The sequence below is a fragment of the Perca fluviatilis genome, chromosome 3, assembly GCF_010015445.1.
Source record: "Perca fluviatilis chromosome 3, GENO_Pfluv_1.0, whole genome shotgun sequence".
NCBI classification, from domain to species: Eukaryota; Metazoa; Chordata; class Actinopteri; order Perciformes; family Percidae; genus Perca; species Perca fluviatilis.
In genome coordinates this window covers 17,911,962-17,984,050 of record NC_053114.1, presented here as the reverse complement: position 1 = coordinate 17,984,050, position 72,089 = coordinate 17,911,962, and the positions used below count along the sequence as shown (strand labels likewise).

Below are 72,089 nucleotides of genomic sequence, written 5' to 3'. Positions count from 1 at the left end.
TCCCATATAACAGCATACTGTAAGGCCTTAGCGGAGGCACATCCACATTAAGAGCTACACAAAATCCCTTCTGACAGGATGATATACACATGGAACTATGAAATGCACACAAACAAGAAAACTTCCATAGGTTATGAAGACCGTGGAAGGTATGCAGGCACAATACCTCCTTTTTCAACAACATTTACACAGTGACCCCTAATACACTGCCCTAACATAAACAGTCATATATACGCTGGCACTTATACGCACAATCCCAAACACACTTCTCACTAGAGAAGATCCAGGCCCTGGCCAGTGAAGCAGACAGTGGGGGATGGGGCTGTGGAAGGAGCGAGGGATTGTATTTCCTCTCAGGATATGGTCCCTGTGTTTTTATGTGCAGTCGGCCCCAGGCCCGGCCCAGTTTCAGCCTAGTGCCAGTGCCAAGGCTTGCACAGGCGCCATAGCTGGCTGGACAGGTCTGATAGCACTTTTTTTTTTAAATTGGGAATCTGAGAGCTACTGTGCTTTTAAAGCTTGGCTACTTGTGCTGCATCTCAAATGACATCCTCTCGCCACCAATAAAGCAATAATCTTGACCACTCCTGTGTCAAGTGGCTCTCTGGTTCTAAGTAATGCACTATGTGTGAGACTGGGAGATTTGATCTGGGCTCGTGGGAGTGATCGCCCTTCTTGGACAGGATTCTGGGGTTCGTCGGAGTGGAAATGGTGATTGATCTTTTACAGTGCTTGCTGGGCAGGTGACCATTGAATGGGGGCCTCATAAGTAAGAGCAACCCGGTCTACACGACCAGACTGCAGGTCTTGTGGGAATCTTAGCTTTGACTGAATGGCTTGTGTTCGGTGGCTGCTCAAATGATACTGATAAAAAGTGAAAACTGATACAAAATACTACTGTTAACTCTACAAACCACAATATTTTACTGAAGGTTTTTTTCATTTCTGTGCACCAGATTTCATGCACAACAACATGCTCTCTATCGAGCATGACTGCCAACTTACCGATTTGGTGACTTTCACAGACTAGCATCATTTAAAAAGTTATCCTAGCAAGATATTAAGTGATTTTTCTGAGCAGAAAAAAAGATAATTTTCTCTGCTCACTATGGCTCTCCAGCCCACAGAATTGCTGATGTTTATGCAAGTTGAAAGATCCATGTTCAGTGGACCGAATAGCTGTGTATCTGTTACATGAAGCTGGGACTGCCCATGCCATCATGACCAACTACCAATCACTGACAACTACTGTTTGTCTATGCGCCACAACCCATTGCACATACTGTCATGACTACACTTCCCTACACTCATATACAGTTAAGACTACACTACATAGGTCTTGACATAAGTACGGGTGTCACAATTTCGATTTTTAAATCGTAAATTGATCGAAATCGATTTTGACAACCACTAAAAAAAAACTCTGATAAGGGACCGTTCGGTATTTATGGAATGGACCACCGGACGAAAATAGGGGAGGGTCATGTCTTTTTATTCTTTATTGAGGGGAGGGTAATCCAACATTTTTCAGTCCAGAGGAGGGGGTCACCCAACTTTTGTATTCATGAAACAGCAAAATTTCAAAGTGGCTTGTTTGGTGCATATTTTTCCATGTAGCTCTTAGTCTTGGCCCCCGCTACCAGATGGGTCTGGTGGCTGAAACGGATAATTGCATTGTTTAAAAAATTTGTGGAATAATTACTCTGGCATGATCAGATATTTTATAAATATCTTAAATAACACAAAACAACTAAATGGTGGTAGGTAATACATCTGATTTCATATACTGCTTTAGTAAAAAAAAAAGTATTTCCTGGCTGACGATGGGAGCAGCAGGACGCAAAAAATGAAAATGACTGATGTCTGGACATCTTATCGTGCCAAGGTTGCAATAAAGGTTTCCTAAATGCCACATTTGATTTCAGCTTACTGATTGATTGCGGGTTTTGTGTAGATTTGGACTTTTATATGTTTATTCCACTTTGTTTAAACGGCGAAGTGGAGGAAGCCTAGTGTCGAGTCCATAGCAACCAGCTTGTGTGTTGAATGTTACCCAGAGTGCCTTGCTGAATGGTCTCAATATTTTATTGTTTTTTTCATGTGAATAATAGTTTACTAAAGGAGTAAGTTAGTATTTGAAGTAAGGCAGTAATGCAGGAAGTGTGCATTTAGTTCCCATGCTTATTGTGTTTCCACAACAGTTAGTGAGTAAATCTAGTGAAATGGCCACCACACCATAACAGAGGAGTGGGATGCGTCAGATGAGAATGCAGAGGTTTAGTCACGTATGTCATGGCTGTAAAAAAAATAATGGGAATCTGTATATATCTGCCAAGCGCAAACCAGTACAGAAGGTATCGATAAGTTATTGGGGGAGGGTCATACCTTTTTTCCAAATTGTTTTGGAGGGTCATAGAATTTTTTTTACTGGCGAGGGAAGGGTCGTGTCTTTTTTGGCTGAAGGTCCCAAAACTCCTCCGGTGGCCCCTTAAATAAATAACGAACAGCCCCTAAACTCAAACGCTTGTTGCAAAGTACCTTTCTGCTATCTAGTGTCTCTTATTGTGGCATTACTGTCCCTGAAAGAAAAATGTAATCAAATTGAGACCTTTAAAATCGAAAATCAAATAGAATTGTGGATTTGAAGAATCGTGACACCCCTACATATGGGGTACAATAAAGTAAAATTCTAATGATTTCTTATTGGTCTTTCATGATGTTGGACTTAGTGCAACGTAGGAATACTTTTTGCACACCTCTTTTGTCGGGCAGGTGCGTAGGATGTGACAGATCAGGAGCTTAGAAAGAATCCCGCACACTGACGATTATGCAAGCAATTATTTATTTAGAAAATACAACGTTTCGGTCTTAGACCTTCGTCAGGTAAATTCACACATTCACCTCAACCATAACATTAAAGGGGTGATAGAATGATTATATAGGGTATTTTACACTGTTCCTTAAGGTCTCCTAATGGGGTATGTAACATTGGTTGGGCTGAAAATTGCCCGAATGCTATTTTATTAGGCCCTTAACTACCCTGTGAATATGGCTCTACTTGGAACAAGAGCTTTTCTTCCAAATATGGTATGCTCATGAATATTCCGAATGAGCTACGTGCTGATTGGTTTGAGCAAACTACATAGAAACACATGGGAGACTCAACAGCAGGTCTCATATTTCAGACACTGCAAAGTTATACATTGTTTGTCGGGCTATTTCGTTATTATATACACTTCTGAGACTTTTTTAAGCGAGAAATCAACTATATAAAGCTCAAATATGGGCCGTTTTACGAAAATGTATGGCTAATTGCAAATTTGGTAAGACTGTGTGTCGGAGTTCAGCCGCCCGCCGGTGCTGCCTCGCCGCCCGACCTGCTATGAGGTACTTGGAGCTCCGTCACGGCTGGCAGCCCACAGCATGGACTACCAAATGCCGCTGCCCTGACAGAGCTCCAGGGCCTGGAACTCCCCTCTTCCTGCTAGCTAAATGGCCCGTTGTGTGAGAGTGAGAGCGCGGTCAGCGAGCTTGTTACTACACCTGCAATCTCTTACCACATGTTACACACGTCACGCCACTTATACAAAATCTAACTATATGTCTTGTATAATTCTAGCTATATGTAGCTACAAATCACGGATAGTTAGCTTCATTTTCGGTGTAATTCGAGTATATTTACAGTTTGAATTTCGTCACGCCGCTTATACAACATCTAACTATATGTCTTATAAAGCTAACAACGGTGTCCGATTTCAAGTTAAGGAATATTTGTGAAGACTAGCTAGGTGTTTTGTTAGCTGCAACTGTCCCTTCAATTCTAGCTATATGTAGCTACAAATCACGGATAGTTAGCTTCATTTTCGGTGTAATTCGAGTATATTTACAGTTTGAATTTTGTCACGCCACGTATACAACATCTACCTAAGGGTCTTATAAAGCTAACAACGGTGTCCGATTTCAAGTTAATGAATTTTTGTGAATTCTAAGAGGAGGCTAGCTAGCTCTTATTGATAGAGCTACATCCAGCCGCAGGCTCTATCAATGAGACTCGCGGACAAGCGGCGTTTATTTCCCCAATCGTTTGTTTAATTAACTCAACACATTATAATTACACACATTTTAAGATTAACTAGAATCTGTGGTAAGAGCTTGCTGGCGTAAAAAGTTTGCTGACCGCACTCTCACTCACACACACCGGGCATTAGGAAGAGGGGAACTGCAGGCCCTGGAGCTCTGTCCAGGCAGCGGCGTTTGGTAGTCATTCACCCACAAAGCGGTGACTTTGCACGGGTATGAAGTGCTGTGGGCTGCTAGCCTTGACGGAGCTCAATCGAGCTCACAGCAGGCCGGGGTCTGTGAAGGAAGGCAGGCCAGGCGGCGAGGCAGCTACAAAGGCAGCACCAGCGGCTGAACTCCGACACACAGTCGGACAAAATCTGCAATTAGCCATCCATTTCGTAAAACGGCCCATATTTGAGCTTTACATGGTTGATTTCTCGCATAAAAAAGTTTCAGAAGTGAATTTTGTAATGGAATAGCAGAGATCTGCGTGACCTAGATTCAGAAGACTACCTGATCTCAGGTCAGTTGTGTAGCAGTATGTAAATGTTGGGGCGTGACCGTTCTCTTAATACACCCATGGGCTGACAAAGGTTCCGGTTTTTGGGAGGTTGATATCAACTTCCAGCTTTGTTGAGATTCGCCCGTTTTCAGCAGCAGTTTCAAAATATGAGATTTTCATAGTAAAGGGGTGTCAATGGGATTTTGAGCTTCTATGTATGTCCTATTTACCCACCGAACTGTCGTTATTCAACTATGACAGGGTAAAATCGGTTTTGCATTCTATCACCCCTTTAAATAGTTTGGTTGACTAGGTCCTATGATGTTGGGTTTGCAAGAGACAGTGTCTTTCAAGAATGGTCAATATCGATCCAGCAAAGGCTGAGATATCCTGAGTTTAAGTCCCTAGTATGGGTCAAGCTTTAAAAAAAAAATACACTGGATCCTACACATCCCACAATTCAACTTGGTCTTACATGAGACCATCCCTGCACCAGTTTGTAACATAGGCTTTCTGTTTTTAAAAAATGGCTGTGATGACAGTAATGTGCAATTTAGTGCTTAAAGGCTTTAAGCAGCTTCTTAGCATTTACTTCCTTACACTGACTGGCAACACTCCTAGGTCTTTGTGCCACTCCAGATAATGTTTCGATTCATGCCACTGATGCTCCACCCAACAATATCTCACAACAAAATCTCCACCCCCTCCTTTACAGGTTAGTCACACAATTCTTCCCAGTCTTTCAAAAACAGAGTGTAAGCTCTGGAGCTGCTTGGTTGCTCAATTTGCAGGCCATGAACAGAAAGGAGAAAACAGCAGGACATGTCTTGCCTGTGTTGCAACACACCCACACTGTCTCTCTCATGCACAGACGCTATAAAAACTGTAGCAACACTAAAGCAATCTCATTTGTATTTTCTTTCAAATAAATATTTTGTGACGTGTGATGTCCACTACATGTTCCTCCCCATGTCATGCAGGGTTGCCTCTCAACAGCATCAGCTGAAAAGAAGCAGCACTGACAACAGGCAGCTTTGACACCGCTTAAGTCACCCGTCCATTAGCTTGTCCATCTAAACCTTGAGAGCTAATTGTGGAATCAAATAATCAGAGTTAAGAGGCTCTGAAGGCACATCCTCCTGCCGAGTGGATAATGTTACACTCTTACAGCAGCGTTTATGCACCGCTCCCCATTTCTGACCCCTAACCATTGTACCCTGAGGCACTCATTATCCTATTGGTGTGATATGAACAGGTTAGTGTTTTACACAGAATGGATGTATTAAAACTAACATGCTTGTGGATGTGGTGAACAAGCGACAGAGGCAATTAGAGCAAATTCACAGGTACACTTTGGATTCATTACGGAACTATCACTGTCATTGACCGCTCAGCGGTGCCATAAAAAGAATCAAACTCCATTATGAGCAATATTGTGGTGAAGCTAGTTAGTATGCCCAATGTAGTGAAGTGAATTTGTTTATTTACGCCGGCTGGATTTTGATTACACAACATTCGACAAGAACAAATTCACAGTCATGCCAATTTTCTTCGGAACCATACAGCGTGATAAAGACAACAGGGCTTTGATGGATTCTCTCAGGGGACTGATCATGTCAGCCAGATAACAGAACACTTGTTAAAAGACACATACCGTTTCTTTTGAACGCATTTGATTAGGTTTGTAAATTACTTGCATTCCTAGTGGAGTTGCCTTCAGGATACAAAACAACTTGACGTGCAAATGGAAGTCAGACTGTGATTTCATCTTTGCATGCAATTACAGTGACTTGTGTATTTCCTTGCTGTTGACTTTTAGGAAAGCTGACATCACTACCAAATACATAAGTGTCCTATAATGCTGACGAATGGCCTCCAGTGTAGTGAAGGCAAAACTTGCTGCTTAAATGGAAGAACCATACAGCCTTGATGTATTATGACCAAACAGCATATGAATCAGGCAGGGAAATAGAGAGTGAATTAGCATTGGGACAGATCTCCTCCCCCAGCCTTCCGCCAGCCTCCCATCATTCATTATGATGATCTATGGCTGCTCTTTATACCCTGACTTGATATTTCAGACTCATGTGAGGTGTGGATCATTAGGGAAAGCTTTTACCATTAATAAGCAGACGTTGTTTACATGACTAACACTCCAAGAGGCAATGCGGTTGAAGCATTTAGAGCAGGGGTCTGTTTCAGAAAGCAGGTTTAGTGAAAACTCTGAGTTTGTTAACCCTGAGATGAGGGAAACTCTGGGTTTCCTGTTTCAGAAAGGGAGGTTAATCAAACCTGAGAGAGAGGGGGAACTCCAGCCCATTTCAGAAAGAGAGGTAACTTAACCTCAGCGTCAGTGAACCTAACCTGGTCGGGAGCAGGTTTTCTTCAATAAAGCTCGAGTTTCTCTCAGTCTCCTCCCTCTGACACAGCGCTCTCTTTCATTTCCTCATTCATTCATTCAGTCTGTGTCAGGCGCATTCTGGCGCAGTTTGTCGACGATCCCGTTGATGAAGAAGCTGTATTACTTCTCAGGGAGTTAAACATACGTCGGGAGATGATATTGAGTAGATGCATTTCCATTTCCAGTTATGTAGCCTACATAACCTTATCCGTCCTCATATCACTAACGTCACCCATCGTGGACATGCTCTACATCCCAGCAGATTCTTTGTGTCGCATGACGATTTTTTGCAAACGGCAGTTTTCTTTACAACATTGGTAACGTGGAGCACATTAGTAAAGACTCTGTAGCAAAGCGCCGTCAGAAAAATGTGACTCGCTCTGAAATGTTTTTTAAACATTTTTGTAGTGTTCCCTGAACACAAACCAGTAAGAGACATTAAAAAGGAGTTCCACAGTATTGCAGGTGAATGATGTAAACCCTTTTTTTAATAAAAGATATAATTATAATTCTGTTAATGATGGTGCTGCAGCCTCAGAATGGGATTAGTAGGACTAGGACTTTTTCGCCCGCAGGATTGCACCTAAATGAAATAGATTATAGGTTCAATACCATTTCACCAGTAATATTATACTTATGATTAAATATGAAATGAATACACTATATTGGAACTTACGCATTTACTCTTTCAGAAATTTTCTCCCACGCAAATTCTCTCTCTTCTGCAGCAGCCGCTGTGTTGCTTTTTTAACGAAATACTAATAATAATAATATGTGCGCGTGAGTATTTCTGCCGATCAGTTTGTGGTATCTACAATCGTAGTATCATGGCTCCATTCATGCTGCCTTTTTATAGTGGGGGTGCACGGGCTTAACTGTGAGGGAACCTACTCTGAGTTGATTGAATCAACTCAAATCAGCTGTTCTGGAACCGAGTTTCCCATCTCAGGGTAAATCAACTCAGAGTTCAGGGTTTGTTAAACCTCCTTCCTGAAACGGGCCCCAGGACATTTATGTTCCCCACACCACTAAATATCACCCAGATATTATTGATATTTACCGGGCTATAGAGAAAACGGCTGTAGTGGACAGACTTCATCATGTAAGGCAACGTTTCAGGAAGGAGGAGATGGAAGGAAGGACTGAAGAAAGTGGTAGGGAAGGATGGAAGGAAGGTTTAGAATTGTAAAAGAAGGAAAGTAGGAGAATCAGAAAAGGCCCTTTTGTAGATTTGTTTGGTCAAACCAAAGTGAAATGCATGACAAAACAGAAATCACAGTACCAGACAAATGAATAGGTATTGGACTATGTCTGAAGTAAGGAGTGACCTAGGTGGGGTTGTTTGCTAAGGGAGTCAGTGCTTGCTGTTGTTCTCATTAGACCTATTAATATCCAACCAGTGGTAAACCTGCCAAAGCACTATCAGCTTGCTAAGATACCAGGCAATAAGGTGACCTGTTGAGTTGACACATCATGAGTATCTACACACGTACGAACACGACGAAGGTGTAAGCCGACCATATGTGTATCCAGAGCTACTACCAAACTTTGATAAGCAATAACAATCTCAAAAACATGGGTGACAAATTACAGGAAAAATGTATAAGTGAGTGAACAAACTGGATGCAGAGGCCTCCATACAAGACATGAGGCAACCCTGTCATACCCTATATGTACCCTATCATTTGTATGCCACTATTTTGTTGTGTCAATTATGTTGTGGAGGAGGAGCAACTGCTGCCTGGATTATTGTGTTTGCTGGCAGGGATTTTTTTTTTTTCAGTGATGGAAGTGCAAAGTGCAGGCAAGTTGTAGAGAGGTGAACTGGGTGGAGGATGGGTGTACAAAAGATTTCCCTAACAAGTACTTTGAGTGCCTAAAGATAAAAATAACATAAAAACGGTAATCATGCTCAAGTTGCTATAGAAGCGGACACAGCACTGCTAGAGCGCATATGATAGAGAAAACAAAAGGAGTTGTCAGGGATTGTTTGGCTGATTTGCATTTGAAAGATACTTTCATTTCAAACATTTTGTCATTATGTTGATTAAAAAAAAAAAAAATTCAAACAGGCATTACATTTCTTTCGCAGCATATATGCTATTGCAAATTAGTTAAGGTGCCAAGTAATGGTTTAATAGGTATGAACATTTTAGGTTCTGGTCTTCACAGTCACCAGATCTCAATACAAATAAACACCTATGGTAGATTTTGGACCAATGTGTAAGACAACGCTCTCCAACACAATCATCAAAACACCACATGAGGGAATAGCTTTTGGAGTAAGGGTGTGTCATCCCTCCTGTAGAGTTCCACAGACTCATAGAATATATGCCAGAGACTATTGAAGCTGTTCAGGCAACTCATGTTGGTCTTCTCCTTTAATTTGTCACCCATCTGTACATGCACAGACGTACCCACCCACAAAGACACATTCACACAAACTATGCCATATGCTGAGTGATGCTGGCACTAATTAAAAGCTCTTGGTGAAAGGTTAGGGTAAGCAGATGCATCACTTGACCTTTTCCAAACATCATCATAACATAAAAAAAGAAAATGGAGCGTGAGTAAACAGACAGCAACATTAGTATGTTTTGATGGTAACATGGATGAGGTGGGGGCACTGCTAATGACAAACTGAGCACTGCCAAAGAATCCGCAAAAGGAAGCACAGACATAACCTGATGTACCTTTTTGCAGCACAAATGCTAACAAAGCATATTCCAAAGACCTAGAAAACCATTGTGATAGTCCAGTCATGCAGAGATCAGCGCTCCCATGTAGGCTGTGTTGCACTCGCCAGGGGAGGAGGCATTAAAGACCAGGGAGCAGGAAAACATAGCCGTCAGGCTCCCACAAGACACTCATATCTCCTTGGTGTATGTAACTGTGTTAAATTGCAATTATGTCCTTGTTCATGCTGTAATAGAGCAGGGCATAGGGGAGAGTGGGGGATGGACGCTGAGTTTGGGGGAGGTGTGCAACGACCACAGAGGTGAAGCGCCGTGCCAGGACTTAGTTATGTTTCCTAATATTCATGTAGAAACTGGCAGGAGACAGAGACAGTTATTTTCTGCTAAACGATAGCTGGATGAGTCGATGACTGATGACAGCAAAGACGTTTCCTTCCACCCCATGGATTATTGAGATTAGCTTTTAGGCCCGCCTCCATGCCTCAGACCCAACCAGGAAAAGAGGGTGGCTTAACTTGTCATCCCTTTAGAGAACGGTGTAATTAACAGGCTCTGATGAGCAGCTCAATCTCCACAGACAGGAGGAGATTGGCCTGGTTTTGGAGAAGAGGTGCAGAGTGTGAGTATGTGTGTTGTGTGTGTGAGACAGAGAAAGAAAGAAAAAGAGACAGAGACCCACACCTGGCAAATATGTGCAACATCCCCGATGCTGACTCGCCCTTGATTGCAACCTTGTAGGTTTTCCTCTGATTTCCTATGTATTTCTCTGTTTTAGTTATAATTTGATTCATCTAGAATCCTGGTTTGCAGGTAGGATTCAATTTAATGTAAAATGCTGGCAGAAACCCCTTCACATATCTGTCAGAAGAGGTTTACAAGTGCCATTAGAACAAATGTTCAAATAAATTTGACGAATCCGGAAAAGAACAATATATATTAGTATTCGCTTATTAAGTTGGGGATAGAGAGATAAAGAGGAATGGGGAGGGGGGGGGGGAGTGCTATCATCAGGACTCTGGCGGTGCCAAAGAGAAGAGCAGCACTTCCTCCTGTGCCCCCTGTGGATACATATTTGAATCAGATTATCTACGTTATTTTTGTCTCGACCAGTGACGTTAGCTCTCAGCGTCAGGGGAAATGCTTTCGCACACAAAAACAGCGTTTCATCCGGAGTGGTATATTTCAAAACCCCAGTAGTGACGTGGTGCTGAAGCAATTCATAATGCATGGTTGCACAATGCATACTGCAATTCCAACGTGAATATGGACATGGTGAAGCACAATTTTATGAGCTTGTAAAACATGCCTACTGTACTGTATGTGTGCTTTAGGGAATACCTAATACTGACAAATGAACCTTTCAATAACATAGCAATGGTGTTTTGTTATCATATCTATATGTAAACAGTAACTAATAAGTGAAATAATGTTATAGTTGCATGTGAAGGAATTAGCTGTAACCAGTTGGTCCTTGTGTGTCAATATACAGTAGAGCAAGAAAACTGTTAAAACTATAAGCAAAGCAGCAGGATGCATTGCCACTGCCAAAACAAATTCTTATATATTCTCATATAATAACAATACAATATGTTTGAAGGTTTGTACTCTGAATTTGAAGCTACTTTCTACCGAGGAAATAGTCCCTATGAAAACTGCTTACAATGTGTCCTGTGGATTATCCAGAGAGCAACTGGGTTACTGTTTCTGGAAAGAGATGTTGCTTTTGAATTTTTTAACTGCTACTTTTAATGCTATGAGCATTTCAAAAGAAATTGCATTGACTTCCATTTCACCTAATGCATGCTGGAATATGAGTCAGGTTTCCATGACCTTGAAAAGAATAAAAAAGGCTTAAGTAAATGGATGTTTTAGTAACAGGCTGCCCTCGAGACTCTAGGCAACTGAATTAAATTCACAAATTCACGTCTTTTTCATGAAATGTCTTTACATTTGTCTTTTGTGATTCCATTTACAGAACGTCCCTGCAACCGTCTGGTCATCCAGCATCCAATCTATCTGATGATGTCATTCATTTAACCTGATTTGAAATATAAAGGGGATGGGCGGACCACATCACCTTAGTAATCTGTCAATATTGAGACAGTGGGAGCACTTAGAGGGAGACGGCGTTGAGAAAGCACAATAGAAAGTGTTTTAGCAGGGGCTGTTCTGTTCTGGTCAAACACAAAGGCTTCCAGTCATGGGGGTCCTAAATGGAAATACTATTTGTTTCAGCTTAGTAGTAAGAAGGCCACTGTCAGTTATCGGAGTCTGGACATGACATCCAATAAGGTAACGGACAGTGAATGCTTGGATGAACTGATCTGCACTAGACTGTGTGAACATCTCATAATTATTGCATCTTTTTTTAAACAGGCTTTTTGTCCCCACTTCTATTCCACATGCATTTATATCCATCTGGATGAAATATAAACCAGCAAGCATGGAGGATAGAAAGCCAGGAAACCAAGAGAGAATAGGACATAAGAGTTATGTAGATGCAGAGTCACAAAATACATCGGACATTCCTGGTACACAAGACATATGTGACATGCTTTTCGCAATGTGTGGGAGTTTGCTTATCTATACTTTCTATGTTTTTCTAACTGGATGGAGAGCTCCATCCGCTAGATAGGGCAGGCTAAGCAATAACTCACCACCAACATCACATGGATAGCAAAACACTTTTAAATGGGTTTGGTGTTGAGTCCTGTGTTTCATTGAACCAGTTCAGCCAGAGTAACTGGGAAGCGGTGTAAACTCTTGAACTGGGTGCAGAGCATTAACTGAACATTGAACTCTGTGATTTAGGTTGTTCTGAAATAAGAAAACAATGTGTGTAAGTCAAACTTCAGAATTACAGTTTACTGTTTGCAGTAATCAATTAAGATGTCTTCTGTAAGTCAATGAACCCACATTGGTATGCAGCTCGCCAGTGTTATTGCAAGGCTTCAGGGAAGGGGTTAATATTTCATAGTTATAAGCACACAATAAATAAAGGCTGCAGTAAATAAGACAATCTAAATTAACATTGGATATATGAGCAGTGCAGTGATACACTAATGGTGATATAAATTCCCAGACTCTCACTCACTCACAAACATCTCATTTCTCCTCTGTTCACTATAGCATCCAGCTGTGTCCACGCACAGCTGCCACTGAAAGAGAAGAACATGTATTTGGTGAGAACGGACGATGTGTGAATGGCACAATAAGAGAGGCTGACTCACTCAACCTTCATAGATGTATTGAAAATCAGGAGCAAGCAGCGCCTTCAACGCGTGTACACAAATACGTTGTACGAGCCGCTGTTTTATTTCTATTTTTTTAGCCGCATTATTTTTGGGAAGGTAAAACCTTTCATTAGTATATCGTTGTCTTCAGACTGTTATCTTCCTACCCCTTTCTGAGAGTTCTGACTGGGTTAACATTAGAAACCTAAGGGCAGGGAAGTTAGACGATTATGTTCAAACTTTCAGAACAGGAGCTACCTGTCGTTCACTTCCTGCTCCCCCAGTCTGGTTAATATTTTCTATAGTTTTATAACAACTCAACAGATTCAAGGTGTGGTATAAAACGGTTATCTATTGCTATGGTGTAACTTGAGTAGGAAAAAAAACCCAGAAGGAAACCGATGCCAGACCTTGTTAACCCCCCCTCGCCCCCCTCCCCCGCCTCTCCCAGATGACATCATCCTGTCTGGGATTGAGGTACGTGATTGACCTTGAGATGTCTTCAGACATTACAACATACCCCTTATCTCCCCTCCAGTACAAGCCCTAAGAAAAACCACTATCAATAAATCAAATAAAAAATAATAATAAAATAAAATAATCATTCATTTAAATAATCATTCAAATAATGTGAATATGAACGAATTCTGACTGCTACTATGCACTTATCTCTTTCTTGCGGCAACGTGGTTTCCAAGCCACCTGGCCTCGACTCTTTTGCTCTCTGGATCCTCATTGTTTGGCTGACCTTTCCATTCTACTCAGCGCTGAAGCGACATGTCCAATCTCCTGCTATCAAGTGAAAACCTGCCTCCTTAAAAAGTAATTCAAAGATATATATGCCCAACTCTCTGCACTACTTGTTATTTAAGTTGTTAGGGTCCTCCTATCTTGTTAAATGCGTTTTCGACCTGATTCTTATTTCTTTAAGAAGTGCATCTTTATTTCATTTAAACCCTTTTCAAAGTGTAGCCGCAGGGACATTTTATATATTAATAGTAATGTCTGAGTGCTGTGACTTTGACCCATGTAGTTGTTACTGTTTATTGCTTGCAATGTTGGTTTAATATTCTTCTGTCGATACAACATAAATGTCTGCATTGTTGATTTAAGTGCCATACAGACAGCTAGACTTGAACTTTTATGGGTGAGTGACCCGACGATGTGGTCATGACTTTGATTTTGTTATACAATAACAGCTTTCAAGCAAAGGTGAAGAGTAGTTCCATTTGTATTCTTATTGTAGATTACCATGGAGCTATGCACTATCAACACATGATGCTGTCTGCTTCACATTTATTCATTTTTGCAGTACAATAGAGAACTCTTTCAGAAAAAGCTTCCCTAAAGGATGCCAATGTCCTTCAGTTACCCTTCATTGACAGGCATACCACACTCATTTCAAATCATGAATTTCACTTTGCCAGGATTTTAGAATGCTGCCAAGCACCATTGTTTTTGATAGTGTCTATGACACGCACGCACATACGCACGCGCGTGCGCGCACACACACACACACACACACACACACACACACAAGAGTGTACTCATTAGTCATTCTGTCATAAAAGCAGTGTCAGCATGAACAATAAACATGGCTCATCCAAAACAAGGCGTTTGTCTAAAAGAAATAGTGTTGGCAGGCAGTGCCTCTAACAATGCAATAACCAAATAGGCCACACACACACGTATACAGTACTGGATGTAAAAGAGCAGAACAATGCTCCTTTGAGCCCGTCTGATTACGGATAGTGATAGAGGAGAGAGAAATGAGCCAGACCATCTGAAGCTAAAACAAATAAGGAGATGTAGCACAGAGACAAACGAGGAGGGGGTAGATCAAGCATACAGAAGACCAATTAAAGAGAGACAAGGTAGGATTATGAGAGGAAGGTGGTGGGTGATGAGGAGGAGGAGAGCAGATAAATCAATATTTGCTTACTCATCCATACAAAGGTGACAAGGTGAAAGGCACTGCTATCAGGTCAACTGAAATATATTAACGATGTGTTCTAAAAGTAAAGAATGGCAGGAGGAGGATGGAAAGAAGAAGAAAGAAAGAAAGAAAGAGCCAGAGAGCCAGAGATGGTCAGCTGCCCAACATTGCTCAGCCATAAAATCTGGGGGAGGAAATATGGACATTTCACACACCTATGAGCAGTGGTGAAGTATCCCCTGCTCTGATGTTCACACACAGCGCAGAGAGACAGTTCAGCGTGAGACCAGATGGTTCAAAATTCTCACACACACATGCACACGCACACCTGCATGTGCACACACAAATAGCCAGTGACTGATGAGGCTGGGATGCTAGTGAATTTTTAGGGGTTTGCATGTCTAGACGCAGCGCAGGCGGTGGCAGGCTGGTTCCAGCGGCAGGTGAGTGTCCGGATGCATAATTAACGGGCCGGTTTGGCACCTGACTGCCTCAGGGGTCATCGTGTCCTCTCCATTAGCCGGGCGCCAATCAGACTCCGGATCACCTGAGCCCGTCCTTGTCCCAACAGCAGATTGCCCAGAGGACATCAGTCACATTATACGGCCCAATCAGCAACTGGGACTCACACAAAGGCCTGAGCAGAGACAGCTAGAGATAGAGTACAGGGGTGATGTCTCCCAAATGAAGCTGAGCTGCCACTCAAGGCAGATGGGGGACAAGACAAAGCACACCCTGCACAAGGATACCACGTTCCACATGCAGAAGCATTCCTCCAGTGGCACAGATCAGAACAAGAGCAGACTGATGGACACATACTGATTCAGCCTGACTGGTGCTGCCTGTGGCAATTAAATTGGTTTCTTTACTCGATGCTGGATATATTCATGTCTCTTAAATCGTATTTGCTGCAGTAATTCCACTGATGGGTGCAAATGTGTTTCTTTTAAATGTCAGTCCCCTCGCAGGTCAGTATAATTGTGTTTCTGAAAATGCCACAGCAGGTGTCACCGGCTATAATTTATCTTGGGCATTTTGTGGCATTCTGTTGAGATGTATTGAATAACTTTTGCAATATATATATAAAAAACTAAAAGATTACATGAAGTTTTGTTTGAGGACCTGGGCCCTACTGCTGCTTGTGAGCAAGCAATAGGATTTAAAGCAAGAACCGGCGCCTCTGTCATCACAGTCATATTAGTTCTGCTGCAGTAATACTAAATACTTAAGTCGGCAATACCTTCAGTCTGATGGAAGCTCTGAAGCTACTTCAGACCGCTCACCAAACAAACCATTTGTTCCCACTCAGACTCCAGCTCTAAATCTCTGGGCCCCTATTGACCTGGAACTGGGCCTCAACACAATACTGAAAGACTCCTTTGAGAGAGCCAGTACGACAAGCAGGAGTAGGAGGGGTTTAAGGGCAGGGAAGCCGGGCTGGGGTACTGCGAGTTGAGGGTCCCTTAGCTCCGGTTTCCCAGCTTAGAGTGATAGACTCAGGGAGATGAAAGACCCTCATGCTCTGTGACAGGTCTCACAAAACTAGATGTGGTAACACAGGGCCTCCTTCAAGACCGCAGAATGGCCGCTTTCAATTGGCAGGCCTACTGTCTTTCTTAAGAAGGTCGCTGTTTGACTTCTGATTGGCAACAATGCAGTGGCTATGTGGTATTGTTGTGGCTCAATTGAAGGCGTCATTTGGGAGGTTCGAAGCTGTAATGAGATTACAAATTCAACTTGTGTCTCTTTTCATGCTGCATTGAGTTAAACTAATGTAACCACAGAAAGATTCAGATTTCAAAATTCTATTTCAGTTAAGTGTGTTTCAGTTAAGAGGCCCAGTTTCACAAACCAACAGCTGTGATCAAAGTTAAAAGTTTTTTTGTAACGTAGCCAGGGGTGAGTTTTGTACCTGTCCTTATTGCAGACAGAAAACTGGTAAAACTAGCAGTTAGGTTGTGTTTTCTTGCTTGTTGGCAGGTTTTTTTCTGCCAAAGGGGGTAAATAACCACTCTAATATCTCTCTGTTCTTGATGCCAAACCCTGCTGCTGCTGCTACTAGCATGCTACTTTAAGATGAGGTTTATTTTTCAGATTAACTTCCCTTTTTTCCCTTGAAAGTATCAAGTATCGCAAAATGCCTCATCATTCAATAGCCAATTGCAATACCCAAGTAGTCAATCTCATCAGCGTTACACGTTGTGGAGACACGCTGGAAAAACTCTACGTTACGCACAGATACAGGGCTCACGTAGTAGGAGCTGAAAAATAAATAAAAAGATTTGTGCTGTAATGTGTAGCGTTGTAATTTATTTTTGTTTTATAAAATTGGTAAGGCAAGGCAAGGCAGCTTTATTTGCACAGCACATTTCAGCAACAGGGCAATTCAAAGTGCGTTACATAAAACCTTAAAGAGCAGTTTAACAATAAAAAAATTAAAAAGATAAAATATGAGAATAAAAGTTGCAGTGCAGTTTGAACAATTATTTAAAGAAAGGCAGCATCAAAAAGAATGGTCTTGAGCCTTGATTTGGTATCAAAAAAAGTATTATTTAGGAACTGGTATCGAAGTCACGGTATTGGTATCGAAATTTGTTTAACGATACCCAGCCCTAAGCAGGAGTTAGTTAACTAAATAACACTTCCCATCCGTGTTAATTGGAATTACTACTTTATAATCATTCAGTTGTATGAAAACAGAAATGTTTTTAAAAAAATGTCACAGAGAAAAACAAAATTGTGTTCAGGTATATTTAAACTAAAGTGTCCATGGAGAGCAGGTGGTGACAAACTTCAGGTTTAAACCTGCCAAGACTCAGCAGAATTGGTTGTGCCTTTCCCACTGTTTGTCACGTGAAAGTGAAGAAAGAAGAAGAAAGAAGAAATTTAGCTATTTCCCTTTTGTTTTGGCTTTTCGGAGTAGACAGAAATGTGTCATTTTCACATGTCAACTGTGTTTTCAGATGTAAGTAGCCTTTCTGTGGATGTGCTATGGATCCTTTCTCCTTCGAATGCTTTTGTAGGCCAAAGCGCATCCTTTCAGTGAGAACAAATGTAACAACTGCACTACGTGGCACCCCATTATGTATCCACACCTTTGTGGTAGCAGACAAATCCATTCTGGACCTGTCAATGCCCACATAAGCAAAATCATCACTTTGAGTAACAAAGGAGAGTGGACCACACAACCCCTCTGGCCTCTCTGGCCTAGTTTCCCTTTTCTGTCTCAGCCAAGAGTTCTTCTAAGAACTCTGCCCACGCTACCATCCTACTTGTCTGTCAGCTAGCTGAGATGTGGAGGTTTTGTTTTTAGTTTGAAAGTGTCTTTAATCCTCTCACAAGTCTAAAAGCAGTTGGCTGGTCAGTCTGGATCATGTGATGAAGGGTCTTTTTGTTCCTCTTTGAAGATAAAGATGTGGATTAATGGTAAGTGCGCCGTAAAGAGGTTGGCAGTTAAAAGTTACGTAAAGACTTCTAAAAGGAAAGATATGCTTCACTCCAAAACATAAATTTGCATGATAAAATTGTGTTTTGATCTGTTGATTGAGACGTGAATGTGAAGCCAATTGCATGCAGACATGCTCAGTGTGACGGTTCTCGCTCATATTTCAGGACCTCATTTAAGTTGAGTGAATAAAGAACCAAGTTTAGATGTCTTCACTTATCCATACAGACACACACACACACACACACACACACACACACACACACACACACACACACACACACACACACACACACACACACACACACACACACACAGCCAGCCCAATTAGTTGCAGTGGCCTGTGCTATTAACATTCCAATGAAGGGAACTGTCAGTCTGTAACATGCGGAGAGGGATGATCTTCTCTCTCAAGAGAAACCACACGCACGGAAAGACCGACACATGAATTCACAAATGACACATAATAAAGAGCCAAGACAGAAAAAAAGATAAGAAGATAAGAAGCTAAAAAGCGTGCAAATACTCTGACACTGATACTGACCCAAGTGAAAGCAGAACCTTCCTCAACTTAGAGAACAAATGGGATAAAAGAATAGTTTTGGCCCGCATAAATTACATTTAGCAGATTTATGGTCAACACGGCAAAAGATGGAAACGCTAAGAAAGCATTTTAAAAATGTAAGAACAATTATATTACAGCCATCGATGAGGCATTCATATCAATTTAAATTTAGCAATTCAGTGATAATCCCAAAGATATCAAGGTTTTTATTCCAAAACATTTTTTTTTACAAGCAGAGATTCTGCAAAACCATGTGGTCCACTGGTGGGGTTTTTTCAAGGTACTGCCACCTTAGCAAAACAACCTTAAAAAAAACATTTAAAGGTGCAAATAATAACCATAAAGTTACATCAGACAGCAATGTGTCAGCAGGTGCCACAACTTACATACTGTGAATCTTCAGTTAGACACATCCAAAAAGACAGATGATGTCATGAATGGTGACAGATGGGGAAGATTGAGTATTTTTTTAATATCTAAAGAGTTAGTTGTAAAAATTGTAAATTAAAGGAAAAGTTTGACAATTGGAAGAGAGAGAAAGAGAGAAAGAGAGAAAGAGAGAAAGAGAGAGAGCGAGAGTGAGAGCGAACGAGAGAGAGAGAGAGAGAGAGTGTGCGAACGAGAGAGAGAGAGAGAGAGAGAGAGAGAGGGGAAAAGATACTGTGTGAGGTGAAAGGTGTATACAGCTGTATACCAATGTTCTAAGTTAGTTTTTCTAGTTTGGCCTGCTGATCAAAACAGTCAGCAATAGCAGGAGCAGCAGCGCTTGGAGGCAATTAAGGTACTTTATAAACATTAGCGCCCAAGTGCTGCAATATTCTAAGAAATTATAGAAAAAAAGATGCTCCTTATGACTTCAGAACTTGCCTGAGAATCACTACTTTTCTTCAATATCGAAGTAATACAGTGATAGTTGTCTATACATTAGGGATGGGTACCGAACTCGGTACTGTTTTAAGTACCGACTGATATACGTCGATACTACCGAGGTTAAATCAAGCGGTGCCAAATTTCGGTACCTGAGAGCGCGTAAGCGCGAACTTATCTGTCCTTTCTGCATGTTGACAGAGAGCGGAGCTCAGCTGCCGTGCAGACGGAGCAAACTCCGTCGGCTCTGCAGTTTGTTTAAGTCACAGTGAGTAAAGGCAATGCATATAAAGCGGTTGCTTTAAAGTGTGATAGCATTAGATAACGGCAGAACACAGTGTAAATAACTAAATATCTGTCTTTAAGACTGTGCATACAGTATATCATCAAATGTCAAAATCTGGAAATACAGCCATTAAGCTCTCGCGCAATCGTTACCCTTAATGTCCTCTTTATCGGTCCGAACTTTAATACTGTTCGTGACAAAACCTGCATGAAGAAAAGTGTGTTTGCCTATTAGACTTTCGTCTTCAAATTGTATCTCGGGGTGGGGGATACCACTAGTTGATGCTGTGATTTTGGCAAGGTGTTAACAATCACAAATTGTTGTAAACATATAAATACTGTGATGACCCCCGTGCGTAACGCTGCATGATGGCACTGCTGGCCCTTCAGGTACCATGGCGATGACTAAGGCTAATATGCTGATTTAGATTCCCTAAAGCTGCGCTCTTGGATTTATGAACTGAATTGGGTCCAGTAGAGAGGGCAATGCACCGGAACCGTGCCATCCCGGTCCAAATACAGGTCCTCGCCACCAAGGGGGCATCCGGCTGATTCCAGATAGAAATGGCAGACAGCTAAATTTTCTTTTTAAATATATATAATCTTCACCTTTATCACTAAGGCTTGTTTGGATATAATATATTATTCTGTTAAATCTAGGTCTGGTATATCAAAGCTGTCCCTGAGTGCCGAAATGCCTGCCGTTTTGGACAGTAGCCTATTATTAATATAGGTAGTCTATAGATCAGGTTTCCCTAAACTGTGCGAGAACAGGCCGAAATTATAATTCAATTTGCAACAATTCCCGAGCGTCTGAGGAAGTTTTCTGCTTTTTCCTGCCAGTCGTCATGATTTGGTGTAACGAAAGAACAACTGCCAGGGTCCTTAACATACTGATCAGCATTCATGAGGTGCTTTGCATTGACTATTTATGGTTAAAAATGGGCGTGTACAGGGCAGGATAAGAGGCTGATTCACGTCTGCACACTTGTGGGTAATCTGCGATTTATAAAGGGAACATTGCTTACAGGTATGCGTACACACAGTTTTATAAATCTGAATGTTTTTTGGCGTATGCCATTTTTGGCTTTTGATTTGGATCCTACGCAGAGTTTTAGAAATGAGACCCCAGGTGACTGACTGACACGCTGGAAGTTGTAGGGCAAGGCAACTTTATTTCTATAGCAAATTTCAACAACAAGCCAACGCAAAGTGCTTCACATAAAACATTAAAGAGCAATTTAAAACAGTCATGAAAATAAAACAGGCTAAAATAGAATAATATAAAAATACAAGAATAAAAGATGCAGTGCAGTGTAAGAAATGAATAATTATTTGATTTAATAGGTTGCAGGGACGGGTTTCGGAGTGGTGTTTTCATTTTGTTGTTTTGTTTATTTTGTTTTGAGTGTAAAATGTTCTAAATAAATAACTAAATGTTCTAAGTAAATAGGGCAAATGAGTTTGGAATTTAAATTTTTTGGTATTACAGAGGGAACCGAATTTCAGGTATCGGTATCGGCAGCAGGTAGAATAATTTGTCATACGTTATAAAACAGTGACTTTTTTTTCGCCTCTTTTGCCTCCTGAAAAACACCTCCTCTTACTATAAAAAGGATGAGCAATGTTAAATAAACAGTCTTTATCAGCTGTGTCTGGTCACAAAGTAGCACCAATGTACTTTCACCACAACATTGCGCTCACTAACAGCTATCTCGCTGCTCTGTGACATGACTATAGAATTCCTCATTTATTTGTGTGTGTCTGTGTGTGTCTGTGTGTGTGTGTGTGTGTGTTTGTGTAACTCTGCTGAATATATGTTGTGTCACATGATCGCCTCCTGGGTCAGGACTTTATTTACTGGCCCGAGTTTTAGTGTGTGTGGTGGGAACACAGCCGCCACAGATCACTACACGACCTTAATTATGTTATCAGTCAACTCGGGGTGTAAATATCCCAGAGAACGTATTGGGCCCAGTGGGAAATGTCCACACATCACAAAAACACACTCAGGCATAGCAACTCGCAGTCTGTCAAACGCATCCAGTCCTTTAGTCACTATCAATCCCAATCTATTTTTGCCATCTGACTGATCTGTGTGTGTGATCAATATGTCTGAGCAGGTACAGCGTACTTCTTATTTACTATCTAAGCGTCTCACCAGGTCTCAGACAAAGAATGGGGAAGGCAACAAAAGAAGGAAGTCAAACCTCACTGCAAACGATGAGGGCAGGGGGAGAGGGTGAGACCAAGACAGACAGATACACACTGGGTGAGGAAGAGGAGGAGATATGGAAGAAAAGACAGTTCAATCATTGCATAAAGTAGCAGCTTCTCGAGGACTGCTCTAGGCAGAGCTGCTCTGTCACAGATTTAACATTTATCACACACATACATGCACACACGTACACACACACAGATACACATCACTTCAAAATGAGCAGGACTTGTCAAAGTCAGTGTTGTTTATCCATAGTGAATATATGAAATATGGAGCATGGCTGTGTCAGGCAGCCTGGAGCAACAGAACCTGTATCTGTGGGATAAATAAACGTCCTGTGCCAGAGAGAGTTCAGGTTTGTTTTCAAAAGACGTTCCAGCCAACACTGTTGTTTTGGCTCTTAGGACCTGCCTGGACCCATGTTGCAATAATAACTCACTCTTGAGATAACTTTCAATATTTTCACCTCCGCCATGAAATAGCAACCAAATGAGAGAGCCAAGTACTTAGTATAAGGTATGACAGTGCACTAGCCATCCGCTGCTCCTTTGGAAGTCAAGAGTTCAGACCCCATTTTAATTAAATTCAAGTCATTCATGATTTACTTCTGAAGTCGATCACTCAACTCCACAGCTCACGGAGAAAAATGTGGCAATTGAATATGTTGCACATTTTGATGACTTAATAAACGCATAGTTGGCTTCTGATGCCTGACAAACTACGCCCGAGTTTCCTCACAGTGATGCGATATCAGAAACTGTGCATTTTGTCTTCATCTTAATAATGCGTATATTTGCCTCAGTGGTGTGTTCGCTGGGCTGTAGCCAGTATTTTAGTGACACTGGCCTCGCTGCAGTGATAGAGTAATTACCATGTGTGTGACCCTCTCCCATTCTGTGCTGTCCTGCCTAATTGTGGTTGTCACCACAACTTCTATTTAGCTCATGATAAGAAACAGCTGGATGCCGGTACACGCAGACTTAAGTCCCTTTTCACAGAGGGCACATGCAGGAAGATAAATGTGTTTACTAATAGCTCTTTCACAGCCTCCATTCAGCCTGTTTCATGCCTGCTGGATGGTGCTCTCCGGATCAGCCCCATCCAGACAGGGTGTGATATAAGAGGTGTGAGCTGTCACAGTGGTGTACTATTTATATAGTTATATAAGTACTATATTTATTGTATATAACTACTGTAATAAGGCAGGGATGGTTTTTTTTTAAGTAGAGAAATCTGAAAAATTATGCACCTCTGCAAAAGATTGTGCTAATTATGTCCTCACACAGATCTGACAACATGCACTGCACTGATAATAGGGCCAAGCTGAGTGTATACTATATGTGTACGTACAGTATGTGCCTAAAGTGATTGATAATGATTTGTCTGCTCTTTAAGACTGCGAAGTAACAGCAAAATGTAGCATTAAACCTTAGGATTATATAAAGAGCCTTACGTAAAGCCTGGAGCTAGCTAATAATACAGAACCCCAGTGGTCTTAACCCTATATATAGGCCTGCCAGTGAATAATTCAATACAAGTGCAGTCTGACAAAAAATAAAAAATACACAAATTTACGCAACAACTCAACTCAAGTACCCTGCCTGCCTGCCTGCCTGCTGAGATTTGAGGTCACCGCTCTAAAGTGGTTTGAGCAAAGTTTGCAGCTGTAGTTTTTAGTAGGCAGTAAAAGGCAGGGAGAGTTGGAAACAGAGCTGGAGATAAGCAGGTAAGTCTGGCTGCGCAAGAGATAAAAGACAGATTAATGTTTTGTTTTCATTTTTCCGCTTGGTTCACATTGCTCTCTGTGAATGTAACCGTCGGTGGCTGTGTGTGATGCTGCTGATAAACCCTTTCGTCAGCCCACCCCAAGACCCCAGTTTTGTCTGGAACAATGAAGTATACATGTTCAGTTTAAAAAATTGATTTTCATCTTCAGAGAAGAAGACAACAGCAGAGGGAGATGTGTGTCCTCAAGGTAACTACTTGACCTTGCTGCACTGTGGAAGAGTTCATCAGCTGTTGGCATTTTCTCAGCATGAGCTTTCTTTTATGCAAACATGAAGCAGTGCCCATGACCTACCAAGTCGCACAATACTATTGGCCTACAAACACTCACTGGATATGAATCATTACATATTTATTTGTACATGTGAACCCTTAAAACAGACACACACACACACAAGTTATCTTTCTGGCTCTCATCCTTTCTGTCTTACATCAAAGGAATATGCCACCATTTGTTGAAATAGGGCTTATCACGGTCTACCCTGGCTGTAGATAGGTGGGCCAACGCATTTTTTGTCTCAGTGCAAGTAATTAGGTTGTTTTTTTGTCTTTTATTGGCTCACTTTTACTCACAACATGCTAACCGGCAACATAGGATTCCATTCACTACGCTAAGCTAACTAGCGGCGGCGCTGCCGGTGTTGCACCCATAGACAGTATATAATGGACCAACAGACCCCGTTGCTCTGGACGGAGACCAGTGAAGGCTATTAGAAGCACTTTTCCGGTGATGGCCAGCTTTACTGCGCAGCCTCCAACTGAAAGAGACAACGTAAATGTGACGTGAGCAACGTGTCTGAAAGTTGTAAGTCTTCTGGTAGCTGTGCCAAGAGAAATCTCAATCATTCCCAATCTTACAGAGACGGAGAGTGTAGGTATATGTAAGGAGTTAAAATGGGAACAGGCTAATTATTGCTAACTAAAATGCTAGTTAACATTAGTAATTAAACCTAAACAGCTCACGTAAGTCGAAACTGCCTGCAAGCTTCTCCTGTACTATACTGTAATTCCTCTACTATGTGACACAATCGTTAGCCTATTTTTATAAAAACGTCTGCTACGGAGCCATAACGTGAGATACAAGGTACTGGAAGCTTTAATACATTGTCGTGTTTCTTTAGAACTAAACAATGGATAAATAGAGTGTTTAAACGATTCAGATGTAAAGTTATTCACTGTCAAGTGACGTCAAAATGAATGCTAGTCAGTGGAATGCTAACGGGAGGTGATGGCATTGTAGCATCAAAATGGCGCCATAGGAGGTTTGAGTTCTGAAGCGAAGCTTCCCCCCTTGGTTGCACCAGACTAAAACAATGCACAAAAAATGCATTGGCCCACCTATCTACAGCTAGGGGAGACAGTGATAAGCCCTATTTCAACAAACGGTGGTGTATCCCTTTAACACAGACACATACACACACACACACACACACACACACACACACACACACACACACACACACACACACACAAGCAAATGGAAATGACACATACGGGCAAATGAGACAATGACACTCCTTTTCTCACGCCTGGATTTTGTTTGTTATTCAGCCACAGTTAAAGATGGATGTCGTGTTTTAGTCTTCCTAAACTGGCATCACAAACTGGAGTCAAAACACCACATCCCAACCAGGATTCCAAGACAACAAACAGCAGGAAACCTGTTACCTCACCACACTGATGATCGGACAACAGCTTGAGCTAGTGTTGTGTGTGGGTCTGAGAATGTGTTTTTGTGAACAGTAAGATGACCCCTGAATATGGCCCTGAGGGGAGCTGACGGATGGGATGAGTGGTAGACCACTTGGCCATTTCTTGGACCCTAGTGGTTCCGTTTGACACTCTGTTTGACTCTGTTTGGACGTACAGTATGAGCGTGTGTCCCTGTGTGAATGAGTGTGTGTTAGGGCTGGGACGGTTACCGCATTACCGCGGTCACGTGACGCCTACCGCGGGTCTGAGCTCATCACCGTCATCACCGCAAAAAAAAACATTGGCATGCACATGTGTGCACGTTGTGTCTAATGACATGGATTCATTGATTCTAATGACATGGATTGTGTCTGATGACATTGTGTCTTACATGGATTCAAAGTTTTCTAAACAAAACTTATCATCAAAAGATGGCGCAAATCGGACCTTTCGCGAGTTGGGGAGCGCAATGTTCCATGACACATAATAACATCCCATTCATGTTGACTATTAGGCCTATATGTGGGAGTACTTGTGTAATGTCTTGTATCAACAACACAGCTTATTAATAGTTAATGTGTCTACCTCAGCTGAGGTAGACACATTAACTAGCTTAACAAGCTGCAGTGTTTACCATTGCACATTAGCGTAGCAGCTAGCGGAGTTTCCTTCTGTTTATAGCTTTATCCCGATGAATAGGCCCGGTTGAATTTCAGCCTGCATGCACGTTTCGTAGCCTAAAACAGAGCGGCTTATATTGGTAGAGAGAGCAACAAGTTAGCGAACTGCCGAGTCGCCCTCTCTGCTCAGCTGCTAGACGGGCTGCACTCGGCATTGTCGGCAAACTATTTTATTTATATTTTACTTTATTGACAAAAGAGCTTTCTGAACGGTCTGTGGAATGGATCAACGGAGAGGAGAGAAACCAGTGTGGCCCTAAATGACAGCAAAACTCAGTAAAGACTCTCACATTGAGCTGAAATGGAAACACTGTGCAGCAATCTTTTTATACAGTCTATGGCTACAACATATATGTTGTAAGGTTTAAGCCAATGTTTTTTCGGGGGTGACGCCATTCACTTTACCAGCAGTATTGACAATAGATAAAGCCACCATGTCTTGAGAAGCTCTAGCTTGTTGTTTTATTGTTCACTTTCTTAACTCACTTTACATCAACTTTGCTAACTCTTTCTCCTCTCGCTTTTCCTCACAACGGCACTCATACACTACTCTCCGTTACGGCTCGCTCTCCTGGCGCGACCACACAGGCACTGGCATCACTCACTTTAGGCACCCTGCCGTTCTCGCTCTAACTTACGCTACTCTCGTAAGGGGGTTGCAGTATACCTCAATACCGCGGGAATTTCTTGCTTTTCAAACGCGGTAAGAAAAAATCATTACTGTCCCAGCCCTAGTGTTCCCTAGTTTTTCTTACAACCAAAAATTAAGCATATAGAGAGATCCTGTTGATCTGGTTTGTGGCAGTGAAAAAGGGAATAACCAGTTCCCTTCTCCTCTTGATGTGTGTGACTCTGCAGGTAATGTGTGGCATGCTCTTGATAATTCAGGCATAATGGGAATGATGTAGTAGATTTAACTTATTCACTGCAGTAGTAAGATAATGTGAATTGCAAGCCTAAAAGTGTCCATTGCTGTGTGAAACTATCTTACAACACATGAGACTTTAGGAGAAGGAAAAAAAAAATGTTTTGGAGAACATTTTAGGAACCATAATGGTTAGCAGAGTGGGCAATCCATTGAAAATTCCCATCTGGATCTCATCACAGGGAGGCAGAGAGTGGCTTGCTCTTACTGCGGTGACTGAACTCACCACACACACACACACACACAAAAAAAAAAAAAAAAAAAACACACACACACACACACACACACACACACACACACACACACACACACACACACACACACACACACACACACACACACATGACTCATCCTTGACAGGAAAGGGAAGTGGTGTACAGTATAAATGTACCTAAAATGAATTGTTGCATCCTAAAAACAGTTTTAAAATCAAGCTAACCATGCATTTCTCTGTCGGGCATGGCCCCATTGATGTACAGTGTGGCTGCCATTGTATGCAGCATACATATAACATGTAACTGGCACACAAGTGCTTCATTCATAATTACGTAATTAAAATTGATAAAAAATACATTCTGCTTACGGTTTCAATTCATGCTAACAATTATTGTATTAAAGTGCTCATATTATGCTTTTTGACTTTGCCCCTTTCCTTTATTGTGTTATATATCTTTTTGTGCACGTTATAGGTTTACAAAGTGAAAAAGCCCAAAGTCCACCCCAAAGGGACTTACCATCTCCAACAGAAAAAAAACACTGTTCACAAACTGCTCCAAACAGCTCTGTTGTAGTCCAGCCTTTACTTCCGTGACAAACATGCGTCACTTTATAACACACGTTGTAATGCTCGCCTAGCTGCTAGCGTGGCACGCCCTCATACTCTGCAACTGACTAGCTAGCAGTACTTACTGCGCATGTGCGACTCCCAACAAAGATGGAACAGAAGTGAGACGACTCACTCTGTAGCTAAAACAGAGAGCTCAACACACAGGGTGGAAAGAGGAGCTGCAGCAAAGTGCAGTATAACAAAAATGCGGTGTTTTCTGAAAATGAAACAACATAAACCTATTCTGGTACAACCTCTAAATACAATTATGAACCTGAAAATGAGCATAATACGAGCACTTTAAGTGTGAAGACCGCTAAAGTCAGCAGCTAAAGGAAAAGATAGAAAAGTGAGATATCCTTTTTTTCTCCATCTTCTGGGCAAGTTGTGAGCTTTCTTGCCCCTACGTTCCTCTCTCCCTAGGGGTGCACGATTCAGAAAATGTCACGACTCAATATTGATTTTTAGGCTCAAGATTCGATCCAAAAACGATTCTGGATTAAAAAAAAACGATTCACAGTATGTAAATGTAGTTACTTTTCCCATATGATTGCAGTGGACATACAATTTAAAAGAAAAGAAACACAACAAATTAAATGTAGTTCGATATTACTTTATATGTCTTCATACAAAAATAAAAACTTTTGCAACTAAAAACTGCAAAGTGCCCATCTTTGGCCAGCATTCAAATACATTTAATTCAATTTCATATAAAATAAAACTGTTAAATAAAAAGAGCTTTTCGGTCAGAGTTCGGTGGGAGTTTAGAGCATTGAAAGAGAGTGTGTTGGTTGACTGGCATGTTAGGTACTTTAGGTTGTTGTTCGTCCACGTCTTTAATGTTAATCTCTGGGTGATGGCGTACCATGTGAGTTCTAAAGTTTGTGGTGTTTCCAAAATACTTAACTTTCACTTTGCAAAGCCTGCATATAGCATGATTCCTACCAAGTTCTGTCTTCCCCTTGAGGTTATAAAGGACGAAATGTGCCCAAACTCTCGCCTTCAATGAGGATGGCGCAGGTTGAATAATTCTTTCTGTGAGGTTTGCCATTGTTTGCGTCGACTAAACTACTCCTGCTGCACTCCTTCTTCTTTTGATTATGAAAAGAGTGTGACAACAGGCGTCAGTGTGAATTCGACGCAGTGCCATCTATGGGAATGACGAGCTAAACTCATTTCAGGACTATAGTATACACACCATTAAAAAAAAAAAAAAGAATTGTTTTTTGGAATTCTATGAATCGATTTTCAAATCGGTAGAGCTTGAATCGGGATACGAATGTGAATTGATTTTTTTGCGAATTGATTTTTTTTCACCATATCCTATGACCTCCTTTTCATTTTTGCCTCTTGCAAAATTACACTTATCTTAATCCTTTTTAAAGATTTGTGGAATATATCAATTATGGCAAAGATTTACAATTTTATCCCTACAGATCACAACCATGAGATCCAATGACTATTTATTGACCACCTGTTATGCTGGCTCAACACAAAGCATATAAACAAACTCATATACTTTAATGAAAGACTATATTTGTATGGTGAGAAAAACTCATAAAAATTGTACGCAGTTTTGTTTACCAGTCCATAGCATTTGAAAACTACATTATAGCCACAACATGCATACCTCCTTACATGTACATGTGCATGTACAATACATACAGAAAGTGGCTAAAAATAGATTCCACTGTGCATTCCTCTGTGATCTTTAACAGAAACATTTGAACTCCAACGGTGGGGGTTGCAGCCACACAGAGGAATAGCTGTATAAGTGAACATATATCAGGGAGAAATTAGAGAAGAGAGAACAAGACAGGTGAAAAACATTGACTCTGTTTGCTCTTTACCCAGCCACTTGACTTCAAACAGCATACTCTGCTCTCCCTTGTTTAAAGAACGCCCTTACTGAGAGATAAGAAGGAAGATAGTGGGGAAGACAATACACTAGGCTTCCAAAGTGGGCAGAAGTAAGAGGCAGTGAAATAGACTTCAGAAAGAAGAGGAGAGATGCTCCCCCTCCTCAACCATAGTACATCCCAGACAGAAATATAATTGTATGGATCATCAAAGGGTTCCTTCCCACTCACTTCCTGCTTGCTATAATTAGACCTGTGCTCTCTCTGGCAGCCACTACCAACTTTAGGAACCCTCTCTGCCTTGAGCCGGCACAGACACTGGTCTGGGGTCAGATTCAGAGCTTCCCTAGAAGATGCGGAAGTTGTTTGAGGAGGGAGCTCTGACGTAGCATCTCATGCCTCGGGCGGCGCTTATCTGGAGTGTGGGACTAGCTAGTGGATGGGAACCTGGGGGGACTCCAGATCAGCTCTGGCTAGCAGTCATTAGGAAGGTAGGAGAGCTGATGTGTGTGAAGTGGAAACACACACACACACACACACACACACACACACATAATAGATCCTAAACAGGGCATAACAGCCCAACGGTTTGGAGAAACAACTGGGTGACCTGCAGCAGAGTAAATTCCCATGTATATTGTGTGACTCTGCATGTGTGTATGTGCGTGTACGCGTGCATGAACTAATGTGTGACAGAGAGAGGTGGAGTTGAGGCTTTTCTATAGAGCGAAAGCAAACAGTCCATAAAGAGGCCCTGCCACTCTCCTATTTCAATGTAAATGAGTCTGACTCTGTTAGGGGGTTAAAGAACTCTCTAGGGCCCTGGCGACTACCACCGCTGGGGTCACACATGCACATGCGTGCGCACACACACAAGCAAGCAGAAACACACAACACACAAACACAAACACACAAATGTACACACACACACACGCACAAATGTACACATAAACATTCTGAGGCGAGAGGCCCAGATAAAGAGCTCAGAGAGCCTGTCAGAGTGTCAGCTCCCATTAGGCCAAAGGCTGTTGTGTGTGTGTGCAGGCAGGCGTACTGCTTTTTACATTTCATTCAGCACACACACTCTTTTTCTCACACACACATCCCCCCCAGAGCCGTCCCGCCTGGCTGACATGCTGTTTCAGACAAGACACACAAAAGACAACGGAACCCGCCTGAAAAGACAGACATCTCCTACATTTCCTACAACACACAGCGAATAAACAAGAGAGGAAACAAAACAAGCTCTAAATGATTTTAGATGAGCAGAGGTTGCGCTGAAAAATGTGGAAGCTTTCAAGGATTCCCTTCATGATTAACCTCTCAAGTAAACATCAACAGCAGTGATGCATTTGAAGTTTCCAGCTCCAAACGTCAGAGCGCAGTGCTTATTTGTCATGGCAATGTAAACTGTGATGTCATGCATTATTATACAGTAACTGAGCGGGGAGCAGAGACTAAACCACATCTAAGCAAGGGAGGCGGAGGCAGAACGAGCAGAAAGACTCAGAGAGGCTGCGTAACCTCGGTGACCTGCACAATTAGTGCTGCACTCCATTGGCTGCCTGTGGCCAGCAAGTTGTGTAGAGCAGGATGGGGCTGTTAGGACACAAACAGAGAGGACAGGAGAGCTGATCCTCCCACAGAGCCTTCAGAAGCACATCACAACCTGAGGAGGAGTATGATAACAACCTTTAGTGGAAGAAAGATGAAGAAAAAGAGTGAGAGCTAGGAGGAGAACAATCTTTTGAGCCCATATATAACCCAAACTCCTGTAAATAAAGACGTGTACACCCACATGTCTCCAGCTGTGCGTGCCCTGACTCAGCTGACTCAGGCAGGTGTGTCAGTGTGTTACAGCCCAAAGCACTGACATGCTCAGGCAGCAATATCGGCTCTTCCCACATAATCAACAGTGGCAATGCTGAACAGAATGGCTAGAATGATTTGACGTCTCTTTGTACTGATTTTTTTTGTTTGGATCCCCGGTCTTTAGATCTTGCCCTTCTTGCCCTCATTCGAAGTCTTTCATGTCCAGAGTGCAGGCTGACAGCTGTAGCTAAAAACAGTCATCTGAAAACAGTGTGTGCTTGATCTAGGGGGAACTCCAGCCACCACAAAACATTCATCCTATACTCACACACAGCTAGTCATGCTACTGACACACATCTCAGACTGCCTCTCCTGCCTAATCACGCCTTCTGTTCAAAAGCTTGAAACCACAGCCCAGACCCCCTTAGGCAAGAGACGGATTTGCAAGCATACAGTCAGAATCTTTCTCGTATACATGCTCAGAGTGCTCATTACTGAGTTCAATTTTCACCCACATACATCTTCCCTAAAAGTCTAGGGATTGGCCGTGCATCAGTCATGGCCCTACATGTACACACAGGCTCAGACCGGCGGGCAAACCGAGAAACTAACACAACAGACAGACGCACACAAACTGCTTATTGCGGAATTACTGCTGAGCAATATCTATGTGATTCATGAACTTATCAAGACCCCGCAGGTCTTTTAGGGATACACCCAAGACCTTTGGAGATCGTTGAGGAGGCAATGTTTCGCCATGCTTATACACTATTACAAATAAAATACGTATTTGAAAGTTTTTGCTATTCAAAACTCTGGCACCGAGATCAAAGAGCCTGCAGTAATAAAGCTGGCAAGACCTCATATAAACTCTTAAGATAAAGCTTTTCAAAGTTAAAATTAAAAAACATTGGCAATTTGGGGTTGTGTCACAAAGTAATGAATTTTTCTAATACCCCTTTTCCACTGGCCAAAAAACTCACTAACATCTGGCTTATGTCTGCAGTGGGAAAGGGTACAATTGGCATTCACTCCCGGGACAAATGACTCTGTAGAAGGCACGGGTATTAATCGGCTCCAGTTACAATCGGCAGTGATGGAAACAGAAGACCCGGGTAGATACGGTAATATTCGGCCCTTTTGTAGCGCGATGGCCTGGCTCTGTCGGTAACTTTTGTCATCTTGGCCACAAATTTCATCTGTTTACACCCAAGCAGCACTGGAACACCAAAACAGTCGGCATCGAGTTTGAGAAAGAGACTGAATAAGTAACAGATACATAAAAGAAATAACCAATGTAACTTTTTCACTGGCCTCCATGTTGCTTTTTACTATTTACTAACCCTATGTTGTAAGAGTAGCGTATCTCGTTTAAGGAAAAGCAGAGTACATCCATATACATACCTATCAAAGTCAAAGGTTTATTACAATACAAATACATGAGTCTATCTGGTGTTTATAAGTTGTATTTAACTTTCAAAACCAGGCAGAAATTCATATATACAAATATATATATATACATACATACATATATAAATATATATTATTTTTTCTTTTTAAATAATAGGTACATAATCCCTTTCCTCCTATCGAAGCTCTCCATTGTGCCACTTTGCTAAACCAACTCTCAAACCCCACTAACCTCACTGTCACACAATACCTGTTGTCTCGGCCATTTGGCTGCAAACACAAGGACAAGCTATAGCAAAAAAGAAGTCTGCCATTCTATTTGTAACAAGGGCAAGGCTGATGCTGTGTGAAAGCAGCAAGTCAGCAACATTTACCTCTTAGAGAAATGAGAAAGCCCAGGGCACTGGCCACTAGCCCAGCAGCATTCCTGCCTATGAAGTATAGATAATTGTTTTGAGAGCCCCTGTTGAGAACCGCTGTCTCATTTCCATATCTTCATGATATGATATAGTAGTGTGGACCATGATCCACTGAAAATGGCAGACTGTATAATAACCCTCTGACAGCTGCATGCTGGTTAGCTCTTCTCTTATCAAGAAAAGAATGTGGGAATTAACAGGATTTCAGAGGGATAAAAGAAAGGGGAAAGACTGAAAAATAAGGAGGTAAAAAAAAAAAAAGGAGAGAAGCATTGAATATAAAGCGTGATTACTTAGGATAAGGCTCATTGGTATGACTTATCTGCTGGTATCCATGACTGCAGCTGGAACCTTTGGCAAATGACTCTAGTCCACTGCACGACCACCAGCCTGATGGGAGATAAAATGAATATCCGACAACAACAGTACACAGAAACACACATGCACACTTAAAGTGTCTCTGCAGAGATAAAGACACACACCCATAACATACACTAGATAATATTCATTATTAGTACAAGTATTCAACAGAGGAAATATTCACTGATCCCTTTCTATTACCTTACTCAACAAACTGGGAGGAGTAGTAATAATATGTAGATTACTGGGTTATTATTATTTAAGAAATGATCCCATTAACAATGCCTGGATAGAGAAAGAGGAGAAGGCAGAGATGGGACTTGATTTAACTTGAGGAATGGGAACCACAGAAAAGTGGCTCAGAGGGGGGAAATATTTTATTTAGCATGCAGGATACCACTTGTCTGTAGCCCCAGGTAGGGCAGAAACACAGAGCTAAGCTACTTCAGCACTCCATCCACCATGAAAAGTGCAGAGAAAGGGTTTTCCCTCTAATGAAAGCCATTAATTATCATGTACCGTTATACTTTGCAGTCGTCACTGTCTTTTAAATCCTTTGGAAGGGAGTGTGTATTGTCAACGATCAGGTTTTTATTCTCTGCAAGGAATCGGTCTGTCTGTCCGGAGTACACTTAATGGCCTGTACACACTCTGGACCTTTCTTATGGAACTGACTGATCTTATCAACAGATGAATGGCCACTCTGGTCAAAGGTCAAGTCCAGCTCCGTTGTTTTGACTCTGAAACCCTGTGTGTTCGCTCTGCTTCCTCTCCCCTAATCCCCACCAGCTGTGTGTGTGCGGACATGCACTTCTGTTTGTGAGGCTAATACAGAGGGAAAAAAATGCTGAAGTCAGTGTGTGTGTGTGTGTGTGTGTGTGTGTGTGTGTGTGTGTGTGTGTGTGTGTGTGTGTGTGTGTGTGTGTGTGTGTGTGTGTGATGCTCCTAAAGCCAGATGACTTACCAGAGAAATTAGTTAGGTATACTTCATTTAAATATAATCTACCTATGGGAGACATAAGACGTTATTTTTATTCAATGACAGCTGGCATCCAGAAGGAGCAGAGAAATCTATCGAAATATTCATTTGGCGCAACAGGAAGGAGAAATCAATCCCATAAAAAAAAAAAAAAAAACAGTACTTAATAGAGTTCCATTAAACCGACAGAAAATGGCCACTCCACTGCAGGAGGGCACTGAGAGGCCACGCTGTTTTCACCAGGCTACAATTTAGAGTGAATAAAGTCATTCTCCATTTTCAGCCAGTCCTGACAACTCCTTTTTTTAAATGACATCTGATACCCTCACGCTCCCCCCGCCCTCCCCTTCCACCATTTAGCTGGAGACACACTTGAAGAAGGCCATGCGTGGAAGGGGGATGACAAATGGATGAGTGGTGTTGTGGAGGAGTGTGTGAGGGGTCAGACGCCAGGGTTGCACATCTCCGTCCCGCCACCAAACACAACTGTCTCCAAGTGTTTGTTGCAGTGTGTGTGTGTGTGTGTGTGTGTGTGTGTGTGTTTCACATTCCACCTGGTCGGTGACAGTCGGAGTGAAAGTCTCATGCATATTCCCAATCCTTCACGCCGCAGTCGCAGTCAAGGGTCAGTGTGGAGCTGTCTGAAAGCTCAGCGTCAGTGATCGATTTCATTACTTTGTTTTCACAGAACTTACAGACAGGCCTTGAAGGATCATTCTTTTTTTAATTACAAGTCTTGTTTTTGTAGTTTTGTCATCATTCCTATCAATAATAATAACACTGTACTCAATTTAAAAGCTGAGATCAGGGAACACAGAAGAAATGTTCAAAAGTAGGCTGCTGCGGCAAGAAACACAACATTGTTATTTGATAGACTAAATGAAGAGAAATGGTAAAAACATTACCCAAACTGTCTGTTGTAAACATCCACCACAGATTACAGACCGACTCTCTGGTTTAACTGTTGGCTTGTTTATAACCTTATGGTCCTGGGACCTCTTGATTCTTGCCTCATTGGTTGTTGTGTGTGTTCTAAGAGTGATGAGTACAATGTCATCATGACCAACAGAAACGATGGCCAGAACTATTCAAATTTAAATAAGACCAAACATAATTTTAACATTTTCTTTTACAATCTTTACACAACATTTTCAAAGTTGGTTTACCAAAACTACAAAAACAAAATCATATTTGCTCACTTCTTGTTCTTGTCCTATTCATGCAGAGAACTCTGGTTTAAGTTTTCTGACAGAATTTGACCTGGCACTGACAAAACAGGACTGGCGTTATTCTACAGAAAAACTCATTCTGGCGTGGTTCTGCATCCTATCTAATCCCATCTACTCATCTATCTCTTGATCCCCTGAGAAGGTGTGCCACAGAAGCCGAGAAGCAGGAGCCGAAGCATGTTGGAGCGTGTGGAGGCTGGAAAGTATTAACCCTGCAACGGCTGGCTGGAGAACTGGTTGTTTGCTGCAACGTGGTTCCTGAGAAGGAAAGATTTCCCTGTTGGTGTATGTTAATTAAGCTAGAGTTAGTGGGGCCTGCTACAGCTTGTCTGGTGGCTGACCTGGAGAGACGGGATTACCTTGTCCAGCTGCTCTCCTCCCTGCTGCCTCTCTTAATGCCACCTTTATTAAAGGGACAGATGACGCTGACTCTCGCTCTCACAATCGGGCCATTTGCTAATAAGATGTGTCAATTCATGTCATGATCTCTCTTACACACACACACACACACACACACAGCTGACTGTGTGTCTGGACATCTGGTCTGGACGTAGAAGCCCAAGGCATTCTTGAGGGCTGGGATCTTAATTCCCCAGATTAGCCTATACAATCCACATAAGGGTTAATCAGCATGTAGCATCACATCCCACCAGCGCTACCTTTATGTACACCCACTCAAGTACAAATGCCTGTTTGGATAGGAAAGGGTATGCTTACAAACAGATGTAGAATAAAAAAAATAAATGAAGCTAGAATCAACCACTAGCTTGACAGTCCTTCCAATCACTCATTTCACTCATAATATATACACCTATGTGTTTGCTCTCTCAGAAAAGTTTTTTAACCACCTCTGAGAGGCAGAAATGATGCCATTTGCAGCATTTGTGGCGTTTTGCTGACATGAGACATTTGCTCGCCCCAGCCTGTAGAGAAAGTGCCTGGATAAAGGGCTTTTCCCTTAAATCCCTGATAGCCTCCAAGCTCCAAGGAGGACTTAGCTGGCGACTGACAGCCAGGATGGGAGGTGGGACAGGGTTTTGATGTTGGAGCTTATGACTGGTGTGTGGGTTGGGTAAGGAGGTAGGTAAATATTTGGGCCAGCGGTTGTGGTTTAAGTGCTCTCTCTGACAGCTTGGGGGTCTGGTTGGAGTCTGAGGCATATTACAGATATATATACGCCTGCAGGATAGGGTTAGGGGTTTTGGGATGTGCAGCACAGGCAGGGTCATCTTGCTGTCAGATCAAGCATAGATGTAATGCTGGAGACAGTGAGTTCTGTGTGGGGGCGGGTGCAGTTGGCTTTCCGGGCCCTTGAATGGCACCTTGCAGCTGCCCTCTGTGTGTGTCCGTCTGTCTGTGTCAAACGCTGCGTCCGGTGGTATGGTCAGAGAATGCGACAGCTACCTCCCAGCGCACCCAAGCACAAGCTCCTATACACACAGCTGTTCACCATACACTGAGTACCACACACAGCAGCTGTCTGCATGTGCGCGTCTACGTGCATGTCTGTCTATGTATGTGTGCCAGCCTGATCACACACAAGAATAGACCCATACTTCAGAGCGTGTGAACGGAGCAACCTCTGTGGCTCTTCCTTTCCTGCTCACACTTCAGCCTCGGCCTGCTAAATCCGCTTCTCTCCTCTTCCACCCTGAATAAAGTCATATCCTTCCTTCCCGAAAATGTTGACTCCTCCGTTAGCTCATTAACTTCATTACAGAGAACGTGACAAGGTCTTGGACTATCCGCGTGGTCGACTGCTATGTTTGGAGCATTCATTAACTGAGCTACAGTGATGAATTTTAGCAGAGATGTTATGGGATCAATGCTGTAATGAAGGGCATAGTGTGTGGGAGGAAGCATTTATTATCATTATCAGAAGTAATAAAACTTTTGCCAGCCTAACAATGGCCTCCCTCCCACACCAAGTGAATGTCAGTGCTAGACTTGGGCCAGGAGTACTGTCCTTAATAGGTGGACACGTTGTCCTAATGGCGTCAAGGTGGCATTGCATTATAGCCATATCGTCATTCATTTCATACATAAGACAGAGGCCAAATGTGTCACCATCAGCTCAAATCCAGGAACATTTCATGGAAGCTCTCTCACGTGAGCCAAGCAGATTCAAACATTTAGATGGGAAATGAAATGGGATCAATAAATAATGAGTTGAAAATGTCACGTGTGTCACTCAATCATCAGCAGTTCACATTGATATGGCAGCTTATCGCAGGCTGTAAATTACCCACAGCACTGGCTATGAATATGATTAGCTTTCTCATTTTGCCCGAGAAAACTCTAATAAACACAATTCCATTATATCAGAATGTATTTCATACCTTTCCGTGCATTTCCTTGAGTAAATGTGGCAGTCATCAGGATTGCATCAAAGCAAACTACTGCTGTAATTTCCTTAAATTTAGAGCAGAAAACAAATTGTGACAAAATAGATTTGCTTTCCTCCTTACCTCATCTACAAAATAATCTCATGAAAAAAGGGAAGCTCAAGGAGCGATATGTGCAAACAGAACAAAGGTCATTCCACTGCAAATTACAGATATATGTTTCAGTCCTACCTCCAGTCGACGTACTTAACTGTTGGCTATGAAAACTTGTCACCTGTCTCTGACCTTTGCTTAGGATGAATTTTCTATAAAACCAGCTGACGAAGTAAAGTGGACGGCATAATCGTCAAACCTACAATCTGTAGAGCAGTAATTATATAACTTTGACATTTGGATCTTAAACAGTTATGATCTGTAAAACTGACATTTGAATTCCGCTTATTTTTTGTAAATAAAAATATATAAATAATATTAAAACCCCTATTTTTCTGAAAGGAAATGAAACCGTTTTGGGACATAATGTGGAAACTGTACTTCTGTCCCTTTACATTATTAAACATTTGGGAGGACCCATTGTGCTGTTCAGCTAACATTCACTCAGAAAGTGAGCCTAGCTTTCCAACGTTAGCAGTTAAGTCAGTTGTGGTGATGGCAAATAACCAAACTGCCAAAACTCACGGCAACGAGTAGTCTTGTTAGCTCAGCACTCTGTTTGTTTACCTGTATTTTAAATCACAACACAGATGAACTAACATATAGAATCACATGCTGTCACAGCACAAACAAAATAACTTTTTTTTTTACACATAAGTACACAATTCAAAACAAACACCAATGGTATGGCTTATATACTGCTTTAATGACCAAAATGTATTTCAGTTCAACTTTAGATTCGCTTTAAAACAAATAAAAAAAACTGAGACAAATGTAGTAAGGTATCACCTACAGAGAAAGTGTTTCATGTGTAGTATATTTTGTAATGTTTTACATGCCATTTGGTGTTTACTCTAATCCAAAAGGCTAAGCACCAGAATGAGTGAACAGATTTTTGACATGGGTGGCCCTCGTGGGTACGGCTGAGTTGGGGATTTAGAAAAAAAGGTCTGAGTGTAGATTGGAGGACACGAAACTTCTCAACAGGACTGCACAGTCAGGTGACAAATGGTGCCCCAGGCCAGCCAAGTGCCAGAAATGGCCTCTTAATCAATCAGAGGTCACCGTGGAGGCTCAGTCCAGACTGGCTTCACCCTGAGAGGCAGCCATCTGACAGAACACTCAATGCCAAGCCGCAAAGCACACAACCTTTTCTCCTAGTTAGCACATCACTGCTGCTGTTAATGTCATCTCATCAGTTCTAAAAACTGGACCACTCACAGCAGAGATGTCTTCGTCTTTATTTTTGCTTGTTCATTATTACAGTGTTCCTAAGTCAATTGAGGTGTACTTGACATGTTAAAATTCAACTAGACAACTTTGAATTTGTTATTCTAGACGTGTCACCTTAACTTGCCCAGTTTTTTATTTTCTCAATTGCTCTGATTAGCTTGGTGGAAATGGTGATGCTGTAGTAAAACATCCGACCCTGTGGTTCTCTCCATCTTTGGCCTCAGCCCCAACCTTAAGCCTCGCACCCCCATCCTTGACACATGGCCATCTGTAGTGGCATTTCAGGCAGTAAATAAGGGAGTGGAGGGTAGTGCACTCTCTGGCAGGCCCAACCTAGGGGCCAAGCCCTCACACCCGAGGCCCACCCCCACACACCCCCTGGGGTTGACCTACACGCTGCAAGGTCCCCAAGGGGAGCATATCAGGCTTTAGGAGTAGCACAGGCCTTCTGTCCTCTGTCAACCCTCAACACATATCACTCTACTCTCCCACCATCACCATACATCTCTCCATCTCCCAGCATGAATACATGCATCTGTCCATCCCTACTATCAATACAAACATTTGTATCAAAGACCTTTGTCAATCACCCATCTGCTCCACTTCTATTACTGCTGCGTTTGTAAATATGTCTCAATTCAATTCATTTATCCTCCCATGACTTCAATATCTTATTTGTTCAAGAAAAGTCAGGTTTTGCATTGACATTTTCAATAAAAGAAAGCAAAGAAAGCAAAAAATGGTATTTGTTTATATTAATGACCCCTTTATTTTATTTATCTTTATTCTTATTATTTATTGTTTTGAGTTCTTGTAGTTCTTTTTTTACTTTCATTATCACTCCAATACAACTCTGCAACTATTTATTCTTTAACCAGGCTGAAGCTGCTGTTTTTATTTGTGTTAATTGTTGTGTGGTTTGTGTTGTATATTCTTCATGTGATGCCTTCCTGCTGCATACAAATTGCCCTTTTGGGACAAGGAATAAACTGAACTGAACTGAAAAAGCAAAAGGAGTAATCAAAATACTGCCAAAACAATTTTTGATCGTCTTAAGTGTAGGAAGACAGTAAAATCATAAATTATTCTTTGACTATGCTTGGTTTGGTGACAATTCACGTTGGTAGCAAAATAATTGCACTACAAGCAGATTGAGAATTGTCAAACCCAACAATAGTGCACCAAAACCCATTAAAACCTACTGAAACTGTGTCACATTCCCATTACTCCCATGATAAAACTGTCAACTCACTGAAAAAAAAAAGCCCAATCAATGCACCCACCAATCACCACACACCCACAGATCCATATGTGTGTTCACCCATCCTGACACTCAGTACCTTTGACACATTGATCCACTATCCATCGTCCCCCTCTCCCACCATAATAGAAGCTTGTGCTGATTCAGTCCCCATGGGATACAAGGACTCCGCACACAAGTAACCTAGGCCTGACAGAAACATTGAGTGGCGAGATTGAAGCATGAGAGGCCAGAAGAAAGGGACTGAAAGTCAAATAAATGACAGATTAAACTCTATCAGTTGAGATAACCCTGGTGAGATTGGAGAAAGAAATGGAGAACTATAGGGGGCCTAAGGAAAAAGAAAAGTTCTGTCAAATGAAGAGACTGGATATCGCGAAGTCGTAATAGAAAGAGGAAGAGGGTGGGACAAGTGAAGGACAAGTGGGGACAAAGACATGCAAGTGCCAAACCGGGATCAGGCAGATCAGCGGTGCAAACTAGTGTTTCCTGTGCAAGTATTGAGATGCAGATCCCACTTTCTCAGCTAATAATGGGGGCTGTCAGGAGAGTGTGTGTGTGTGTGTGTGTGTGTGTGTTGTGTGTGTGTGTGTGTGTGTGTGTGTGTGTGTGTGTGTGTGTGTGTGTGTGTTAGAGAGAGAGTGGGTGAGGATGTTCGCTTGGAAGAGATATTCTCACACATCTGCCAGCCTGCTTTTCTAATGGGGCGCAAATGGGCCTCCATTGTGCGGCCTTGCAGACCTGGTTGGAATGACCTGACACGTTCCATGACGACTTCAGCTTCGCATGCACTCGGGAACACACACTCACACTGATGTTTACATACACATGCTTGCTTGTATAGGAGTAACTTAAACCAAAAAAAGAGGACAAGGATCATTTACTATTCCTATAAAAGATGTATTGTGTTTATATGTATTTCTAAATTAGGAATAATATTATAGCAAAACGGTTTGCTAGAATATATAATGTATGAGTTTGTAGAGTTACTTGACAAATGTAAACTTTTACTCTATACGATTTTTATTTCTCCACTTTTAATAGAATAGGCTAATCAGTTGCATGAAGCTAAAGTAAAAAGGGGATTTGTGCTTCTCCCTCTTCAATCCAAACATTTCTAAAGCTGTGTTTTACTAAGCAGCCACAACTCAGCTGAAATGATTTTTACTAGGCTCTCTTGCTGACTTGGAGTTGGGGGATGGGGTTTAACAGAGAGGGGGCAATACGGGGTCACACAGGAGGAGAATTGGGAAGGAGGGGGTCTTTTTCTTTCTCTCCGGGCTCTAGGAAAGAAAGGAAGGAAGCCAGAGCAAGGCAGAGAAGCCCAAACCAACTGAGGAGAGATGGATGGTGGGGGGAGGGACTGGAGCAAGAGCGCTGCTTATTGGTAGGCTGCGGCTCTCTCTCTCTGGATGGATTGACTTAACACGGGTCGAATTACACCATTTGCCGTGCATTAGTTTGTTTTTCCCTCAGCCAGGAGAAGTTGATTCACTACGACGCGCACAATCATTTTTGTTGGATTACAGCAACACAAAAAGGATACAAAATAAGCATTTCAGATGAGGTGAGTTCCCTGCCGCTACGTGGATATAACACTTTGTTGCGCCGCATTACGCAGTGAAAGTCGAGGGGGGAAAACTAGAGAGGATAAGTCTTTGCTGGAATACAAAATATTTCTTCTGACCACGTCGCTATGCTACTCTGCAAAACTAATGGTTGCAGGACAGAAATAGTGCAGGTCCGGACTATTTTTAATTGTGCTCCAATCCAATTTACCATGTATTCATTCGTCCGCGGCACGTTTATCTGTCCTGCTCGACGCGTCTTTCCAGCGCTCATAAAGCGGTGTAACAAGAGGGCAAACCAAATCTAAAGTCACCTATGTTATTTGTGAGACAGTTTACTCTCCTATTGAAGCAGTCCGAAATATTTATTAGGCTATAATAAGTTTTACAGTCGCATCGTTAAAGCGTGTATCAAACTGGTCAATCTAAAGCTAAGTGAGCATTGGCTATTGAGATAAACAAGCACAGAAAATAGTTTGGTGTAAATCTAGTTTTTTTTTTTTTTTTTTTTCTGGTGGCTGTGTGTGATATCGTGCTCCCCGTCAGTAAACGCGCCCTTTATCATCTTTAATCAGCATTAAATCAGTGATTGTAGGCTATGAAGTCAGAGCGCGGCGTATATAGTGGATTGCGCGTCGTTAATGTTTATGTCTTTTCCCTCTGGTTTCCAAAGTTAATAGTAGTGGAAGGGGGCTGGTGTATCGGTGTATGAGGGAGGGGGCTGTGTGGTCGTGGCAGAGCTTTGAAGATCAGTCAGCAGAGCTCAGGGGCCCGGGGACGGAGACAGAGCAGGCAGTCAAAATGCTCATATGTGGCGAGCGGAGCTGAAATCTGTGCGAAAACTGGATAAAAGAGAAAAGTGGGGTCCGGATGGATCTTAAAATAACAGGAATATTACACGCTGGGTGTTTTCTCTTAAATGGATTACCAAAGGAATATGACATTCAGTCGGATTGCCCCATTCATGAGTGAATTCGGACACACAAGGTAGGTGTCCTCGGCGGTTTTTAAATTATTGGTAGCCTATAGTGTATTTTATTTATAGGATACACTCTGTGGTGTATTATTAAGATGGAGCTTGGATTTAATAAAGGACACATAACTGCTGGCTCCCGTGCTATCCGGAGAGCTACTTTGGGAACGGAATCTATTCAAGGGAATCGAGTAGGATTTCAAAGTTAAAAAATATACACATTTTTAAAGCAGAGATGTACACACCGATTATGATTTGCCGAGAGTAAAATCAGAGCCACGTCAGTGTTGGTCTTAAACAGATTTATTTTTGCTCCAATTTCAGTCACAATAGCTAATCTTCTTCTGAGTTGTGTTAAAAAGGTTCAACGCATGAATACATTAAAGTTGTTCTGATATTTCGTCTTCATAAAATTAACTTGGAATAAAGGTGACCAGCCCATGATTGTACGGACCATGCTGTCAAACACACCTAGTAAACCGTAAAAGGCGAGTAGGACGGGCAGTTTGACTTGAAGGTTGTTGACTGCTCACTCACCTTTTAATCTATGTAATGTATTCCCAGTTTCCTTGTGGTATTATAATATTGGATAATACATTAGGGAAGCGCTCGTAACCTTCTTGGAGGCAGAGCAGCACGAGAGCCCAGCCCTGCGCATGCATTAAGTGCCGTGGAGGCAGTTCAACGCAGCCCCATCACAGTTGTCACTCCACCGCTGTCCCCCCGCGTCTTTGTTGTCTTTTGTATGAGTCTTACATGTGGGCCAAAGGGATCTGAAAAGATTTGCCACGGTTAAAACTTGAATGCCTTTACGCCCCGGTCCGCACAATGCCTGCATTAGAGCCCGGGCTGCTGCATGGATTGTGTGCGCAAAAGAGAAGCATTAGATCCTCACGCAAAACTTGAAAAATGACCAGCAAACGAAGGAAGAGGAACAGAATAATAATAATAAAGAAAGAAAGAGAGAGAGAGAGAGAGAGAGAGAGAGAGAGAATTAGAAGGTTTAATTTTTTCATAAGGAGACATGTAGGTTACAGTTGTTTTAGGAATTGTTCTTTTGTGTCTCATTATTTAAGGACATTTGGCCAAATTAAGTGAATAAGCAAAAAGGAGATGGACCAAATATACAATCAAAGGGCGTACTCTGAAGTTGTCCTTATAGACTAATCCGGTGTGCTAAATCAATTCTAAAAAAAAAAAAGGCAACAAAAAAGTCAACACTGGATTTAATTTTAGTGTGTCTGTGGTCAAAATTGATTGGTGCTATTCTCTCAAACCCTTTACAGAAATAAAAACAAGAGCAAATCTGTTTAAAACCTACACCAGATGTGTACATTTCCCTGAAACTCTGGAGCGTCAGAGCTCTGTCACAGAGAGAGGAGAACCGTAGCTACTGAAACTACAACATGGTGTTGCCAGGAGCACCACACTCCGGCCAGGTCAAACATCAGAGCCAGCTGTGGGTTAGTTGACAGCACAGCTGGCTGGTGTCTCACCTCGGCTCACTGGCCACGGGGTCAAAACTCAGCGACCAGAACGATCACCGTTAACCTCCACTTTAGCCGGCTGTAACCCCGGAACAACCGCCATTGAACCATACAGTGATCTGTGTTAACTCTTTACACCATATGCCTTATGGTTGCCCCAAACTGTTGCTTGGAAACCAGTTGTTCAATGCTAAATTGGTTGAGTGATACAAGTTTGACCCAGTGTGCAGCATTTGGAGTCAATGTGTTTATATAGTTTGCTTTGTTCCCTCAGAACCCCCTTTTATTAGCTCCAGAACAGCTCTCCTGAATGTAGGTCTGGTCACTGGTTGGGGGTGGGGCTCTATTGTGTTGACTTGCCCAAAGCCCCCTTTGTTTCCTGGTCACACCTGCAGCTCAGCCCCTTTTGTGCTCCACTATAGCAGAACTACTGCTGAGAACAGCCTTTCTCCTGTTTCACTCCTCCTATCACCAAGGTAGAGAATAAAGGGAGGGAAGCACAGTTTAGGATGGCACAGCCCTCTCTTCTGCCAAATCTCTGAAGCAACAAGTCCAACCAAGCCCCTCAGAAGTGATCCTTAGGTAAATAGCACGCGATTAGGTGTAGTGGTTGTTACTGAAGTGGTGAAAAGGAGTAATAATTATTTTCTGGGCCTGTGTGGTGGCTGCTCTAATCATCTGGCTGACTCACGTTCCTGTGTGGCTGCATTTTGATTACTTTCTAAGAGCCGTTGAGAGTTGAGACAACCGTGTTACAGGACATATCCAGTTTTGGACAGTCATGCGTGCTTACGCACGCATTTAGACATATATACACCAAGTGTGAAATGTCTGAAACTAAACTCCTGGAATATCTGATTTCCTGTGCTGTTAGGTTTACAGATCAGTATGGTGCAAGATGACAAGCCAAGCAGCCTGAAGCAGCAGCAGCCATTGTCCTTCTGGGATTACATCCACCCATCATACTCGCACGCAATTTACCAAACCTCACGCACCCCTGTTGTTTGTCTTCCTTTTATTAGCCCCAATTCCTCCCAACAGGACTTCCATGCAAACATAAATCCATTCAGTGTTGCAGTGGGGGGAGAGGTTATGGCTGACATATGCCAGTGAAAGCACAGCTAAGAGGAGAATATGTGTTAATCTGTCATTTTAAGCTTGGAACACTAAATCTTCAGCTGTAACTACCAGAATTGGACTACAGAACCCTACACCCACCATCAGTGGAAATAGCAATCCACCAGACCCCCCTCCCCCTCTCGGGGTTAAACACCATGGGCCTGGGCCAACAACATCAGCAGGGAAAGTGCGTGGTTGTAGAACATTGAAAAGCCTGTAATAACAGAGGTAGAGTGAGGCAAGGCTGAGTGGCACCCAGTTGCGTGACAAGCCCAGCATCTCTAGGCTTGTTGAGGCCTATAGGTTTGCGTGCGTGCGCACACACACACACACACACACACACACACACACACACACACACACACACACACACACACAAGGAGGGCAGGAACCAGAGAGCGCAAAGGAATAGTCAATAGAAAACATGCTGGGCTCACTAAAGATTGAGAAGTAATTTTAGATCGCTGACCTCTGGATGTCTTCGGTTTCTGTTTTACATTAAAGTTTCTGAGGAAAGCCTTCGCCTCCGCAGTGTGGCTAATACCACGCAAGGAATCATGGGAGATCGGAGCTGCCTCTTGTTGGAGTGCTTTTCTTCTGAATTGTTTAGTGAGGGAATTTTTTTTTTGTGGATATAGAGCAGGACTCTAAATTCTGACTATACCAAGGAAATTATTTACCTGTGAACACAGCCACGTTTGGAGTGGAAGCACAGCCTGCAGCCTGTATGATAGCACTACAGAATTGAAATGTGGAGCATGGTTTATTTACCTTTCATAGATTTATTCTCTATTGTGGTGCATTTGGTATCTATTCCTGTCCCTGGCTTCTCCTAGAAACTCCGCAATTTATTGCTTGGGCCTCAATACAGCACATTTCTCGTTGTGAGAGTGTCCAGGTACTAAAAAAGTAGCTGCTATGCTTTTAAGGAACACCACTGTCTCTCTTTTTAGTGATTTTAGTGATTATCGGAGCTTTAAGTACTTTTATCATGTTTTTGTGATTCATGGTTGTGTATTGTCTGTGTCCGTGTGTCACGATGGATGCCTCGTCTTACTGCAGACCAGTTCTACCTACGGGTACACATCAATTAACCTAACCTATCTTTGCAGAGCGGTGTCATCATGTCTCATCTAGATTTAAGTTGCTGACGACGTTCTTCTGTATAGATCTGGGAGCCTGTGTGCATAGATCTGTGGATCGTTTGTGTCCAGACTAGATTCATTTGTATCTAGATTAGAGTATATGGACTGCTCCAGCATCATTGATGTCGTAGTTTTTGGAAGATATAGGCCCTCATTAAATATTTTTATTGTGTCAAAATATCAAACTTGTAATTTAACTATTAAGTGGACTAATTGAGATGAAGCGTTACATTACCCTTGCATTACCATTGCTCTTGCAAAGGCCTCAGTATCCCACAGAGTGCTGAATAGCCATGATTACACACGGTTTATGACTAAACACGTTGGCATTACTCTGCTTCCATCTCCACCGCTTCCGTTATTTTTAGTGACACATCATCGTACGGGAACTGCTCGTACCAAAATTGGATTATTAAGTCCCTGGAAAACACACAGTGCGCTTTATATCAACATAGGCTTCAAGACAGTGCAGCCAAATTGTGTATTATATACTCCACATACACTGACAAAAGGCTGACATGCTGATGTGTATTGTCGCTGTCAGGTAAACACCTCATGCCTCATAATTTTTCTACTTGACAACCATGTACATTACAGTTCATTTAGTGTTTTAAACTAAGTGTTTGGAAAGATTTTATTATTATTATTATTTTAACAGCCCTTTACAAGATGAAAGTGGGCAGATTGTGTGTTTCAAAGTTTTCACATGGCTACAATTCTAAGGTAAAGTCCATAGATTGCCTTTTCTGGCCACTGATCTGTGATGCTTCCTGTGTGGATCAATCAAAGCACTAATGGCTTGGCAGGCAGGGCCCGCAGACAGCACTGGAGCAGGTGTGCTTTGGGGCTAATTGAAAAATGAGTCAATACTGTGTGTGTGTCTGTGTATGTTTGTGTACGTGCACATGCATTAATCGTTGCATTACACCATTTGAAAGAGTGATTGTGTGTGTGTGTGTGTGTGTGTGTGTGTGTGTGTGTGTGTGTGTGTGTGTGTGTGTGTGTGTGTGTGTGCGCACCCAGCTAATCCATCCCTCTGCCTGTGTGACGTCTCCCGGTAAATTGTTTATATCCGTTCAGGCTTTGCCTGCATGAATAATTTGTTTGCCTTATAAATATTTGAATGTACACCGATCATTAATATGCACACAGTCTGTCTCTAAAGCACTCCTTTGCGCACTAACATACACACTAAACTCCTGCCACTCCCACAATGAATTATTACCAATGTAGTTGCTGGTGTGTCATGTCTACAATCAGATGCAGTACAAACAAAAATGTATACTATACAAAAATGTACATGACTTGATCCTCCTAGAACAAAGATGATGATTCACTGCACTGCAATAAAGCGCCCCCACCCTACGGAAAGGCTGGAGCAATAACAGCCAACAGAGCGCTAATAGAAGTCAGCTAAGGTCAGAGCAGAGGCTACACCAGTGATGCTGATGAAGTTGCAATGTGCTGATTAGTGTTGAGCCTCGCCCGGGACAAACCAATCAGAGCACAGATGTACAGAGACAGCAGGCCCGCTACATTTCTAACAGAGTGGACTTCCGCTGCATCCAACACACACCGAGACACCCCACCGGTCACTTGGCTGACCTTCCCTTAGACAGCAGATAGAGGGAGAGGTATAGGGGAAACGCCAAGCACTGCCACTGAGAGCTCAGTCATCAATATGCCTGAGAGGGCATTCTGTGTGCCTTATGTTTCTATTTCACTAATGTAGTGGGTATCAACGAGAAAAGGAAAACTTCACAGTGGAAATTGTCCTTTTTTTCCCCTCATTGTTCTGAGGTAACCAAATGGTTAGGATTTGGCTCATAAGACTACAGTTTGCAGCGGAAGGTTAAATATAACACGAAATGTATGACACGTCAAGCAACAAAAGCATGGATTTTGTGTGTGTTTCCAGGTAACATCTCCACTAGAGTGAAACAGGAAGTGTCGTCTGTGAGCAGCCATGGGCCAGAGAGCTGCGCTTCTGCTCAGTGAGCTGCTGCTGCTGCTGCTGCTGACAGCCTCACGCACTCTCCTCGCAGTCAGCTTCCCCGAGGACACCGTGGCCCTCGATGTCGTTGACGCACACTGTGAGTACAGGCATGCAAATGAGTTCAACGGAGGCGTGGGTAGAGATTAGAACTGCTGCAACATTACTGGAAGAGTCAACAACTATCCTTAATATACACTTTACTCACTCCAGTCACACGTGGAATAAAGACAAATACCGGCAGCCTCCTTCTTCTAGTCGCGTCAGCAGTTCAGACACTAGCACACCAGCATGCCATATTCATAGTAATGCAATCAATCTGCTGTATGGTCAGTTGGAGCATTAAGTGGATTTCATTTGCATCTCTGTGATGTACTGGAAGAACAGAGAGATGTGCTGACATAGGCAGCCTTTATCTAACGCAGAGCTATTCAACATGGGGTCCGGGACCCTTAGAGGGTCCTCAGAGTTACTGTAGGGGGGGCCACCAAGTTATGGTTTTATCATTTTGTTTTCAAAACTTAAAATATAACTTAAAATATACATAAAAATAAGTCCAACCTTTTAATAGCCAAGACAAATGGGCCTACTTTTTTTATTTACACAATATTGATGACCGGCTGTAACTAAGGTAGCCATCCACAGATACAGTTACAGTGGACTTCAAGGATCCACTGTGCTACATGTATGTTTAACATTAAAACATAATGTATAAATATATATCAATAAGTCAATTATTATTAGCTTAGTATTGTATGCACCATAAAAATAGGTATGTATAAAGGCTTTAGGCCACCCTACACATTATTGTAGGCTCAGTTTAATATGCAACTTAATTTTATACAATATGTAGTGGGTGTCCGCTCTGTCTCTCTTTCAGCCAAGGGGTCCTTGCCTTTACCTTAATCGCAGGAGGATTTGTGTAAAGCACACACAGCATACTTATTTCTAATCAGTACAGTTAAATATAGCAAGATGTGAGTGTGGTTTATCCGTGCAAAAGTGTCTGCGTCTACCACAAGTTTCCATTAACAGTATGTGTGCGTGTGTGATTTCTGCACAGTTTCAAGGAGGTACCCTGTGTTCAGAGGCAGGCCCTCTGGCAACGAGTCGCAGCATCGCCTTGACTTTCAGCTGATGACCAAGATACAGGACACTCTGTTCATCGCTGGCAGGTAAACTCAACACACATACACACTATCTGTATCACTCTCTCTTTCACACATCCCCCACACCAATAAACTCAGTCACTCCTTGGCAGGTAAACAGTGGCGTAAGGCGGGGGGGGGTGGAGAAGCTCTTAGTGTTATTGGATCTGTGGCTTCTAGGCCTGCATTTGATGTATATTGCCAGTATTGATCCAAGGAAAGGCGTCTATCATGTCGGCTTGACGCTCTGTCAGGGATTTCTTGGCATCTTTACATGTCTTTTTGGTATTTATGGGCACTGGGATTAATCTGACCACCAGCACTAATATTGTAGCAGGAAATCAACTCGACATCTACAGTATAAAACTCCTACCTCTGGAGTCCCTGTAATCACCGCCACATGTATCACTGTTGTCAGGTAGATCCGCCTTTTGCCAGTTTGGGTTATTCACGTTTTTACTAAAAGTGAAGCGAAATGTTGTTCTCTAGGGGTTGATAAAATGTGATCCCCACTGCTTTTATTACATTTTTATAGCCAACATATAATCAAAACAATAAGTGGTTGTCATGTAAAATGGTATATCAGAGAGGATATTCAGGTTTTCATAGGGCAGTTGCATCAACTGGCAGTTGCATAAAAACAAAAAACGAATTCACTATGCCTCAACCCTGCCACACCCTGTTTTCCGTTCACATAATACAAACATTTAAATTAACTATATAGTTATATTAGTGTCATTATTTTCAGGTTTTTCAGGTTTTGACAGACTACCCAGGTTTAAAAAAAGGAGAGATTGGTTTAAACCTATGTCCCTCAGATTTTCTATATTATTGCGAATTAAAAATGTTGTGCGTTTCCCGCCGCAAGAAGAGGCTGAAACCATAGGTCACAGTAAATGAGATCCTCTAATGACAAGTGCAATTCCGAAAAAAAACATTTGGGGAAAACAATGCAAATGAGCTGCTGATTATTCACCAGAGTTCATCTAAGAATTAAAATATACTGCATAGTAAATTTTCTGGAAATTGTATTTTTGAAATTGAGACCTGAATTCATTTTTAATGAGAATTTTACGCATTTATTAAAAAAAAAAAAAACTATATTAATAATAAACACCCCAGTTTAATTTTTAATACAGAAAAATTGAAAAGGAGTTGTATTCCTGGTTGTGCAGTGTTACGGAGCTGTGTGTTTTGTTGCTGTCTGTCCACAGAGATCAGGTGTACCTGGTCAGTCTGAGAGAATCCTACAGGAATGAGATCATTCCTTACCGGGTAAGATTCTCGCCACAAGCTGCTCTCTCAATCCACAAACACTAAAAGGGCTCCATAGAAAATACAGAGCAATTCATCACACACTGGACAGGTTGTAAAATGAGAGAGTGGAAAAGGGAGGACTGTGCGTGCGTGTGCATGAGCGAGTGTGTGCGAGCGTATGTCTTAGTGTGCCGTGCGTGTGTCTAATGCTCCGTGTTGGTTTTCACAGAAGCTGACATGGCGATCGGGCCAAGCTGACAGAGACATGTGTGCCGTCAAGGGAAAACACAGAGTACGTACAAAAAAAGCCATTCACCTTTTGTTTTACATTCCACCATGCGGACAGAGGCTTAAACATGTGAGCAGATAAGCTGTCTGCCTCTAAAACCGCGGTCCCGGGTTTTTTGTCTGTGTTCAGGACGAGTGCCACAACTTTATCAAAGTGCTGGTTCCCAGAAACGATGACCTGGTGTTCATCTGCGGTACCAACGGCTTCAACCCCATGTGCAGATACTACAGGGTGAGTATCCAGTGCCAGGGCCTTGCACGCTCAGATGTGCACAGATGCTGTTGTGTAAATGCTCTTCAAAGTAATTTGAGTAACGCACCCTTCATTTTAATTTCTAGTTAAATAAACTAGACTTGTTTGAATGATTCATGTGCGTGCTAGTGTTTCTAGTGTGTTCGTTTGCACTGTGTCCCTTGATGAAATGTTTTTAATGTGTGGGTGATTGGTGTGTTTCCCTTCAGCTGGATAACCTCGAGTTTGATGGGGAGGAGATCAATGGACTGGCACGGTGCCCATTCGACTCCAAGCAAACCAACGTTGCCCTTTTCGCTGGTAAGAGTCAAACACACACTTCGCCCACACACATAGTTAGTCCTGCTGAAGAAGAACTAATGGATTCCTACTTATGCTCTCATCACCTCAGTGTCTTGGCCACAGTAAAACTGTGCCTGCAGCGATAACAACTCAGCCAGTCAAGCCTTTAAAAAAATAAGAAGAAACAAAGCATTGAAGAGTAATGTATCCTAATTTTTGGTGAATGTACTCCTTGTTTTGTGTTTTAGAAGGGAAGCTGTATTCGGCAACTGTAGCCGACTTCCAGGCCAGTGATTCTGTCATCTATCGCAGTATGGGTGATGGATCAGCCCTAAGGACCATCAAATATGACTCCAAATGGCTGAAAGGTAAGCGATTGCCTCTTCATCACTCTCAGTCTTTATTTATCTTTCCCTTTGCTTTCCTCAAGATACACGTGCTACCTGCCAGCTAGCTAAATGCCCATGGTGCACGTATGTGCGTGGCTGTCAGAGCTGTTGTTGGAGTGATAGAGAGATCTCCTGCCTTGCCAAGCTCCATGGGGATATGGCCTGTTCTCTCCCAGGCAATCTAGGTCACCCCCAGTCATATACCGCCTTGTACAAATCCCTAAAATATTCAACATGCGCAGTGGTGGTGACGGTGCAGAAATACACTTCAACTCTCTGCTTCTGTCTCTCCCTTTAGAACCTCATTTCCTGCACGCAGCAGAGTATGGGAATTATGTGTACTTTTTCTACCGAGAGATTGCAGTGGAGCACAGCAATCTGGGCAAGGTAAGACAGCGCACTTGCCGTTTATAAAAGCATTACATATTCCAGACAGATACAGTAAGCAGGCCTTTATCCAAAAAAATGCTTACACCTCCCTCAGTGCATGTGTTTTTGCCAACAAATGGCCACAGCGGTAATAGGGCCCATTCAGGCGATGACAGTACATTGCATAGAATACACAACGAATTTCAACAGCCAGCGTTCGCTGGGAATGTTCTACTAATGTAAAACCATTACACCGTGAGAGGCTTTGTCTCACGGAGATGTGCGCTCTGGGTCTGCCACCTACGTCACACGCAGAGGGCATTAGGATGTTCAGCGTTTGGAGGCCAACTTCAGATTTGACCACGCCTCATCCTTAACGGGGTCTGGCCGAGCCGCAGGAAGCCAGCATCCTCCATCAGCCACCAGCCAATAAATATTTCAACCCTACTAATGCTTGGGTGACACCTGGCCTCTGATGGAGGTTTGCACTGGTAAATAATTAAAACTGTCAAAGCCAACTGCTTCACACACTTCATTTATACTCTAAGCTTTGGTAAAGAGTGCAATCAAACACACATTCACATGGTGCTGCATTGGGCCAGTCAAGGTCGTCAGATGTCTTCAGTCAGGGTGAACAATCTCTACACACAAAGTTAAAGACGAGAGTGTGTGTTTGTTAAGTCGTCTGTACCGAATTGCTACAGGGTAGAAGAGATGCATTATTCAACATGTTAAAGTGTTTTTAGTGACGTTCACTCAGCTGCCTTCCTCTTCCACCCGACATTGTCCTCTCTTAAACCCCTTCTCCTCGCAGGTTGTATATTCCCGTGTGGCCCGGATCTGTAAGAATGATGTCGGTGGGTCACAGCGGGTGCTGGAGAAGCACTGGACATCTTTTGTAAAGGCAAGGCTGAATTGTTCAGTGCCAGGGGAGTCCTTCTTCTACTTCGATGTGCTTCAGTCCATCACTGACATCATCGACATCAACGGAGTTCCCTCGGTGGTGGGTGTGTTCACCACGCAGATGAACAGGTGAGCAGTGGATGCGGTTAGTTGTTAAAGTAACCAATGCCGAGGACAGAAATAAGAAATTTCGGAGTCATATATGGATGATACATTGAGGTTTTTCTTTCTCTACAGTATCCCAGGGTCAGCAGTGTGCGCCTTCTCCATGGCCGACATAGAGAAAGTATTCTGGGGTCGATTCAAAGAGCAGAAGACTCCTGACTCTGTGTGGACTCCATTTCCAGAGGAGAAGCTGCCCAAACCTCGGTAAGGATTAAACTTTATTTTTCCCTTCAAACTTTCCAAATTCTAAACCTTCCAAACCATACAGAGAATGTGAAGAAAAAGAAAAAAAAAATTCATATTTTAAACATGGCTATTCATTAGCAGGTGGTGCTTGACTCAGCAGCTGTTTACCACCGGACAGTTTTTCCAATTTTCTTAATCCTTCTTCCTCCAGGTTAAACCCAATGAAATCAAATCTTTTTCACTAGTAAATGGACCAAGTTATTAGCTTTGACCCACACACATTCACCATCTGCTGATGATTAAATAATTAATTAGGCATAATTAAATGCGTTGCATATTTAACCTGTTTACAATCAGCACGTATATTTGTAGCCCTGCCCTGTGTCCAAAACACAAAGTCCACGAAGCACCTCATTACCCCAGTAAATCATTAATGGAGGATAACCATGCATATGTATATTTTATGTTTCCAGCTGAGGCCTTTATGTGATCCTAATAAGCACCTGCTCCACTCCACTCGTTGCAGTTTTCATCCATTTCGACACACACTATTATTACTCCCTGGTGTGTGATTGTATAGGCTGACCTTTGACCTTTTGCCCTGTGTTCCGTGCGCGCCCTCCATCCTAGACCCGGGTGCTGTGCAGGTCATGGTCCAGCTGCGTCCTTAAAGAGCTCCATCGAGTTTCCGGACGATACCCTGCAATTCATCAAGTCCCACCCCCTCATGGACACAGCTGTGCCTTCTATTGGGGATGAGCCTTGGTTCACCAAGACTCGCGTCAGGTAAACGCAGAAGCACATTATGGGATGGCAATACCTGATACCTTTTAAAATAAATTTTGAAACAAACACATTTTTATGGTCAACCAAATATGATACATTTCTCTCATTGCATCACTACATAATGCTGTCACAAACCGCTCTCTGAGAACTTTGCCTAATTACTGTAAAATTAAACAAAGCCGTATTAGAAATGATCAAAGAATAAATTAAAAAAGACTAAAGAATCTGACCAAACTTTCAATACTAGTTCAAACTTGTTTTACTGTGTAGCTCAAGAGCCTAAGTGATTCATGTATTCAAAATGGCTTCTCCTATTTTGTATGGGATAACCACTACTGTGACTAACACATGCTTGTGTGTGTGTGTGTGTGTGTGTGTGTGTGTGTGTGTGTGTGTGTGTGTGTGTGTGTGTGTGTGTGTGTGTGTGTGTGTGTGTGTGTGTGTAGGTACAGACTGACCGCGCTGGCTGTTGACAATGAAGCAGGACCTCACAAGAACTACACCGTGGTGTTCATCGGGGCCGAGTCAGGGGTTGTCCTCAAGGTTTTGGCCAAGACCTCCTCTGTCTCTCTGAACGACAGCCTGCTTCTGGAGGAGATAGAGGTCTTCAACAAGGCCAAGTAGGGCTACACGCACTTTTCACCCTCTCTCTTCTCGTTTTCTCTTCCCCTTATGTCTGAGGAGTCAGCAACTTTTACAGTGAAGCATCCTGGCACAGATGGCAGTGTCTGTCTGCTTTCTGTGCATGCACAGTATGTTTTTAGTGCTTATTTGTGGATGCGGAACACGCTCCCTGCGGTGCGTTGGAGGTTAAAATCCTGTTAGACTGTGAGAGAAAGCTTTATGTGACTTCCCCACCTAACAAGTGATTAAATCTACGGAGACTGAAACAGTAGACAGACTTATCTGATAAACCTCTGATCAGGTTTCTCTCTTCCCTTCCCAGGTGCCTGTCTAACCACGAGGATGACAAGCGTGTCCTCTCGCTGCACGTGGACAAAGAGGCACACAGCTTGTATGTTGCCTTTTCAAGCTGTGTCATCCGTATTCCCCTGAGTCGCTGTGAACGGCATTCTTCCTGCCACAAGTAAGTGACGCACAAATGCACACGTAGGGGGTTCAAATGTGCATTGTACGGTAGGTCATAGGTTTGTGACTTAATCGTTTTGTGTTTCAGAAAATGCCATAAAGGGAATGATAACAGCTTTATCTTATGCCTTTTGGTTAATGTTCAGTCAGTCACAAATTATTATAGTGCACTTCCCTGAATGATTAAACCCGGTGTTCTGACTGTGTGTGTGTGTGTTTGTTTGGCTCCAGGTCTTGCATTGCATCAAGGGATCCCTACTGTGGCTGGAAGCCTCATGGGGCATGTGAGAGGATACAGCCTGGTGTTTTGTGAGTTCAAGCCTCAGCTGTGATATAAAAGTGCAAATATTATAGATGAGAAAATGAGATGGCAAGAATTTTTGAAACTCTTTGATAAATCTCTCTTTCTCTTCTTTGCTCTCTTTTCAGGACTGGATATGAGCAGGACATTGAATTTGGAAACACTGCCCACCTGGGAGACTGCCAGGGTACGGCTCTCATCTCTATACCATGCCATCCATCCTGAGACACACATACACTGAGATACACATACACTGACACACACATGCACACATGTACGCAAAGACAAACTCATTTCCACACACACCATAAGCCTGCACACTCACACCAGTAACCACTCCAGTAACTTGCCCCTACATAAGTCTATGTGTATTATTAACACACACATCTGCATACAGTACATGGCCACCTGTAACTTATGCCACCTGTGAGGCAGAAACATGGACATGTACAATTAAGGGGTCATGTTTAGCCGGTGTAAATGGTAGAGGTCTTAAGATATCAGATGGCCAGATAATATGCCTTTGCTTTTTTGAGTTTACTGTAAAATGCCTGTCCCTTCATTTGTACCAACTAAACATGACCCCCGCTGAACCTCGGTATTGATCAGAACCAGAGGGCCCACAGTGACTCCAGTGAGAAAAGGACACTGCTAGCGGGTGCTTTATATCTTTATTTAAATCAAATAAACTGCACTCTTAGTGTCTCTTAGGAATTTTAGTTTTTACTTCTGAATTCCTTTATACTGATTTCTTGTCCTTTTAATTCTTTTAGCATTTTTGGGCACTACATCAGCGCCAGATTACAAATCATTTGGCGACCCTACCTCTGGTTAGTTTGATCTTTTACTCAAATGGTTTCTTTCCTTGAGTTCAGCATCTCCAACCCTGTCTTTCCACCACTGCCACCATCCATCTTTTCTTACCAAACACCTCCTGAATGCTTATGTCGCCTGCTTCATTTTCATCGTCACAAACAGATGCATAGGCAACATTGTGCTTTATCTTAACACAAATTCACTTCCTCCTTTTCACTCTTCCCGTTTCGATCCCTCTTCTGTCTTGCATGCCCACACACCATCCCTTGGCACCCTTACTGTTCTGTACCAACTCCTCTTTGAACATCAGTATCCTCTCCTTTTTTCCCTTCCAAATTGTCTAAACAAAAAACACAAACATGTACTTTCATTGGTTTATGAATGTGAACTGTGATGAGGTTTATTCACTATTTTGTCAAACACTAACCTTAAAGATTACCCATTGCCCATGCCTACTAACCGGGATCATAACCGTATGCTTTACACACATCTGCACAGTTTGTTAACAAATTTGTTTGTCACCACAGACATGGAGTTTTCATCAACGCCAGTCACTGTCCACCCCAGTGGGCCCATACAGCCCCCAGTACTCATACCCACTCAGAGCCCCAGCTCTGGGCCTGGTCCAGAGCTCTACGGCTCAGGCTTTGTGCTGCAGGATGACCCAGCCACCTCCCATTCTTTAGACTCTATCCCAGGGGGCCAAGAGGGTAAGGCCCGCAGGGAGGCAGCCAACATGCTGCAAGGAGCCTGATCCAATAGCTGCCAACAACTCTCACTAAGACACACACATGTGAATCCACACATAGGCTCACATATGCAAACATACATGCACACATTGGCAGCTATTTAGGGTTCCCATTAGATAACATGGCAGATTTTAATGTAGTCTCTTTTTAAAAATAGACATTTCCATACATAATTTAAGTTGCTATACAAATTATATTTTCATGTTACTATTGTTTTCTTTCTTTTTAAATTGTAATTTTCTTATATTCTTTCTTCGTTTCTTTTAAATAATTTATTCCCAGTCTCCTTTTAACCTTACACTCACCGTTCTCATATCGTTTCTTTAAAATCTTTGGTTTGGATTTAGCTTCTGTCTCTGCCAGTTTAGATTTCTTAACTCTAGCTGTAGTAACAGTTTACCCTGGCTGGTAGATCATTGACTGGGCCTGCTCTGCCACATCACTATTGTGGCCGCACGGTGGATGACTAACTCTTTCAATGTCTGTGGTTACTAACAAACTACCAGTAGAACACCTATCTCAACACCTGGAAGACGAGCACTGCTTCGCTTTCCTCTGAACAACTTCCTGCTGGTTGATCTCTTGTGCAAATTAATTTGGCTCTCCATCTCAAATAACAGTGCACACCTAACCCTTTGGTACTGGTTTAACGCATGACAAAAAGCCTCTAGTGGAACATGGATCAAGGCACTTTAAGTCTTCCCTTCTTCACTAACATAGCACTGCTTCTTATAGATGGTGAAATGGATGTGGGTACCTAACAGCTTCTGCCAATTTTCACCATATTTATTCTTCATCCAGGTTTAGATGAATAGGAATGTGTCAATATTTACAAAATTTGGTTGTGGTTGACTGGCTACCTTGTATAGAGCAGAGTTGTAAAATCAGAAACTCATGCATGGTTGTGTTCTCACACAAACGTGCACATTTCTGCTGTTGAATGTGGAGGGACGCTTCACTGAGCACGTTGCTTCTTTTCACCAGGGGGTTAACCGATGCTTCAATGTTTTGTAGGTGTGTGGGATATCCAAGCAGGTGAGACCAACCAGATGGTCCACATGAACATCCTCATCACCTGCGTGTTTGCTGCTTTTCTCATGGGTGCTCTCCTGGCTGGTCTGATTGTTTTCTGCTACCGAGACTCATTCCTCCGTAAGCCCAGGCGTGTCCACAAGGACGCAGAGTCTGCACCTTCTGGCTCCGACTCCACTGGAAGCTTTGTCAAGCTCAACGGCCTCTTTGACAGCCCTGTCAAGGTACAGCCATAAAAACAGCTCCAATGCTACATCTAGCATACCAAGTCTTTGGTGGAGATGAGTGATTCAACAGGATGTGAAACTGTCTTATCTTACTCCTTTGATTTTTCCCCCTTTCACATTCTTAGGAGTTCCAGACCAACATTGATTCTCCCAAGCTGTACACCAATCTTCTGAGCAACAGCAAAGACCTGAATTCACCCAACGGAGACACCAAAACCATGATCCTGCGGGACGGCTGTCAGCCCCCTGAGCTGGCTGCCCTGCCTACACCCGAGTCCACCCCAGTGCTTCAGCAGAAAAGCCTGCAGCCCATCAAAAACCAGTGGGAGAGGGCTCATGGAAAGTCCAGTGGGCCTCGTAAAGAGTCCAACTCATCAGCCAAGAATCCTCAGTTCCTTCCTTCTTCTTCTGCTCCTCCTACCTCCAACTCCAACCACCCTCCCCTCGCCTTGGGTCACTCCCACATCCCTAGTGCGGTTGTCCTGCCCAATGCCACACATGACCGATCTAACCTTGACAATGGAGACGATACACTGCCACATTCATCTGAAAGAAAGCTGAAGAACCCAGATTCTAAGGGAAGTAGGAAAGACCAGAAAAGGTCTGTGGATGCCAGAAATACCCTAAATGACCTTTTAAAACACCTAAATGACTCAGTGGCCAACCCCAAGGCCATTCTTCAAGAGGGATCAGGGCCTCGCCCACGGCAACAGCTTACACTGGAGCCCATGGAGGAACTAACAGAATTACCCCCCAAGGTGCCCAGCCGTGAGGCTTCCCTGTATTCTCCCTCCTCATCCCTGCCAAGGCACAGCCCCACCAAGAGGGTTGATGTGCCCATGCCTACAACTCCCACAACACCAACGGGCAGCCTGAGCATGGGGGGCACCCTGGAGAGACAAAGAGGGGGGTATCAACTCCACCGGAGTGCCTCTCACAGGCAATCCCTATCCACCTCACCAAATGGGGTAACCATGGGGGTGTCTGTGTCTCGCCAACACAGTATGAACAGAGGGGGTTACATGCCCCCAAAGCCCCCCTCCAGACTTGACTCCCAAGGCGGAGTGGTGGGGGCAGGAATGCACTCAGCCCACCCATCCTCTATACCCCGACAGACCTATAGTGGGTATGGCTCACTCCCTCGCACAGGGCTTAAACGGACCCCATCGCTAAAACCAGATGTGCCCCCTAAACCCAATGGGTTTTCACCACAGACTCCACAGATGCGAGTGGTCAATAAGTACAGTTATTAAAAGAGCATGGACGCTTCTGAGTGAGCTCTTGGCCTTAACTGTAGAGCTTTGAGCCCTGAGGGCTTGGGGGGGCTACGGATGGGGTAGGTCCTAGTGTGTGTTTGTGTATCGACTTGAGGTGTGTTCACCCTTTAAATGATATTCACATTCACTCACACTAAAAAGGGAAATCACGCATGTGGCCAAAGATACTTCTAGGGGCTTTTTTGTCCCTACATCTCCATCTCCCTCGTCACGGTAGCCACATGATACAAACAGTGGACAGTGGTGAATCTGCTGCTCCCCACTGTATGTGGGCTTGGGTGTCGCCCGTTCCCATATTAGGTACAAGGTTTAAGACACCAGCTGGGACCGCTACAGCGTCTGTGCGTGTGGTGCCATGTTAAAAAAAAAACAGTGGAATACTTGAAGAATTGGTCTCATTTGTCACTGCCCTTGAGCACTGTCTTCCCACTAATGTGAACTGAACAAAGAGGAGAGGTAGGCCATGCCTTTGTTAGTAAGATGGCTTGGGGCAGTGGAGAGGAAACTCAAAAATCATAAGTGTGCGTGTTGCTTAAGATACATACGACCGCTAAGAGCTGAATCAAGCAGCAGGCGAAGAGAGAAATTAATGTGTGTGTGTGTGTGTTGGTTGTGATTGAAAAGCAGATTTGTGTAAAGGCAGTACACATATTAGGCCTTCACACTTGTTTATCAAGAGTGGTGCCACATGCCAGAGGATGCACCTTAAGACCTGTCTAAGACCTAAGTCATCTTCTCTAATTTCAATAATAATATTTTCTCTTCTTTGGTCTTGTTTGAACCCATCTAAACCGAGCCAAAACATATTTATGTGCCACTCTGTAGTGCTTTTGGTAATCAGGTTAGGCTGAGGTGAAGTTGGTCATGTCTGGTGTATACTAGGACTGGGACTTTGTAACTCACTGGGACATTTTAATTTTCTTTTTTTACATTTGCTGCTATTGGTTTTAGACATAGGCGTTTGTCTTTGATGCATTTACTCTATCAGACTGGGATAGCCCTTGATATGGGTGTGCACATCTGCTTGTGTGTGTGCGTGTGCGTGCGTGCGTTATATTGCAGACAGAGGCCAAGAAGTACAGTTTTCAGCAACCAAACGCACTAAAACTAATACATGGAGAAAAGGACTGAAACCTCCCCTAACCTCCACTGCCCCTTTGTAGAAATGATACTGGAGGTTCAGGAGATTTCTTTCTTTATGTAGCAGTGGTATTAAGAAAAAAACATTTCTCATCTCATTCTATAAAAGAATTTTGAACAAAATGATTTGCCTTTATAATGTTTTACTGTGTTATTTAAAAAATGTACCATATGAAACTAAAGCAACACCAATGGTATAGCCCATGCATATGAATCCAACATTTCAGGGCACTTCTATTCCATTAAACTCGTGTGTCCCCTAATAGAAGAACACTATAATTTTCCCTTTACATTAATCCTATTAAAAAGGTATATTAAACCGACCCTAGAACAATACATGGATGTAACTCCTCTGTCATCTGCCATGCTGGTTCTGCAGCCCGCGTTCCCTGTGCAGCTTCCCTGTCAGTGGCCAGTGTACAATCAACACAACAATTTACCAATGTGTCCAAATGAGTCATGCTGGGAATGACAAGATCTTGTATATACTTAAATACTATAAATAAGGAGTATACATATTTTTAGGCAAGTGAACCTGAATCTGTGCATTGTGTGCCTTATTCACAAAATGAACTACTACAGTATAATATTGGCAATGTCAATTGGTCCTCTGTATTGCTGTCTGTATTGTCATATGCTATATAAACAATTTTTATACAAGCAAGATTTGAAAATCAGCAGGATGTGTTGAAAAAATGCGATTTTAATGCAAACGGAAGTGATGTGGAAAAGAAATTGACAGACATTTCACTTGTGAATGATAGGACAGCCAAAAAACATTGGGGTATGAATACATTTTTCTCTTTTACTGCAGGTGTTGAAAAGATGGTGTTTATCCACCACATAGAGGTGCCATGCAGTGAATGTATTTTCTTGACAGTGGGATGTAGGGTGGTTAGACCTTGCACTGTGGAGCAGTCGGCTCAATGCAGAACATCCTGCCCACAGCCAATGTATTAACACAGTGTTCACATTAAAGCCGTCATGTAAAGATGTTGGCATGGGCAGTAGTCACAAAGAATCCGTTAATCCCCAGGATTGCAGTGACAGGAATTGTTTTATTGGCCAGTAATGACGACTGACTTTCTCTTGGGTTCATTATTTGGGTGACATCTGCAATCCTATCCAAGTGGCAGTTGCCTGTTTAGCCCAAAGCCACATTTTGTTTACAAGTGATGATTGTATGTAAAGACTTTCTGCCTGTCATCCAACCAGTTTTTGGGCTCTCTTTTCTACTCGACACATGCACACTGACATCAGAAAGACACTCAACATACACTGCTCAACTGCCTTGTACATTGCAATATGAACGGGGTATTTCTGTTGCAATCTAAATTGAAGCCTTTATATTTCAGTCTGAGCTCTGTTTATGTGCAGATGAAGCGGATTTTGTCATGTAATTTTGATTTAAAAATTGTGCAACATGGCGATGCCAGGCCAGCTGTATAATATGATCTCCAGAGTATTTCAGCGTGTAGATATGTTGTAAAGTTGTACTGTGAATGTGTAAATAATAATGATGGTCTTTGTTTCATGATATTTTTTGTTGATTTTTTTAACACAGCATGTATAGTTGAAATAAAACATTATGGCACAGAAGGAGTGGTCTTGTTTGGTTTTTGTTTTTCAAGTCAAGGAATTTCATAAGTCGGCTCCTTATGTCACGTCATGTGTTTCTGATGTGAGTGTGACGGAGAGCTGCAAAGAGTTAATCCCAGATTAACTTTGCAGCCTGGATAGCTAACCTGGTAGAGCGTGCGCCCCTATGTACAAAGGTCAACATTTACCTGCAGCCCTTTGCTGCATGTCATTCTCTCTCCCCCCTTTCACATCTTCAGCTGTCCTATATAATACAGGCCTAAAATGCCCCAAAAAAGAATCTTTTAAAAAAAAGTTAACAATCAGATGCTTAGTGTCTTGTGAACTGGGAGCATGAGACGCATTCGGTACTTACAGCGTGACTTGGATGGGTAATACTGTATGTGTCCTAGCTGAACTCTTGTGAGCTGACTATCACAGACATGAAGAGTCTGCAGAATGATTAAAAGCGTCAGACTATTTTTAGAGCTGGGTTGTTTTGAAGTTTGGGGCCAGCGCAGAGTCAACTACACCAGATAGCATGTGGGAAGGTTTCCAAAGTAGTGTGTTTCTTTAGACACCAAACATCTGGACTTACTGCTCAAGGCATAAGATCTGAGTCACCAATGAGCTGTGGAAGAATGCACACACACTAGCACATGCATACATTTAGATGCATGCAACATAAACATCCAACGCATGATGTTACGCACAGATAGGCTTGTGATAAGACTAGCTGTCAAAAAAAAAAAAAAAAAGAATAAAGGAGTGATGGTTGGAGGGAGTCACTTTTCATCCATCCATCCATCCATCCATCTTCGTCCGCTTATCCGGTGTCGGGTCGCGGGGGGAGCAGCTCCAGCAGGGGACCCCAAACTTCCCTTTCCCGAGCAACATTAACCAGCTCCGACTGGGGGATCCCGAGGCGTTCCCAGGCCAGGTTGGAGATATAATCCCTCCACCTAGTCCTGGGTCTTCCCCGAGGCCTCCTCCCAGCTGGACGTGCCTGGAACACCTCCCTAGGGAGGCGCCCCAGGGGCATCCTCACCAGATGCCCGAACCACCTCAACTGGCTCCTTTCGACGCAAGGAGCAGCGGCTCTAACCGAGCTCCTCACGGATGACTGAGCTTTTCACCCTATCTCTAAGGGAGACGCCAGCCACCCTCCTGAGGAAACCCATTTCGGCCGCTTGCACCCTGGATCTCGTTCTTTCGGTCATGACCCAGCCTTCATGACCATAGGTGAGGGTAGGAACGAAAACTGACCGGTAGATCGAGAGCTTTGCCTTCTGGCTCAGCTCTCTTTTCGTCACAACGGTGCGATAGATGGAATGTAATACCGCACCCGCTGCGCCGATTCTCCGACCAATCTCCCGCTCCATTGTCCCCTCACTCGCGAACAAAACCCCAAGGTACTTGAACTCCTTCACTTGGGGTAAGGACTCATTCCCTACCTGAAGAAGGCATTCCATCGGTTTCCTGCTGAGAACCATGGCCTCCGATTTAGAGGTGCTGATCCTCATCCCAACCGCTTCACACTCGGCTGCGAACCGATCCAGTGAGTGCTGAAGGTCGCAGGCCGAAGATTGCTATCAGAACCACATAATCTGAAAAAGCAGCAATGAGATCCCCAGCCCACCGAACTGCAACCCCTCCCCACCCCGACTACGCCTCGATATCCTGTCCATAAATATTACAAACAGGATTGGTGACAAAGCGCAGCCCTGGCGGAGGCCAACCCTCACCTGAAACGAGTCCGACTTACTGCGAGAACGGACACAGCTCTCACTTTGGTCATACAGAGATTGGATGGCCCTGAGTAGAAGCCCCTCACCCCATACTCCCGCGCACCTCCCACAGTATCTCCCGGGGGACCCGGTCATACGCCTTCTCCAAATCCACAAAACACATGTAGACCGGTTGGGCATACTCCCAGGCCCCCTCCAGGATCCTTGCGAGAGTGAAGAGCTGGTCCGGTTTGTCCCACGACAGGAACGGAATCCGCATTGTTCCTCTTCAATCTGAGGTTCGACTATCGGCCGAACCCTCCTTTCCAGCACCTTGGAGTAGACTTTACCAGGGAGGCTGAGAAGTGTGATACCCCTGTAATTGGCACACACCCTCTGGTCCCCCTTTTTAAAAAGGGGAACCACCACCCCAGTCTGCCACTCCTTTGGCACTGTTCCAGACTTCCACGCAATGTTGAAGAGACGTGTCAACCAGGACAGCCCCTCCACACCCAGAGCCTTGAGCATTTTTCATGTGTTTTCAATTTGCAGAATGGAGAATTAAATTGCTTGTTGAGGAATGACCACTCACTCCTCTATCAAAGACATGCATAGTCACATACCATAGGACTGAACGTCTGGTAGGCATTCATGGGTAAGTTCACACAAATACAGAAACATGCAGAAAAAAAAAAATAGATCATAAAAACAGGATTCAGTGTCAAAACATGACAACAGGAATGCAGATGTCCAAATCACAAACACGGGATGTCACGGTGGCTTAGCGGTCCAAAAACGCATCCCACATAACAGCATAACATAACATCCCCGATTTGAATACCGCCGGGGACCTTTGTTGCATGTCATCCCCCCCCTCTCTCTCTCCTCCCCACATTTCCTGTATGCCTCTTCACTGTTTACTATCAAGCAAAGCAAGAAATGGCCAAAACATAACCTTAAAAAACATCACAAACAACTTTTGACCATCATATATAATCATCACTTCAAATGTTAACTTCCTGCAGAAGCTTAAGGTAACAACCGCGGAAACATTTATAGTCAAATATCGAGATTGAAAGAAAAAGGGTTTTCATTTCACTGATCTGCACATAAGTACAGGAGGGCTCTGATAGCACATGCACATTTTTGCAGCCTGAGCTCTCTCTCTCTCACACACACACACACACACACACACACACACACACACACACACACACACACACTTTGGTTGGGAATGGGGAACAACAAAGAGGCGCCTCTTTCTATTCTGATGTACATCCCATCCTCTCAATTTATCAGATGGTCTCTTTGAATTAGTGAAGGCAAATCAAACAACTAGTGATTCTGTGGCCGTTTCATTCACTTGTCCATCCGCCTGGCCACACTTAAGTCTCATTATTAGCACCAAATGTTTCCAGAGAAAAAGCATGCGTTTGTTGTCATACGTGTGTGTGTGTGTGTGTGTGTGTGTGTGTGTGTGTGTGTGTGTGTGTGTGTGTGTGTGTGTGTGTGTTTATTTTACTTCACAAGGGACGGAGGAAGCAGATGCTAAAAAGAACAACAACATCTCTTACACTGCAAGGTCACTCATCTAGATGCAGCAAGATGAAAGTAAATTGCTTAAATTGAAAGTACAGATTAAAATGTGCTTTGAAACTGCAACGCTTGCAAGCAGAAAATACACAAATACACACAAAAAAACACACGTACTAAACATAGTACATACTAACACAGAGAGAGTACTTTTGGTCCATTTCTCTGCTTTCTGGCTCTCTCTGCCAAAGCCGCATCTCTTTAGAAATTTAAGGATGGTGATTAGGCTGAAAATCATCCATCTGTACTCCTTCCTGTCCTTTTTTCTTAAAAGCCCGGAGGAGAAACCAGCAATTACATTTACAAGTCTTAGTGTGGAAAGGTGCTTAGAGGGTTTCTTTGTGGGCTTTAGCAAGTACATGTGCTCTCTCTCTGGTGCAATAAAATCTGACAGAGTGTCTGCGTAATGCTTCATTTGAAAGTGGAATTAAATGACAGGGAAAGAAGCTAAAATTTCTCCAAGTTGGATTGAAAAAAGGTTTTGCAGTATACTTTTGCAGTACAGCCTCTACAGTCGGGAAAGGCCATCATAGTCTGATTCATGTGCCAAGCACCCTTACATTGACAGTTGGTTAATGGCACACATTGCTTTGAAAAGTGACTTAAAAGGCAGGCATGTAAAAGCAAGGAAGAGAAAAGGATTGTTGAAATTTGAAGAAATGGAAGTGCAGACAGGAAGGGGCCATTATATGAGAAGATACAGGCAATTGGATTGTGGATAAACTATAAACAAAACTGCTTAATGAGAGAGAAAAAAAAAAGCGCATACAGGGACTTTTCCCAGTTCTCCCTTATTGAGTTTCAGCCGAGCTCCACAATCAACTAGTACTCTGACCCCACAAAGAGAGACAGTGAGAGAGATGGCAAGAGGGAGAGAACTAGGCTGCAGAGATTTTAATTCACTGGTATATTATATAATGGCTGCTAAGATTTCCCTGCAGTGAATGGCTGCTGCGTTCCAAGATAACCTCTGAAAAATGACATGACAACCTCCTTTTATGCATGCATATGAACTGCCACCTGTGTTTTATCATGAGCCATTATTGTTAAGGAAGACTATGGAATGGGAGACATACAGAAATAATTATGTGGAGTCCACCAGAGCAATGCATTATATTATGCAATGATGTCCAGAAATTATTTTTGAAAAATAGAACATCGATGGTGTTCCCTCAACTGTTTTTGTCAGCGTTTTCTCACTGTCCAAACACAGTAGCTCTGTTGCCTCAAGATAACAAACTGTGCACTATTATTCATTTTCTATCTTCGGTTTCTCACCAGCACTTCAATGAAATCACACCTGGATTATGTGATCAAGCTTCATATTCACTGCGATCGTCTTTGAACTTTAAAGTCATATTCACACACTGAAGAGGCAGAAAAAACATGACATTGTAGTAAATTAAACATGCAAAAAAATGGAACATCATTAATATAAATCCTGTTTAAGTAGGGTTGGGTACCGAACTCTGTACTTTTTTGGGTACCGTCGGAATTGCGTCGGTACTACCGAAAAATCGAATCACGTTAAATCAAATGATGCCAAATTTCGGTACCTGAGAGCACGTAAGCGTGAGCATCTGTTCTCTCTGCATGTGTGACAGAGCAGGTCTCCGACACACAAATGCAGAGGTGCGGTGTAGACGGAGCCAAATTACGTCGCTGTTACAGTTTTCAAAACTTCACGCAGACGCCGTTCGCTAATATAACGGTGAGCCAAAAGCACGTTCCACTTCTTCCGAGACAGACAGGGGCAGCAGTGTTTTCTATGCCCTGGTGACTGACTGATAGGCTGGAGATTGTAGGCCCAACAGTGTTCTCTATGCCCTGGTGACTGACTGACAGGCTGGAGATTATAGGCCCAACAGTGTTCTCTATACCCTGGTGACTGACTGACAGGCTGGAAATTGTAGGGCAAAGCAACTTTATTTGTATAGCACATTTCAGCAACAAGGTAATTCAAAGTGCTTTACATAAAACATTAAAGAGATAGAAAATAAAAACATGCTAAAATAGAATAAGATACAAATACAAGAATAAAAGTTATAGTGCAGTGTAAGAAATTAATAATCATTTGATTTAATAGGTTGGAGGACGGGTTTGGGGGGAGATGGAGGGGTTTTATTTTGTGTGGTGTGTAAAATGTTCTAAATAATTAACAAAATGTAAGTAAATAGGATAAACAGGTTTGGAATTATTTTTACAAATGAAATACGTTTTTTGTTATTACAGAGAAAAGAGCAAAAGAACCGGAAAAAGGTACTGTTGGGAACCGGAACTGAATTTCAGGTACCGGTAACGCTATGTTTTAATACATGTTATAAACTAGAAATAAAGAATTAGATGTGACAACATAGGGTGTCTTGTTACCCTGCCAAGCTCAATGTGTTGGCTTTGTAAGCTTACTTGTTTCACAACAGAAAATAATAAAGAGAAAGCTATCACTGTTGATGCAGATATCCCGGTGACATGACATCATAGATAAGATGTAAACATTAGCAACCTGTTATTAAGATAGCTAGCAGTGAAATGTTGGCATGTTAGCAGGCTAATTTGGTAGCAATACAGCGGGGAAAATAAGTACTGAATGCGTCAACATTTTTCCCAGTAAATATATTTCCGATGGGGCTATTGGAATGAAATTTTCAAGAAATCTAAATATGCATGTCCATGACAAAAGTTATGTGTAATAAAGTGGAATGATAATGGGAATAAATATTGAACACATGAAGAAAAAGGGTGTAAAAAGGCATGGGAAGCCAATAAACCAGCTGAAATCTGTCAGTATTTAGGAAGCAATCCTGCCCCCTATTAGTGCAAATTAATATCAGCTGGATTAGTCCTAATTGATGGCCTATAAAAAGGTTTCTCATTACCAAGGTGTCACTCAAGAAGCATTTCATGATGCGTAAAAGCAAAGAGCAGTCCCAAGACCTTCGTAAGCTTATTGTAGAAAAACATACGGATGGCATTGGTTACAGACGAATATCTAAACTTCTGAAAGTTCCAGTGAGCGCTGTTGGGGCCATTATCCGGAAGTGGCAAGAACATAATTTCACCATTAACCGGCCACGACCAGGGGCTCCTCGCTAAATTTCTGACAGAGGAGTCCATAGAATACTTAGAAGAGTTGTCGAAGAACCAAGGCCCACTCGCAGAGATCTTCAGAAAGACCTGGAAGAAGCAGATACAGCTGTTTCAAAGAAAACAATTAGTAATGCACTCAACCGCCATGGCCTCTATGCACGCACACCACGCAACACAACACTGCTCAAGAAAAGGCATGTGGAAGCTTGCTTAATGTTTGCTGCACAACATCTGGACAAGACAATGACCTACTGGGAGAATATAATCTGGTCAGATGAGAACAAAATTGAACTCTTTGGCTGTCATAGCATACACCATGTTTGGAGGAGAAATGGCACTGCACATCACCCTAAAAACACCATACCAACAGTGAAGTTTGGAGGTGGGAGCATCATGGTGTGGGGCTGTTTTTCAGCATCTGGCACTGGCAGACTTCATATAATTGAAGGAAGGCTGAATGGAGAAATGTACCGTGACATTCTTGATAAGAATCTGCTGCCATCCACCAGGATGCTGAAGATGAAACGAGGGTGGACAATGATCCCAAACACACAGCCAAGGAAACTCTCAATTGGTTTCAGAGAAAGAAAATTAGAATGGCCCAGTCAATCACCCGACTTGAATCCAACTGAAAAGCTCTGGAAATAACTGAAGATCAGAGTTTATAGAAGATGCCCCCGGAACCTTCAAGACAGTTTGTGTGGAAGATTGGGCAAAAATTACAGCTGAGCAATGTGTGCGACTAGTTTCTTCATAGAGGAGGCGTCTTGAAGCTGTCATTACCAACAAAGGCTTTTCTACTAAGTATTAAATAAATTTCAGCAAGTGTGTTCAATACTTTTTCCCTGTGTCATTTCACTTTATTACACACAACTTAATTTATGGACTTATTTGTTTTGATATCTTTGTATGTGTGCATTACTTGGGTTGTTACTGACATCTGGTGAAAATTGCATGCCAATAGTCCCATCAGAAATATCTTTACTGAGAAAAATGTTGACACGTTCAATACTTATTTTCCCCGCAGTATGTATCACCAAAGTAAGAGAGCTACAGTACATAAGAGCTTTATGTTACATAAGGTCAACATATCCATTCACAATATTACCATGTTGTCATCCAACAAAAGTGCACTTTTAAAAAGGTTGTGGCAATTTATACCCATTAATGACCTCGGCACTCCAAGTGTTAGTCTGTGATTCAGTCACTTACCATTACCTCGGCAGCAGGCCTCATATTTCAGACACTGCAAAGTTATACATTGTTTGTCGGGCTATTTCGTTATAAATTCACTTCTGAGACTTTTTTAAGTGAGAAATCAACTATATAAAGCTCAAATATGGGCCATTTTACGAAAATTGATGGCTAATTGCAAATTTGGTAAGACTGTGTGTCAGAGTTAAGCCGGTGCTGCCTCGCCGCCCGCCGGTGCTGCCTCGCCGCCCGCCGGTGCTGCCTCGCCGCCCGGCCTGCCTTCCTTCACAGACCCCGGCCTGCTATGAGGTACTTGGAGCTCCGTCACGGCTGGCAGCCCACAGCAGGGACAACCAACACCGCTGCCCTGACAGAGCTCCAGGGCCTTCAACTCCCCTCTTCCTGCTAGCTAAATGGCCCGTTGTGTGAGAGTGAGAGCGCGGTCAGCGAGCTTGTTACACCAGCAATCTCTTACCACATGTTACACACATGTCACGGCACTTATACAAAATCTAACTAAATGTCTTATAAACCTAACAACGGTGTCCGATTTCAAGTTAATTAATATTTGTGAAGATTAGCTAGGTGTTTCGTTAGCTGTGACTGTCCCTTCAATCCTAGCTACAAATCACGGATAGTTAGCTTCCTTTTCGCCTTAATTAGAGTATATTTACAGTTTGAATTTCGTCACGCCACTTACACAACATCTAACTAAATCTCTTATAAACCTAACAACGGTGTCCGATTTCAAGTTAATAGTTGTGAAGACTAGCTAGGTGTTTCGTTA

The 72,089-nt window shown here is 42.7% G+C and overlaps 1 protein-coding gene across 5 annotated transcripts; it reads left to right on the top strand.

The window, feature by feature from the left end:
* Positions 1–42,578: 42,578 nt before the first annotated feature.
* sema6dl (sema domain, transmembrane domain (TM), and cytoplasmic domain, (semaphorin) 6D, like) lies at positions 42,579–63,722 on the top strand. 5 transcript variants are annotated; one of them, XM_039795250.1, is made up of 20 exons: positions 42,579–42,748; positions 49,392–49,566; positions 50,530–50,641; positions 51,829–51,889; positions 52,101–52,163; positions 52,290–52,391; positions 52,622–52,712; positions 52,943–53,062; positions 53,382–53,470; positions 54,267–54,484; positions 54,593–54,724; positions 55,337–55,492; positions 55,939–56,112; positions 56,439–56,579; positions 56,813–56,890; positions 57,011–57,069; positions 57,656–57,712; positions 58,226–58,408; positions 59,462–59,703; positions 59,832–63,722. In XM_039795250.1, the coding sequence occupies exons 2-20, from the start codon at positions 49,440–49,442 to the stop codon at positions 60,957–60,959; spliced, it is 3,333 nt and encodes a 1,110-aa protein (XP_039651184.1). In that variant the 5' UTR covers positions 42,579–42,748; positions 49,392–49,439; the 3' UTR covers positions 60,960–63,722. The 5 variants fall into 5 exon arrangements, with proteins under 5 accessions (XP_039651184.1, XP_039651186.1, XP_039651187.1 ...); XM_039795251.1 differs by lacking the exon at positions 42,579–42,748 and adding an exon at positions 43,487–43,736; XM_039795252.1 differs by lacking the exon at positions 57,656–57,712.
* The last annotated feature ends 8,367 nt before the right edge of the window (positions 63,723–72,089 follow it).

What these genes read in the sequence shown, in the direction of transcription:
- sema6dl (XM_039795250.1), top strand. Translation starts at nt 49,440, where the DNA reads ATGGGCCAGAGAGCTGCGCTTCTGCTCAGTGAGCTGCTGCTGCTGCTG. An exon ending in TTCACCACGCAGATGAACAG is followed by an intron (nt 54,485 to 54,592) that starts GTGAGCAGTGGA and finishes CTTTCTCTACAG; the next exon opens with TATCCCAGGGTCAGCAGTGT. An exon ending in CCACCTGGGAGACTGCCAGG is followed by an intron (nt 57,070 to 57,655) that starts GTACGGCTCTCA and finishes TAATTCTTTTAG; the next exon opens with CATTTTTGGGCACTACATCA.